General features: G+C 37.8%; 1 protein-coding gene across 1 annotated transcript; it reads right to left on the bottom strand.

The window, feature by feature from the left end:
- Window positions 1-56,141: 56,141 nt before the first annotated feature.
- On the bottom strand, window positions 56,142-66,059 carry LOC132346187 (lysosomal-associated transmembrane protein 4B-like). Its single transcript, XM_059890031.1, has 2 exons — window positions 66,049-66,059; window positions 56,142-56,747 (listed from the first exon to the last, which is right to left on the bottom strand). Exons 1-2 carry the CDS (start codon window positions 66,057-66,059, stop codon window positions 56,159-56,161), a joined length of 600 nt encoding a protein of 199 aa, XP_059746014.1. The 3' UTR covers window positions 56,142-56,158.
- Window positions 66,060-72,089: the final 6,030 nt, after the last annotated feature.

Raw genomic sequence — 72,089 nt, 5'->3', positions numbered from 1 at the left:
CAGGTAGACAATAAAGTTTTATGTTCTAATCACCCAAATTCATTAACTGATAACTCTTTCCCTTTATGTAAAATGATTAATCATGCTCAATTATTCATTAAATCTAAATATTAAATTATAATACATTATAATAATAAAGTTAATGTTATCCAAAATCACTTTAAAATACTAATTACTTATATATAACTGAATTTTATGTTTTCCTAGGCTATTCTTTTGGAATAGTTGCTTAACCAATATTCCCCCAAAGATTTTTTCCAATTTTTCAGCATTTGATGCTTTATAAATTGTTTATTAAACCAACTGGGCCCCTACACTTGATATTTTTGGAGAAAGAACTTATATTCTCTTCCTATGAGTCAAGAACACAAACTATGAATGAGGCAGCCATGGAAAGGGGCAAACTCTTAAGTCCAGGGCCTCAGTGAGAAGAGTCTCAGATATGCATGTAACTTGAAAACTGCCCTTTCTTACACCTTCTCCTATTTTACTCAAAGAAGTTCTTGCAAATCCCTTTATGTATAACTCTAAATTAGATCTTCATTTGCTAAGTTTCTGTTAGAGAACTTAAAATTGTATTACTATTTAATGGAACTAGGACAGCACCCTTCCACCACTCCAACAATCATGGTACCTGAAAATTTCAGCCAGGGAGGGGAGAATAAGCAAAAGAGTATTGTTTTAAGAGAACAATAGATCTTCTTATAGGTTCACTGGAGACACAAGCAACAAAGCAACTACTGGAAAGTCTGGTAAGTCTTGGCCTGCATCTGGAATTGATAGGAGGAAATGACTTAGGACAATTATTTGTCTTCTGTGAACTCAAAAAGTCAGCCTGTTGAGCACTGTATTTTTTTTTCCCTAAGAATATTTGTTCTTCAACATAGTATAGTCTTTCTTGCACACAGATGTACACAATGGATGAATAGAGCAAGGCCCATGGTTTCAATGTTCTCACCCTCCAAAACTGAATTATACCAAGATGCTGCTAATTACACAATAGTTCTAAATGAAAGCTCACAGCAACAAAACTCACAGTGGGGGGTTTTAATGGATAGTATTGAATAATTGAATCTTTAGCCCCTGAAGAGGTCCTCAGCTTTTAAAGTTAAAGGCAACCAGGCCTGGCATGGGAGGGAGCCATATAATTAATACAGAGAAAAAAATAGTACTAGGAACCAAAATAATTTCCTCTTTACCACATTTCCTCCCCTACACATATTTTGTACATTTATTACCAAAGAGCATTACTTGTTTACCATCTCATCAAGACAAGTATTATTTTCCCCTTTTATAATGTCTGTTTTATAAAAGACATTAAATAGAATATCAATTGAACACAAACAATTTAGTTCCTTTTTTCTTAACTCTGAATAATTACACTATTACTAGCATTAATAATCATTTATTATTATTATTTAGCTACCATTTTTCACACACCAAGATATTGCGGTAAGACTTATGCATTAAACTAATTTTTCAACAACCTATGTGATACAGTAACACTCCTTCTACAGGTACGAAACTCTAGGTTCAGTAGTAAGCACATTGGCTAAGGTTATACAGACAATAAGTGCTGAAGAGGAATTCAAAGATAGGGCTTTCTAAATCTTTTATGATATGGGGGATTTCCACTAAATGGTTGTTGTTGGTGGTGGTATTCAGTCACCAAGTTGTGTCTGACTCTTCACAACCCCACAGACTGCAGCATGCCAGGCTTCCCTCCCTCATCATCTCTAGGAGTTTGCCCAAGTTCATATCCATTGAATTAATGATGCCATCCAACCATTTCACCCTTTGTTACCCTCTTCTTCTGCCTTCAGTTTCTCCCAGCATCAGGATCTTTTCCAAAGTCGACTCTGCCAGGTGGCCAAAGTATTCAGTTTCAGCAGTGGTCCTTCCAAGGTTGACTTCCTTTAGGATTAATTGGTTTGATCCCTTTACTATCCAAGGGACTCTCAAGAGTCTTCTCCAGCACCACAGTTTGAAAGCATCAATTCTTCAGTGCTCTGCCTTTTTTATGGTCCAGCTCTCTCAGCCATACATGACTACTGGAAAGACCATTGCCTTAACTTTATGGACCTTTGTCAGCAAAGTGATGTCTTTGCTTTTTAAGACACTGTCTAGGTTTGTCATAGCTTTCCAGCCAAGAAGTAATCATCTTCTAATTTCATGGCTGAAAGAAAGTGAAAGTGAAACTGCTCAGTCATGTCCAGCTCTTTGCAACCCCATGGACTGTAGCCTACTAGGCTCCTCCATCCATGGGATTTTTCCAAGCAAGAGTACTGGAGTGGGTTGCCATTTCCTTCTCCAGGGGATCTTCCCAAACCAGGGATCGAACCCAGGTCTCCCGTATTGTAGGCAGACGCCTTACTGTCTGAGCCACTAGGGAAGTCCAATCTCATGGCTAAGTACCACTAAATTGTACTTACCTCTCAAATGCATTCTCTCTCCCCTCGTTGGACTGGAATTGTAAGAAATGCTCAAAGCCCTTAACAGATTCTGGGTCTAGATTTCCTGTTAAGATCTTAAGTTCCTCAATAAGATTAATTGTCCCCTTTTATAATGAGGGCCTGATGTCTCAGGCAAATAATAAAGAGTCATATTTTCTTTCACATACAATCTCTTTGGGCAAAAAGGCAAAGTGCCTTTACACTGCTTCCTGGCTATTGAGGCAAACACTGGGGCAGTTCTAAATCTAACCTGCTTTTCAGGTTTGGCTTTGGGGGGTGAAACAAATCTTTGTGATGCTAATTATCTCAAATATTACCAGACATTTGCATCTCTGGCTGCCACACACCAAATATCAATGGTGCCACAAGGCCCCCCACACAAATACAAACCCCACTAGGGGTGATACTGCCCCTAGTTAAGAACCACTGAGTGCATGGCTTGCAATGTTCTGCAGTCAGCAAGCAGCTGCTATATAGATGCAAAAATGAGTCCTGGACTTTCCCTGCAGGGTTACATCATTTTGATCCTAGTCCAAGAATGTTAGGAGCAGATCACATGCTGCCATAGGCAGATTTGTACTAAGCCACTGCTCTAGGACAAAACTGTATTAGATCAAGTGTGCGGGGAATGCTAGGGAGGCAGATCAGAACGCATGGAAGAGAAAAGTTGGTCAGTCGCCATCCTGAGTCATCATCATGAGTAGGAAGGAAAGGAAAGAGAAAACACATTAGGAGATGCATGTCTCCAGTTCACTGGAAGTAAAGAGCAGTAGTAAAGCCTGGTTTAGTCTCCATCTGACTGGGTGCCAGCTTCCCACACACTACTGGCTCATGACATGAAAATTCTCTGTCTGGAACCCCTTCTGCCTTTACAATCACTCCTCAATCACCTAGTAACTACTTTTAGGCCCCATGGAAGACAGGCCAACTGTCTACTCTCATGTCTGCTGTAACTTATTCTGGAAATATGTCACTCTGAAGACTAAAAAGCTTGTTGCCCCGTTCAGCACTTTTTGAATTGTATTTTTGTAAGAGGATGTTTGGGCAATGACACACAAATTACATGCACAAAGCCAAATTAATTATTTGCAGATACGTAGCATAATTATATGGGTTTATGCTATCCATCTGTGAACCTTAGTCTCCCCTGCTGCAAGTACTGCTTACAATAAAAAGGGTTTAATAGCTTTAAGAAGAATTTATTGTGCTTACATTTGCACGAGAGTTAAGTCTTCATTACTGGATGGCATTCTTGGGATCCTGTGGGTGGAGAGGACCTTGATGAGCCAAGTGGTCCATTTTCCAGCATTCAAGAAAAATCATTGTTAAACAAATTTGGAAAGACAGTATTGAGGAATTGTCACAGCCACTTGGATGAAACATTTCATTATTTAGTATCTTTTATCCTCAAGAAATGTTTTTATTATTGTATCTACATTTCCTATGGAAATTTACACTATCCCCACTCATCTGGTGCTCACTGGCTCCACAAAATGCCCAGTTGTGTCCTCTATGTTAAATCACATTGCAACTGAGAATTGTTATGGAGTGATTTCTACTTACTCTTTGCTGCTGCTGCTAAGTTGCTTCAGTCGTGTCCGACTCTGTGCAACCCCATAGATGGCCTCCTACCAGGCTCCTCTGTCCCTGGGATTCTCCAGGCAAGAACACTGAAGTGGCTTGCCATTTCCTTCTCCAATGCATGAAAGTGAAAAGTGAAAAGTGAAAGTGAAGCCGCTCAGTCCTATCTGACTCTTAGCGACCCCATGGACTGCAGCCTACCAGGCTCCTCTGTCCATGGGATTTTCCACGCAAGAGTACTGGAGTGGGGTGCCACTGCCTTCTATACTTCCTCTTTAGATTGACTAATAGTACAATTAGCCTTTCCTCATAGGTCTTGTTTTATAAAGCATCATAATTTTCAGTCCATCCCATACAAATTTGCCATACTCGTTTTTAACAGTGAAGACAATCAGACACAAGGTTGGTCAGTGCATGATTGCACAGTAATGAGAAGATCATTTCAGAGGTCCTTTTATGCATTTTTCTTTATTTGTATTGGTATCATGTCAGCTTTTAAGAACATTATGTGACTGACTGTGTATCCTCCAAGCCCAGGTGCCTCATTCTTATGGCTCAGTGACATAACAGCTGCTTTGGCAATTGGACAAGATATTGAAAGAGGTTTTAAAAGGAGAATAGAGTGTTTACCTTAGCCTTGGGTGTCAGGGGGTGCTTTGCAGAAGTGCCCTGCAGTTTCATCTTCTGGAACGAGAAGCAACTCTCCAGCAGGAAAGAGAAAGTTACACTTAGAGAGAATATTATATGACAAAAATGGATGGGACCAAAAAACAGATTGGAGGTATTTCATGCATACCAGCATGCTGACACATAAGGTGAAGGGAATGCAGTGAGTGAAGGAGGAAAGGAAATGTGTTGAGTATTGTTTAGGTGCTGAATGCATCACATACATGGTTCCATTTAATCTTCACCATGGTTATATACATGGCTTCCCTGGTGGCTCAGCCAGTAAAAGTGTCTGCCTACAATGCGGGAGACCCGGGTTCAATCCCTGGGTGGGGAAGATCCCTGGAGAAAGAAATGGCAACCCACTCCAGTATTCTTGCCTAGAAAATCCCATGGATGGAGGAGCCTGATAGGGTACAGTCCGTGGGGTCACAAAGAGTCGGACATGACTGAGCGACTTCACTTCACTTCACTTCATGGTTATATACACTGACCAATATTCTACCCATGAAACACCCAAAGTCCAGAAGGCTCATTACTTTGCCCACAGTCAGACAGACAGTGAGTGGCAGAGCCAGGATGAGAACTTGGGACTGGCTTGATGGTAAAGGACATGCTGTATGTTTATCATATTACTCTTATTCCAAAACTAGTAGATCAACAGCAGTCCGATCAGGAGAGCTTTGACTGTACTGCTGTTAATACAAAATTTGTCATTTCTTTACAGACTCAGAGTTGGAAGAGTTTTTCTTATTTTATTATATAGAAAAAAAACGATAGAGATGATTCTTGTGATAGCGTGGATCTGAAATTTAAAGTAATAGAAATGTTAGTCAGAAGCTGTCAGAGGCTAAGGTAACACCCAGTTCAGACCCAGTGAAGACCTAATCTATGGCAGTAGCAGTGAGGATGACATGGAGCAGATAGATTCATGAGCTCCTCCAAAGGTTTTATCTCCAGGGTTTGGTGACTGCTTTGATGTGGAAATGAAGGTCCATGAGGAGTCTGGGATCATTCCCAGGTTACTGACTCGGCAGAGGGTGGGGTGTGGTGAATAATGGTACAATAAATCAAGATAGTAAATGCCAGAAGGAGTAGCCAGTTTGGAAGCAAAAGATGAAGAGTTCAGCTTTGGGACATGTTGAATTTGAAATAAAGATGTCCTGTAGGTAAGGAGTTCTCTGGGATTTGAGTTCATAATTGCTGAGAGTTGGCAGAGAAAAGAAAACTTATCCTGGGGAAAGATATAGAGTCAAGAAAGCATGGACTGAGGAGTAAACCCCAAAAGTCATTAATTTTTTTTATTTTTTATTTTTAGAAGCTGGGTATAGAAGAAGGAATGGGTATCAAAGATTCCAAGGACTGATTTAGGAAGTGGAAAGAAAACCAAGAAGTTTGGTGTCATAGAATCTGAGGCAGGAAAGTATTAAAAATAAATAGTGGTGAGTACAAACACTGCAGAGAAAAAAGTGATATGGAGACTTATGAGAGTCTTATAAGTTTGCACAGTTGTCACATTAGTGGTAAAGACTAATGATGGTGTGTGAGGAACTAATGGGAAGTGAAGAAGTAGAAATGGTGGAATAAAGTGCATTTTAAGAGCTCAGAGTATAATTAGTGACTTGAAAGTGCAGAAATCATAAGATACATTCATGAAATTAATTTCATTATCTCTTTAAACATCTTCATTGAGGATAATCCTTCCATGCTGGTGCTGGTGCTCAGTCGCTAAGTCTTTGCGACCCCACGCACTGTAGCCCACCAGGCTTCTTCTCTCCATAGGATTCTCCAGGCAAGAATACTGGAGTTGGTGGCCACTTCCTACACCAAGGGATCTTCCTGGCCCAGGGATCAAATCCACGTCTCCTGCATCACAAGTGGATTCTTTACTACTGAACCACCAGGAAAGCCCAATCCTTCTCTGCCCCTGGATAAAAATTAGGCAGAATCCATGACTCTGCTTTCAGTTAGTAAAAATTCTCATAGGTATTTCAAGTCACAATTTCAGCCTCATTTCATTAATTAAAACTGTCCAGGCAACATAATAAATGCATTTTCAAGGCTTGTTCAAAAATAAATATTTGTTCTCTTTTCTCCGGGAAGAGAGGCATTTCAGAAAAACACCTCACCTACTCTTTCCCCAACTGCATTCCAAGCGCAGCCTTTGAGACCTTTACTCTTGCCTCATCTCCTGATACCGTGTAAGCTTTCTCAGCTTCTTCATATAAGCCATGGGGTAGTTCCACCATTTGGCACTTAATCTCACCTAACTGGACCTGTTGAGATGCTGACTGTCCTCCCATGCCCAGGTTCATGGAGAAGCCATGCACTGCAAAGCACAAGGTCTGGCTTTCCTAGCAGCTTTCTAGAGGGGCCTAAAAACACAGACTGGGTCAAGGGTCAAAAGTAAGGAAGTTAATGCCTCAGAAGTTGAACTTGAAATGACAAGGGACAAGAGATAAGAAAACAAAACCAGCAGATCAATGTCTCCCCATTACTTCCACTGAGAGAATATTCTAAGGAATGGTGGCTCCACAAAACCTGTGTGGAAGAAGTGACCTGCTCGTGCATGCTCAGTCACTTCAGTGTCGTGTCTGACTCTTTGTGACCCTATGGACTGTAACTCGCTAGGCTCCTCTGTCCATGGGATTTTCCAGGCAAGAATACTGGAGTGGTTGCCATGTCCTCTTCCAGGGGATTTTCTTGACCCAGGGATCAAATCAGCATCTCCTGTGTCTCCTGCACTGCAGGCAGATTCTTTACTGCTGAGCCACTGGGAAGCCCAAGAGGTGCCCTAGGAACAAGCAATTAGCTCTGAGTCCTGGTGAAGCTATAGCATGCTCAGTGATGTGCCACCTGCTAAAGGCACTTGCTTTTTCCCTGCCTGACTCATTTCCTTTTCCCCTTGACCTTGCCATATTGACATGACATTTTGCTATACAGTCTCAGAATGTAAGCTTTCAACAGGACTTTCTTCAGGGAACCAGGCCAAGATAGAAGTGGTTGTCTTCTCTTTTTTCCACTTAACAGCAGTTTTTTTTTTTTTTTTTTCCCCTAAAGTCTTAGGAGCAGGTCTTGACTGGTACTGCTACACCCTGTATGGCTCTATATTCAGTTAACATTGACTCTTTCCCTGGGCATCTTGGAAAGACTCCTGGGTGGACCTTCTGACAACTCCCTTGATCCAGGCAGTGCTTCCTTTTTGGCTGCTTATTGCAAATTCCCCACTACCTGTCTCCAATAACACAACTCACAGCCTCTTTCTGCTGGACAACACCACTATCAGGTCACACTTTCTCAGGTGTGAATCCATCACAAGCTCACAATTTCCCCCAACTTTAGAAAAGTGTTAATATACACTTACAAATACACTTTTATATTATATATGCATGCATATTATGAATCATTCATATATATATACACATATGTACTCAGTTGATCAGTCATTTCCAGGTCTTCAAGAACCCATGGACTGTAGCCTGCCAGGCTCCTCTGTCCATGGAATTTTCCAGGCAAGAACACTGGAGTGGGATGCCAATGTCTACATCAGGAGACCTTCCCAACCCAGGGATGGAACCCTGGGCTCTTGCCTCTCCTGCTTTTGTAGGCAGATTATTTACCACTGTGCCACCTGAGGAGCCCACATATATGTACACAAACCTGTATATATGCATATCTATATGCATATATACCAGATTCCTTCAGTGGTCCCCTTAAGCCCCTTTTAAAAGATGTAAAGTTAAGAAGTTGCTTTGAAGAGATGTGGATGAACCTAGAAACTGTCATACTGAGTGAAGTCAGTCAGAAAGAGAAAAACAAAGGTTATATATTAGCATATATAAGTGGAGTCTAGAAAAGTGGTATAGATGAACATTTTTGCAAAACAGAAATAGAGACACCAACATAGAGAACAAACGTATGGACACCAAGGCGGGGAGAGGGGGTGGAATGAATTAAGAGATACACAGTTCTTCTGCGTATTCTTGCCACCTCTTCTTAATATCTTCTGCCTCTGTTAGGTCCCTACCATTTCTGTCCTTTATTGAACCCATCTTTGCATGAAATGTTCCCTTGGTATCTCTAATATTTTTGAAGAGATCTCTAGTCTTTCCCATTCTATTGTTTTCCTCTACTTCTTTGCATTGATCACTGAGGAAGGCTTTCTTATCTCTCCTTGCTACTCTTTGGAACTCTGCATTCAAATGGGTATATATTTCCTTTTCCCCTTTGCTTTTCACTTCCCTTCTTTTCACAGCTATTTGTAAGGACTGGAATGGGTGAATTTAACTCAGGGCAAAGGCTAATAGAGTTCTTCCAAGAGAACGCACTGGTCATAGCAAACATCCTCTTCCAGCAACACAAGAGAAGACTGTACACATGGACATCACCAGATGGTCAACACCGAAATCAGATTGATTATATTCTTTACAGCCAAAGATGGAGAAGCTCTATACAGTCAGCAAAAACAAGACAGGGAGCTGACTGTGGCTCAGATCATGAACTCCTTATTGCCAAATTCAGACTGAAATTGAAGAAAGTGGAGAAAACCACTAGACCATTCAGTTATGACCTAAATCATACACAAGATTATAAGGCAACTATACTCCCCCCAAAATTAATGAATTAATTACAATGAAGTTGGACCCTCATTCCTCTGGGCAGAGGGAAAGGATGAGATAGGCTCACAACACACAAAAAGTTCTCTTCAAATATCTGTCTCAAAAAACATTCTCCTTTATTTCTAACCCTGGATAATTTTATATTCTTAATATATGAGCTGTTCAAAAAACAAGTAACACATCTTTGATTATCTACTTTGAAATTTTGAAATTTCACATAAAATCTAGTATCTCCTCTGATTTTTTGTCTAGACAAAATCCACTCTTACTGTACAAAAAAGATCTTCATGACCCAGATAATCACGAAGATGTGATCACTCACCTAGAGCCAGACATCCTGGAATGTGAAGTCAAGTGGGCCTTAGAAAGCATCACTACAAACAAAGCCAGTGGAGGTGATGGAATTCCAGTTGAGCTATTTCAAATCCTGAAAGATGATGCTGTGAAAGTGCTGCACTCAATATGCCAGCAAGTTTGGAAAACTCAGCAGTGGCCACAAGACTGGAAAAGGTCAGTTTTCATTCCAATCGCAATGCCAAAGAATGCTCAAACTACCACATAATTGCATTCATTTCACATGCTAGTAAAGTAATCCTCAAAATTCTCCAAGCCAGGCTTCAGCAATACATGAACCGTGAACTTCCAGATGTGCAAGCTGGTTTTAGAAAAGGCAGAGCCACCAGAGATCAAATTGCCAACATCTGCTGGATCATTGAAAAAGCAAGAGAGTTCCAGAAAAACATCTATTTCTGCTTTATTGACTATGCCAAAGCCTTTGGCTGTGTGGATCACAATAAACTGTGGAAAATTCTGAAAGAGATGGAAATACCAGACCACCTGATCTGCCTCTTGAGAAACCTATATGCAGGTCAGGAAGCAACAGTTAGAACTGGACATGGAACAACAGACTGGTTCCAAATAGGAAAAGGAGTACGTCAAGGCTGTATATTGTCACCCTGCTTATTTAACTTATATGCAGACTCCATCATGAGAAACGCTGGGCTGGAGGAAGCACAAGCTGGAATCAAGATTGCCGGGAGAAATATCAATAACCTCAGATAGGCAGATGACACAACCCTTATGGCAGAAAGTAAAGAGGAACTAAAAAGCCTCTTGATGAAAGTGAAAGAGGAGAGTGGAAAAGCTGGCTTAAAGCTCAACATTCAGAAAATGAAGATCATGGCATCTGGTCCCATCACTTCATGGGAAATAGAGGGGGAAACAGTGGAAACAGTGCCAGACTTTATTTTTGGGGGCTCCAAAATCACTGCAGATGGTGATTGCAGCCATGACATTAAAAGATGCTTACTCGTTGGAAGGAAAGTTATGACCAACCTCAGTTCAGTTCAGTTCAGTTGTTCAGTCGTGTCCGACTCTTTGCGACCCCATGAATCGCAGCATGCCAGGCCTCCCTGTCCATCACCAACTCCTGGAGTTCACCCAGACCCACGTCCATTGAGTCAGTGATGCCATCCAGCCGTCTCATCCTCTGTCGTCCCCTTCTCCTCCTGCCCCCAATCCCTCCCAGCATCAGAGTCTTTTCCAATGAGTCAACTCTTCACGTGAGGTGGCCAAAGTACTGGAGTTTCAGCTTCAGCATCATTCCCTCCAAAGAAATCCCAGGGCTGATCTCCTTCAGAATGGACTGGTTGGATCTCCTTGCAGTCCAAGGGGCTCTCAAGAGTCTTCTCCAACACCACATTTCAAAAGCATCAATTCTTTGGCGCTCCTAGACAGCATATTAAAAAGCAGAGCCATTACTTTGCCAACAAAGGTCCATCTAGTCAAGGCTATGGTTTTTCCTGTGGTCATGTATGGATGTGAGAGTTGGACTGTGAAGAAGGCTGAGCACTGAAGAATTGATGCTTTTGAACTGTGGTGTTGGAGAAGACTCTTGAGAGTCCCTTGGACTGCTAGGAGATCCAACCAGTCCATCCTAAAGGAGGTCAGTCCTGGGTGTTCATTGGAAGGACTGATGTTGAAGCTGAGACTCCAATATTTTGGACACCTGATGCAAAGAGCTGACTCATGGGAAAAGATCCTGATGCTGGGGGGGATTGGGGGCAGGAGGAGAAGGGGACGACAGAGGATGAGACGGCTGGATGGCATCACTGACTCAATGGACGTGGGTCTGGGTGAACTCCAGGAGTTGGTGATGGACAGGGAGGCCTGGCATGCTGCGATTCATGGGGTCACAAAGAGTCGGACATGACTGAGTGACTGAACTGAACTGAACTGAACTGTCTTTATAATGAAAATGGTGAGAAATAATATATAGCTAAAGAGAGCCAAAGAGTTTAAGTAGTACTTTTAAATTTTATTTTATTTTGATGGAAATCTAGAAAGCTTTACTATACAGATTCAAAATGGACTTATCAAAGCAGAAAAGACTTAAAATCTACAGTAACAAAAGTGTATTATTTTCACTTGGTTAGTTTTCTTATCCACAGAGTGGAGCTAATAATACCTACTAATATAGAGAGATTGTGAATATTAAATGCAATAAAAATGTTAAAGATGTTAGGTATACCTGGCCTAGAGTAAAAGCATAAAGAATCTGGAATCCATTAAGCTGAAAAATTTTTTTTTAGATTTTTCTAGAATCATGATGTAGATCTCTGTTTTTAACTCTGCTGTGAATCTATAAGTTTTTAGTGTTTCAGTAACCTGGATTAGAGTAATGTGAGAGGATTTATTCTTTATAAATATGAAATCTCTTTCTTTTCAAGGGGTCTGTGAAATTGACTTTAGTATAAATCTTTGCCTTTTAGTCTCTATAATTTTCAATATCATTCATATATATGTGTGAATTTATATTATATTATATTACATTATATACATGTGAGTGCTAAGTCACTTCATTCATATCTGACTCTTTGCAACCCTATGGACTATAGCCTGCCAGGTTCCTCTGTCCATGAAATTCCCCAGAAAAGAATACTAGAGGAAGCTGCCATTTCCTCCTCCAAGGGATCTTCCCAACCCAGGGGTGGAACCCACCTCTCTTTCATCTCCTGCGTGGGCAGGTGGATTCTTTACCACTAGTACCACCTGGGAAGCATTATTGTATTAGCCTAAATTTTCTCCCTTTTTAGGAACATTCTGATCTTTTATGTGGTTTTATAATAACTGGTGTCTTTGGACTGATTTGACCTAATTGTTTTATTAAACTACAAGAAAGTCATCCAGGACTGCTGATTTCACTTGTCTACTGAGGCAACTTTAATTTTTAACAAATTGATAATAATAGAAAAATTAACAGACACCGAGTGCCTCATATAAGGTACTGTGCTAAGGAGGTTACTTGCATTAATACACCCAAAGATCTTATGAGACAGATAGTTTTACTATCCCCATTCATGGATTTTTTTTTAGTGAGGCTTAGAGAAGTTAAGTTTTCAAAATGATTCTAAGATTTGCCAATATCTTAAAAGCAGCACATTTCCCATAAGGATGAGAGTCTTATTAAGGAGATTGAGAGAAGTGACCTTGTACACTGTGGGCTCTAGCTTTTTGCCCAAATATGGTGGCTTCCCATGGAGCCGCCTCTGCCCTCACTTCGACTCTGCCCACCTCAGAAACACACCTCAATCATAATGAATTACCACAAATAGAGTTTTTGTTGAAGAATTCATGATACAGAAGAATATCTTCCTTGAAAAATTGCATGACATTGGAAGAACAAGATGGCAGAGGAGTAGGTGGATGGAGAGTACATCTCTCTCCACAGATACATCAGGAATACACCTTCAGACACAGAAGTGCCTGCAGAACACCAGCTGAGAGCAGACAGGAGTACCTGGCCAGTGGAAAAGAATAATAGAACAATGCAAAACTCAGTAGGATGAAGGAACTAGGGGGAAAAACAGGAGTGTTAGTAGGACTGGACCTGCCCTCAGCAGGTGGGGGAACTGAAGCAGGGGTCCAATCCCCAGAGCGAGGCAATTTTCTGAGTCAGAGGAGAAACATTTAAGGCTGAGAGTGAAAAAGCTGATCTGTCACAGCCTACATGGAATGAGAATCAGACAGTCCTTGCCGCAGCCGTACATACCCAGGACAGGAACACTGGTCTCCTAGAAGGTGCAGTGGCTGGGAGCTGGAGTTTAGGGATTGTGGAGCAATCCCAGGGTGAGGGCTGCTGCTGACTGCAGAGAGATGGATTGAGGGGATGTGAGGGATGAGATTGTGGTGGGAAATGCCAGTGGAGGAAAGCCAGGCAGCCGTGGAAGCAAGGCAATACTGCTGAGTCACGAGTTGGGGGTGGAGCCATCACCGTGGCCTCTCTCTCCCCACACACCAGCACTGGCAGCTGAACAATAGAGAGGCTGGCCCATCAAATGCCTGAAGAGCTGAACTACAGAGTAGGACCCTACCCAGTGTGCCCCTTTAAGTGCCTGATGTGCCAATCTACAGAGTAGGACCCCAGCCAGGGGGTCCCCCTCTATGTGCCTGCCACTCGGAAAAACAGAGAAAGACCCCAAGCAAGGGCACCTGTAAGTTCCTGAAAGGGCAGAGTTATGGAGAAAGACTGGCCAAAGAGGCCTTCTGATCACCAGCTACAAGAGGCTTGAAAAAAGACTCTGATAGCCGTAATCCCTGCAGCGAAAGCAGTCCATGTCCCTGTGCACTTGGTGCCGCCAGGGTCCCCACAAGCCAAACAGCTGTGCCACCTTCAAGCTCAACTCTCACTGGGGAACTTCCACAAGCAAAAAAAGTCTTGCATCTATGCATGCAGGGTCACTTCAGTCGTGTCTGCTTCTTTGCGACTCTGTAGACTGTGGTCTGCCAGGCTTCTCTGTCAGGGAGGGGGGTTCTCCAGGCAAGAATACTGGAGCGTGTTGGCCAATACTGGTTGCCATACCCTTCCAGAACACTATATCTCCTTCTGCCCTAGCCACCAATGCCCCTGAGGACCTGGTGCTGCCAGAACCCCTGCAACCCAAGCGGCTGCACCACCTCCACACCTGGTCTTCACTGGGGAAAAGCCAAGCCTCAAGGGCAGCCTCAGGAGCTAAACCCCAGTGGGCGACCAACATGTAGAGGTAGAAATAAAACCACAATTGAAACCCAGGGGCAGTGTGGCTAAGGAAGAAGACCCAAAACCTTCCCACCAGATGTACAAGCTGCAGATGAAATCCACACGCTCAACTACGCAGACTCTGTGCCTCTGTTCCTTTGTTTGCTTTTCCTACTGTTCTTTTCCCCTTGCAGTTAATCTTTAATGTGCATAAATCTTCTTTATCTACCTCTATTTAACTTTGCATATCTATTCTTTCTTTCTTTCCTTTCCTCTCAACATATTTGTTAATTTTATTTTCATTGCTTTATTCCCCAATTGACACCTTGCTTTAGTTTTGTTTTCCAGTTTGTGCTTTAATTAGTTTTGTATATAAGGCCATTGAGAGTTCCCACAAAAGAAAACACACTAGTTCTGATAACTGTGGACATTGGAGGCAAGAATACAGAGGAGTAGGACCAGATTAGAATCTGAGCTGCCCCCAAAGGAGGTCCAGAGATCAGCACAGTGTTAGAGGGCATCCTAGGGAGGGAAGGTGGACTGTGACTCCCAGTGAGGGAAAGGGCTGTGACAGCAGTGACTTGAGAAAAACGTTTATTATTCTTATTTTTTGACTTGTTCTGTAGATTCTTTTGGATTTTTTTTCTTTTCTTTTTTTTTCCTTTTCTTCCCCCTCTGTTGTAGATGTCAATTTTATTGGCACTAAGAAATCCAGTTAAGCTTTGAGCTTTTTCTTTTCCTCAGTCACATTTTCTATTGTTGTCATAAACCTCTGTCTCTACACTGGGTTTTTGCAGTTCTGTGAAAAACTCCTAAAGGAGTTTTCCTTTTTTTCCCTTTTTTTCATTCTTTTCTTCTTCCTTTTCTTTTCTCTTTTTTATAATTTTAATTTATAATTTTTTAAACCTATTACATTTTTCTACATTTATTCTTTTGTTTGTCTTTCCAGTAGGAAAGTTAATCTTTAATGTATATAAATCTTCTTCATCTACCTCTATTTAACTTTGCATATCTATTCTTTCTTGTCTTTCCTTCCTTTTCTCTCAACATACTTGTTAGTTTTGTTTTCCTTGCTTTATTCCCCACTTGGCACCTTGCTTTAGTTTTGTTTTCCAGTTTATGCTTAAATTAGTTTTGTTCTCAACTGGTAAATATAATTTTTGATTTCTTTTGTTCACCAGGTCAATCTACTGTACTTTACTTGTGCTGGACTGTTTTCACTTTGCTCATGGGTATATATTCAATTATTTTAATTACTGTTTGCCTAATTTTGTAACTGCCATTTGTCTGGGGTTCTTCTTTGATTTCTTATTTTTGGATATTTGGTTTAATCTCACTTACGGCCATAACAAACCACTTGTGGAAATTTCATTCCTGACCAGAAATCAAACCCTGAGCCTTTGGAGTGGGAGCACAGACTCCAAGATGGTAGACTACCAGAGAACAAATCCTAGGGAGTATCAAATAGTGAGAACTCACACAAAGGAAACCACTTGAATGCAAGACCTGGCATCAGCCAACCACCAGTAGCATCCTGTGCAGGATGCTTCATCTAAACAGCAAACAAAACAAAAACATAAACCCAATCATCAGCAGACAGGATTACCACCTCACTCAGCCTTGCCCATCAGAGGAAAAACAAACAAACAAACAAAAACTCAGCACAATTCTTACCCTATACAAGCTCACACAAACCACTGGACCAACCTTATGAGGGCAGAAATCACAAGGAAGAAAGAATTCAACCTTCTTCAAGGAAAGAATTGAACTTCCCTTGAAGCCTGAGAAAAGGAGCCCTCAAACACAATAACTTAAAAAAAAAATAATTTAAAAGGCAGAGAAATACTGCACAAATGAAGGAACAAACTAGAAACACAGAAGTCCAAATAAAAGAAGAGGAAATAGGCAAACTACCTGAAAAAGAATTCAGAATAATGATAGCAAAGATGATCAAAAACCTTGAAAAACAAAATGGAGAAAATGCAAGAATCAATTAACAAAGACCTATAAGATTAAATAATAAACACACAGAGACAAACAACACAATTACTGAAATTAAAAATACTCCAGAAGGAATCAATAGCAGAATATCGGAAGCAGAAGAACAAATAAGTGAGCTAGAAGGTAAAATGTTGGAAATAACTTCTGAAGAGCAGAATAAAATAAAAAGAATGAAAAGAGCTGAGGACAATCTCAGGGACCTCTGGGGCCATATCAAAAGCACCAACATTCAAATTATAGGGGTCCTGGAAGAAGAAGAGAAAAAGAAAGGGTATGAGAAAATTTTTGAAGAGATTATAGTTGAAAATTTTCCCCAACATGGAAAAGTAAATTGTCAATCAAGTCCAAGAGGCACGAAGAGTCCCATGCAGGATAAACCCAAGGAAAAACACACCAATACCCATGCTAATCAAATTAACATAGACTAAATACAAAGAAAGAATATTAAAACCAGCAAGGGAGAAGCAAAAAGTAATATACAAGGGAAACACCATATGCTTAACAGCTGATCTTTCAGCAGAAACTCTATAGGCCAGAAGGGAATGGCAGGATATATTTAAAGTACTGAAAGGGAAAAATCTACAAGCAAGATTAGTGTAGCTGGCAAGGATCTCATTCAAAACTGATAGAGAAATAAAACACTTTTCAGATAACCAGAAGTTAAGAGAATTCAGTACCACCAAACCAGGTTTACCACAAATGTTAAAGGGACTTATATAGTCAAGAAATACAACAGAAGAAAAAAGATCTACAAAATCAACTCCAAACAATTAAGAAAAGGGCAATAGGAACATATATATCAATAATTACTTTAAATGGATTAAATGCTCCAACCAAAAGACACAGACTGGCTGAATGGATACAAAAACAAGACCCAAATATATGTTGTCTATTAGAAACCCACTTCAGACCTCAAGACACATATAGACTGAAAGTGAGAGGATGGAAAAATATATTCCATGCAAATGAGAAGCAAAAGAAAGTAGGAGTAACAATCCCCATATCAGAAAAAATAGACCTTAAAATAAAGAAGATTACAAGAGATAAGGAAGGATACTACGTAATGATCAAGGGATCAATCCAAGAGAAAGACAGCAATTGTAAATATCTATGCACCCAACATAGGAGCACCTTAATACATAAGACAAACACTAAGACATAAAAGGAAACATTGATGATAACACAATAATAGTAGAAGACTTTAACACCCCACTCACACCACGGGACAGATCATCAAAACAGAAAATTAATAAGGAAACACAAGTATTAAATGTTACATTAGATGAGATGGATCTCATTGATATCTTCAGGACATTCCATCCAAATGCAGAAAAATACACCATATTCTCAACTGCATGGAACATTCTCCAGGATAGGCCACATCTTGGGTCACAAATCAAACCTCAGTAAATTTAAGAAAATTGAAATCATATCAAGAGTCTTCTCCGACCACAATACTATGAGACTAGATATCAATTACAAAAGAAAAAGTGTAAGAAACACAAACACATGGAGATTAAACAACACATTTCTAAATAACCAACAGGTTACTGAAGAAATCAAAGGGGAAATAAAAAAATTTCTAGAAACAAATGACAATGAAAACACAACTCAAAATCTATGGGATTTGAGCAAAAAGCAAAAGCAGTCCTAAGAGGAAAGTTTATAGCAACACAATCCTACCTCAAGAAACAAGAAAAACATCGAATACACAACCTAACTTTACACCTAAAACAACTGGGAAAAGAAGAAGAAAAAAACCCCAACATTAGTAGAAGGAAAGAAATCATAAAGATCCAAGCAGAAATAAATGAAAAAGAAATGAGAGAAACAATAGTAAAGATTAATAAAACTAAAAGCCAGTTATTTGAGAAGATAAATAAAATTAACCAACCTTTAGTCAGACTCATCAAGAAAAAAAGAATCAAATCAACAAAATCAGAAATGAAAAAGAAGAGGTTTCAACAGACAATGCAGAAATACAAAAGATTATAAGAGACTATTATGAACAACTATATGGCAATAAAATAGATAACCTGGAAGAAATGGACAGATTCTTGGAAAAGTTCAATCTTCCAAGACTGAACCAGGAAGAAATAGAAATTATGAACAACCCAATTACAAGCACTGAAATTGAAGCTGTGATTAAAAAAAAAAAAAAAAAAAACTCCGAAAACACAAAATCCCAGGACCAGATGGCTTCACAGGAGAATTCTATCAAATATTTAGAGAAAAGCTAATGACTATCCTTCTAAAACTCTTTTTAAAAATTGCAGAGGAAAGAACACTTCCAAACTCATCCTACGAGGCCACCATCACCCTGATACCAAAACCAGACAAAGAAAACATGAAAAAAGAAAACTACAGGCCAATATCACTGATGAACATAGATGCAAAACTCCTCAACAAAATTTTAGCAAAAACAATTCAGCAACACATCAAAAAGCTCATACACCATGATCAAGTTGGGTTTATTTCAGGGATGCAAGGAATCTTCAATATACAGAAATCAATGTGGTACACCATATTAACAAATTGAAAGATAAAAACCAAATGATCATCTCAATAGATGCAGAAAAAGCCTTTGACAAAATTCAGTAACCATTCATGATTAAAATTCTTCAAAAAATGGAGATAGAAGGAATCTACCTCAACATAGTAAAGGCTTACCATATATGATAAGCCTACAGCAAACATTATTCTCAATGGTGAAAACTGAAAGCATTCCCCATAAGATGCAGAACAAGACAAGGGTGTCTACTATGGTCACTATTATTCAACATAGTTCTGGAAGTCATAGCTACAGCAATCAGAGAAGAAAAAGAATAAAAGGAATCCAGATCAGAAAAGAAGAAGTAAAGCTCTCTCTGTTTGCAGATGATGTGATACTGTACAATTAAAACCCTAAAGATAGTATCAGAAAATTACTAGAGCTAGTCAGTGAATTTAGCAAAGTTGCAGGATACAAAATCACAGAAATTAGAAAATCAGAAATGACTTGCATTTCTATATACTAACAATGAAAAATCAGAAATAGAAATTAAGGAAACAAACCCATTCACCATTGCAACAAAAAGAATTAAATATCTAGGAATAAACTTACCTAAGGAGACAAAAGAACTGTACACAGAAAATTACAAGACACTAAAGAAAGAAATCAAAGATGACATAAACATATGGTGAGATATTCCATGTTCCTGAGTAGGAAGAATCAATTTTGTGAAAATGACTATACTACCAAACACAATCTACAGATTCAATGTGATCGCTATCAAATTACCAATGGCATTTTCCACAAAACTAGAACAAAAAAATTTCACAATTCATATGGAAACACAAAAGACCCCGAATAGCCAAAACAGTGTTGAGAAAAAAGAATGGAGCTGGAGGAATCAACCTTCTTGTCTTCAGATTATACTACAAAGAAAGCTACAGTCATCAAGACAGTATGATACTGGCACAAAAACAGAAATATAGACCAATGGAACAAGATAGAAAGCCCAGAAATAAACCCATGCACCTATGGGTACCTTATTTTTGACAAAGGAGGCAAGAATATACAATTGGACAAAGACAGCCTCTTCGATAAATGATGCTGGGAAAACTGGACAGCTACATGTAAAAGAACGAAATTAAATCACTTCCTAACACCATACACAAAGATAAACTCAAAATGGATTAAAGACCTAAATGTAAGACCAGAAACTATAAAACTCTTAGAGGAAGACATAGAGCACTCGATGACATAAATCAAAGCAAGATCCTCTATGACCCACCTCCTAGACTAATGGAAATAAAAACAAAAGTAAACAAGTGGGACCTGATTAAATGTGAAAGCTTTTGTACAGCAAAGGAAACTATACGCAAGGTGAAAAGACAACCACTCAGAATGGGAGATAATAATAGCAAATGAAACAACTGACAAAGGATTAATTTCCAAAATATACAAGCAGCTCATACAACTCAATACCACAAAAAGAAACAACCCAATCAAAAAGTGGGAAAAAGATCTAAACAGACATTTCTCCAAAGAAGGCATACAGATGGCTAAGAAACACATGAAAAAATGCTCAGCATCGCTTATTATTAGAGAAAAGCAAATCAAAACTACAATGAGATAGCACCTCACACCGGTCAGAATGGCCATCATCAAGAAGTTTACAAACAATAAATGCTGGTCAGGGTGTAGAGAAAAGGGAATGCTCTTGCACTGTTGATGGGAATGTAAATTAATACAGCCACTTTGGAAGACGGTATGGAGATTCCTTTAAAAACTAGGAATAAAAGCACCATATGACCCAGCAATCCCACTCCTAGGCATATGCCCTGAGGAAACCAAAATTGAAAGAGACACATGAAGTGTGTCACACATTTGTGCACACACTGAAGCACTATTTACAATAGCTAGAACATGGAAGGAACCTAGATGTCCATCGACAGATGAATGGATAAAGAAGTTGTGGTACATATGCACAATGGAGTATTACTCAGCCATGAAAAAGGAAGACATTTGAGTCAGTTCTAATGAAGTGGATAAACCTAGAACCTAATATATAGAGTGAAGTGAGTCAGAAAGAGAAAGACAAATACCATAATTTAATGCATACATACAGAATTAGAAAAATAGTAATGAAAACTTTATTTACTGGGCAACAATGGAGTAACAGACATAGAGAATAGACTTATGGACATGGGGAGAGGGGAGGAGAGGGTGAGATGTATGGAAAGAGTAACATGGAAACTTACATTACCATTTGTAAAATAGATAGCCAACAGGAATTTGCTGTTTGTCTCAGGAAATTCAAACAGGGGCTCTGTATCAACCTAGAGGGGTGGGATGGGGAGGCAGATGGGTGGGAGATTCAAAAGGGAGGAGACATATGTATACCTATAGTTGATTCATGTTAAGGTTTGACAGAAAACAACAAAATTCTGTAAAGCAGTTATTCTTCAATAGAAAATAAATACTTTTTTTAAAAAGACAGACACACACACACAAAGTTCACATTGTTTCAACTCTACTTCAGTTAAAAACACACTACATTGTATACTTTAAATATATAAAATTTTCACCAATCATACTTCAGTAAAGCTGGAAAAAATAATATTTTATGGAAAACAAGCAAATCTTAGTGATCTTAAAAGGCAAATCCAACAAACTAATTTGATCAAACAACCAAAAATTAGAGAAAAAAGTACATAAGTTGTAAATGTAACAAAGTACCTTCTCTAGTGATTAAGCAATACTTCCTTTTTTCTTAATAACACAGGCCAGAAAAAAAAAATTATCTAGAATCACTTGTCCTAAACCAGGCATTTCATATCCCTTCTCTTTCTTCCCTTTATCTCTTAAGGAAGGGCATCACTGAACAAGCAAAGGCTACACAGATAGTTCAGGGAGAATCAACTGCTACTTAAGCCTGCTCCTTCAGTTGGGTGGGGAGAGCTATCTCACTCACCTATCCCCAAGAGCCCATGCAATTTATTCACTATTTCAGTCAGTTCAGTTGCTCAGTCGTGTCCGACTCTTTGAGACCCTATGGACTGCAGCATACCAGTCTTCCCTTCCATCATCAATTCCCAGAGCTTGCTCAAACTCATGTCCATTGAGTCTGTGATGACATCGAACAATCTCATCCTCTGTCATCCCCTTCTCCTCTTGCCTTCAATCTTGCCCAGCATCAGGGTCTTTTCCAGTGAGTCAGCTCTTTGCATCAGGTGGCCAAAGACTGGAGTTTCAGCTTCAGCATCAGTTCTTTCCATGAATATTCAGGACTGATCTCCTTTAGGATGGACTGGTTGGATCTCCTTGCAGTCCAAGGGACTTTCAAGAGTCTTCTCCAACACCACAGTTCAAAAGCATCAATTCTTCAGAACTCAGCTTTCTTTGTAGTCCAACTCTCACATTCATACATGACTACTGGAAAAACCATAGCTTTGACTAGATGGACCTTTGTCAGCAAAGTAATGTCTCTGCTTTTTAATATGCTATCTAGGTTGGCCATAGGTTTTCTTCCAAGGAGCAACTGTCTTTTAATTTCATGGCTGCAGTCAACATCTCCAGTGATTTTGGAGCCCCCCAAAAATAGTCTCTCACTGTTTCCATTTTTTCCCCATCTATTTGCCATGAAGTGATGGGACAAGATGCTATGATCTTAGTTTTCTGAACGTTGAGTTTTAAGCCAACTTTTTTCACTCTCCACTTTCACTTTCATCAAGAGGCTCTTTAGTTCTTCACTTTCTGCCATAGGGTGATGTCATCTGCATATCTGAGGTTACTGACATTTCTCCTGGCAATCTTGATTTCAGGGTGTGCGTCATCCAGCCCAGCATTTCTCATGATGTACTCTGCATATAAATTAAATAAGCAGAGTGACAGTATACAGCCTTGACATACTCCTTTCCCGATTTGGAACCAGCCTGTTGTTCCATGTCCAGTTCTTACTGTTGCTTCTTGACCTGCATACAGGTTTCTCAGGAGGCAGGTCAAGTGGTCTGGTATTCCCATCTCTTTAAGAATTTTCCAGTTTGTTTAGATATTCACCATGTAGGTAAAGCTTATTAAGAGTGGGAAGTGGCAAGGCAGGTTTTGATACAAAGAAGAAAATTGTCCCATCAGTCTTTGCAGGACTGGGACCAGAATCAATTCCCTGACAACAGTGGATCAAAACAGAAGAGAGAATAGGATGGACACACCCTCTTTGATGATCAGAACAGATGAGCCTAAACCTCTCTGTGAGTTCTATGTATTATTCAATGTTTTAACTGATCTTTGTGAACCAAATGTAGAATTCTGAAATTTGATAAGTCCTTTAATATCAACCATCAGTGACATACTTAGTAGTTACTATAGAAACAGGTTAAAAGCAGAGGCAAAGAGAAAAATTATGCTGACCATTTCTGCTATGTTGTCCTGAAGGAGAAACTCAACAGCTTCTTACTCAGAATAAAAGGAAGAAAATAAAGGGCATAAGAAAGAACAGGCAATGATTAAATTATTTCAGAAACAAAAAATTTTCTTTGCCAAACTGTGTTTTCTAGGACACAGACATGTTCAAGTTTTGTTGGTCTTTGACTTAGATGGGGATTTTCCTTACAACAGATATTTTAGAGAGGGTGTGAAAGTAATCTCACTTGGTAAGTTTTACTTGGGTATTAAATTTTGAAAACATAAATGACGTTTTCTCATGTCTAAATATATATCACTATTAATGATGGCATAATCACCAACTTCTCTTCAATTTCCATACAAAGATTCTTTCCCTGTGTGAGAATTTATTGACTTGCAGTTTAAAGCATAAAATCCTTTAAAAAAAAAAAAGTAGTCAGCATTTCTAAGTATGAAAAATATTTTGACCAGAGAAAGCCAACTCCAAAACAAGGAAATGTTTTTTGGTTTGTAAATTTAATCTTTATCTTCCTTTTATAGTAAGGGATATTTTTGTAATTTGTACTTATTTCCTTGCAAGTTCAGTTTCATGTGGAATAGTTAAGGTGGAATAATATTCCATGAATAATTATTCACGTGGAATAATAAGCCAATCTATTATATTTCCCATTTTTGAATTACAAAGACTATATACTATTGCAAACACCCAGAATAAAAAGATCAACCAGTAATGTCCACAAAAAAAAAAAATAGATGCTACAGTATTGAATCAATTTTCACTGAGATGTTATAGGACAATGTATTCCAAATCAAAAATTATATATTCTGTTTTTTATGACTTTGAGGAAAGGCTATAATTAGTTTATTAAATTGACATCCCTTGTTATTTTTGATTCTCTGTTTAAATTTCTCTCATTGTTATCTCCTTATTCAGTATTAGACTCTTTTATTTATATCAGTTATAAAAATGCTGTTGTTTTGGCATCACAAAATTTAAATTCTTCAAAAATCCATACAACTTATATATCTAAATTGAAGCTAATTCTGATATATTTCACTATAAGTAAAAAAATTCCATTAAAAATCAGTACTCTTCAGTAAGTCAACATTCACTGGTGAAAATAGATATGATAATTATCTCCTTTCCCTTTTTTCTTTATCTGCTGCTGCTAAGTCACTTCAGTCGTGTCCGACTCTGTACGACCCCATAGACGGCAGCCCACCAGGCTCCCCCGTCCCTGGGATTCTCCAGGCAAGAACACTGGAGTGGGCTGCCATTTCCTTCTCCAATGCATGAAAGTGAAAAGTGAAAGTGAAGTCGCTCAGTCTTGTCCGACCCTCAGCGACCCCATGGACTGCAGCCTACCAGGCTCCTCTGTCCATGGGATTTTCCAGGCAGGAGTACTGGAGTGGGTTTCTTTATCTAAAAACTAGCATATCCTTCAGATTCCAGATTTATTTCAGGGTTCTAGATCAAAGAAGAATCAGTCACAATAATTCAGATGCCAGCAACTAGAATTCACAGTAATCCATTCCACACTCTGCCATAGTTAATACCTATAGCACCCTGTGAATACTCAGAAGACAGCCAGGGTATTCCTCAGTCCTGCCTGGGAACTAGCAGTTGCCAAAAGTAAGGCATTTTTCTATCCATTTGACCACACAGTATATTCAATTTTTTACACAAAGATAAATTGCCCCTCTTCTCAAATTGTCTGTTTCACTAATTTTGAGAGCTTGAGAGCCCTATTAAAAATTCTTTAATCAGGTTCATTCTGAACCATTTAATAGGAGTTCAGAGCTTAAACTCTGGCAGACCCTCTGTTTCATGCAAGAAGCTGAGAGGTTCTAGGAAAAAAGGGAATGGTGAAACAAGGTTCACCACGCCCTCCAAGTTTATTTTACCATGTTTCTTCCAGATTTTAATTCTCTTATTTTCCATCCAGTCTTATTTACTGATTGTTGTTCTGTGCTGATTAACGGGAAATCTTGGGCCAGAACTCACACTAGGAAGAGATACTTCTGATGTAGAGACCTAAGGGAGAGGTAAGTCCAAGGGATTCAAGATCATGCAGGTATAAAGCACACTGAAGAAAAAAATCTCCAATATGAAACATTTCCTTACTCGTTTTCTTGGAAAACACAAAACTTCATCAGGCTTCAACCCAGAGAATGTAATTAAGAACTAAGACAAAAAGAGTTTCCACAAATGTCTTCCTAGTTATTATTCCTATCTTAAAAATAGTAATAATAACAGAAATAATTTACAATTTCCTTAATAAAAAGAAATTCCCCATGCTATTTAACATTATTAATAAGGAATATTCTTTGGTAAATTAGCAAAAAAATTACTGGAGTATCTACAATAAAATTGATAATATTGCAAGTTTGAAGTTCTAAAGCTCATTGTTTTTTTTATTTTTTTATTGAATGATAATTGCTGTACAGAATTTTGCTGTTTTCTGTCAAACCTCAACATGAATCAGCCATAGCCACAGGTATACATATATCTTGGAGAAGGCAATGGCACCCCACTCCAGTACTCTTGCCTGGAAAATCCCATGGATGGAGAAGCCTGGTAGGCTGCAGTCCATGGGGTCACTGAGGGTCAGACGCGACTGAACGATTTCACTTTCACTTTTCACTTTCATGCATTGGAGAAGGAAATGGCAGCCCACTCCAGTGTTCTTGCCTGGAGAATCCCAGGAACCCGGGAGCCTGGAGGGCTGCAGTCTATGGGGTCACACAGAGTCAGACACGACTGAAGCGACTTAGTAGTAGTATACATATATCTTCTCCCTTTTGAACCTCCCACTCATCTCCTTCCCCATCCCACCTCTCTAGGTTGATACAGAGCCCCTGTTTGAGTTTCCTGAGACCTACAGCAAATTCCCATTGGCTATCTATTTTACATATGGCAATGTAAGTTTCCAAGTTACTCTTTCCATACATCTCACCCTCTCCTCCTCTCTCCCCATGTCCATAAGTCTATTCTGTATAGAATATGTAAAATAGATAGCATATATGTGTTAAAATACAATATTTATCTTTCTCTTTCAAACTCACTTCCCTCTATATGATAGGTTCTAGGTTCATCCACCTCATCAGAAATGACTCAAATGTCTTCCTTTTTCATGGCTGAGTAATATTCCATTTTGCATATGTACCACAACTTCTTTATCCATTCATCTGTCAATGGACATCTAGGTTCCTTCCATGTTCTATCTATTGTAAATAGTGCTTCAATGAAAAATGGGATACATGTGTCTCTTTCAATTTTGGTTTCCTTGTGGGATTGCTGGGTCATATGGTGCTATTATCCCTAGTTTTTTAAGAACTCTCCATACCATCTTCCAAAGTGGCTGTATTAATTTACATACCCACCAACAGTGCAAGAGCATTCCCTTTTCTCTACACCCTGACCAGCATTTATTGTTTGTAGACTTCTTGATGATGGCCATTCTGACCGGTGTGAGGTGCTATCTCATTGTAGTTTTGATTTGCTTTTTTCTAATAATGAGCGATGTTGAGCATCTTCTCATCTGTTTGTTAGCCATCTGTATGCCTTCTTTGGAGAAATGTCTGTTTAGGTCTTTTTCCCACTTTTTGATTGGGTTGTTTCTTTTTGTGGTATTGAGTTGTATGAGCTGCTTGTATATTTTGGAAATTAATCCTTTGTCAGTTGTTTCATTTGCTATTATCTCCCATTCTGAGTGGTTGTCTTTTCACCTTGCGTATAGTTTCCTTTGCTGTACAAAAGCTTTCACATTTAATCAGGTCCCACTTGTTTACTTTTGTTTTTATTTCCATTAGTCTAGGAGGTGGGTCATAGAGGATCTTGCTTTGATTTATGTCATCGAGTGCTCTATGTCTTCCTCTAAGAGTTTTATAGTTTCTGGTCTTACATTTAGGTCTTTAATCCATTTTGAGTTTATCTTTGTGTATGGTGTTAGGAAGTGATTTAATTTCATTCTTTTACATGTAGCTGTCCAGTTTTCCCAGCATCATTTATTGAAGAGGCTGTCTTTGCCCCATTGTATATTCTTGCCTCCTTTGTCAAAAATAAGGTACCCATAGGTGCATGGGTTTATTTCTGGGCTTTCTATCTTGTTCCATTGGTCTATATTTCTGTTTTTTGCCAATACCACACTGTCTTGATGACTGTAGCTTTCTTTGTAGTATAATCTGAAGACAAGAAGGTTGATTCCTCCAGCTCCATTCTTCTTTCTCAACACTGTTTTGGCTATTCGGGGTCTTTTGTGTTTCCATATGAATTGTGAAATTTTTTGTTCTAGTTTTGTGAAAAATGCCATTGGTAATTTGATAGCGATCACATTGAACATGTAGATTGCATTGGGTAAAATAGTCATTTTCACAATATTGATTCTTCCTACTCAGGAACATGGAATATAATCTCCATCTGTTTATGTTGTCTTTGATTTCTTTCACTAGTGTCTTATACATGTGTTTAAAGCTATACATGTGCATAAAGCTTATACATGCATATAAAGTTCTAAAGCTCATTGTTTTGATCCAATGACAGAGAGAGAAAGGTGAATCATAGCATATATCTATATATAAGTATACATGTATGTATGTACATATACTCATACTTTATATATGTGTGTGTCTGTGTCTATGTTCCCTGGTGATTCAGATGGTAAAGAATGTGCCTGCAATGAGGGAAACCTGGGTTCAATCCCTGGGTCAGGAAGATCCCTGGAGAAGGAAATGGCAACCCACTCCAATATTCTTGCCTGGGAAATTACATAGACAGACGAGCCTGATGAGCTACAATTCACGGGGCCACAAAGAATCAGACACGACTGAGAAACTAACACTTTCACTTTCACTTCCATGAGTGTATTTGTGTGTGTTTATACACCATTTTAATTGTTTTCAGTTTATTAAGGAGGTAGAACATGTGCCATATTACATTGTGCACATACTACGTAGCATAGCTACAGGAATGGCATGGGAGCTGAAAAATATTAATTAGCTCAGTTCAGTCTATTCAGTTCAGTCGCTCAGTCGTGTCCAACTCTTTGCAACCCCGTGAATCGCAAAACGCCAGGCCTCCCTGTCCATCAACAACTCCTGGAGTTCACTTAAACTCATGTCCATCGAGCCGGTGATGCCATCCAGCCATCTCATCCTCTATTGTCCCCTTCTCCTCCTGCCCCCAATCCCTCCCAGAATCAAGGTCTTTTCCAATGAGTTAACTCTTCGCATGAGGTAGCCAAAGTATTGGAGTTTCCGCTTTAGCATCAGTCCTTCCAATGAACACCCAAAACTCACCTCTTTTAGGATGGACTGATTGGATCTCCTTGCAGTAAAAGGGACTCTCAAGAGTGTTCTCCAACACCACAGTTCAAAAGCATCAATTCTTCGGTGCTCAGCTTTCTTCACAGTCCAACTCTCACATCCATACATGACCACTGGAAAAACCATAGCCTTGACTAGACGGAACTTTGTTGGCAAAGTAATGTCTCTGATTTTAATATGATATCTAGGTTGGTCATAATTTTCCTTCCAAGGAGTATGTTTTTTTTTTTTTTAATTTCATGACCACAATCACCATTTGCAGTTATTTTGGAGCCCCCAAAAATAAAGTCTGACACTATTTCCATTGTTTCCCCATCTATTTCCCATGAAGAGATGGGACCAGATGCCATGATCTTTGTTTTCTGAATGTTGAGCTTTAAGCCAACTTTTTCACTCTCTTCTTTCACTTTCATCAAGAGGCTTTTTAGTTCCTCTTCACTTTAGTTCCTCTTCACCCTTATGGGTGGTGTCATCTGCCTATCTGAGGTTATTGATATTTCTCCTGGCAATCTTGATTCCAGCTTGTGCTTCCTCCAGCCCAGCGTTTCTCATGATGGAGTCTGCATATAACTTAAATAAGCAGAGTGACAATATACAGCTTTGACGTACTCTTTTTCTTATTTGGAACCAGTCAGTTGTTCCATGTCCAGTTCTAACTGTTGCTTCCTGACCTGCATATAGGTTTCTCAAGAGGCAGGTCAGGTGGTCTGGTATTTCCATCTCTTTCAGAATTTTCCACAGTTTATTGTGATCCACACAGTCAAAGGCTTTGGCATAGTCAATAAAGCAGAAAATGGATGTTTTTCTGGAACTCTCTTGCCTTTTCCATGATCGAGCAGATGTTGGCAATTTGATCTCTGGTGGCTCTGCCTTTTCTAAAACCAGCCTGAACATCTGGAAGTTCACGGTTCACATATTTCTGAAGCCTGGCTTGGAGAATTTTGAGGATTACTTTACTAGCATGTGAGATGAGTGTAATTGTGTGGTAGTCTGAGCATTCTTTGGCATTGCCTTTCTTTGGGATTGGAATGAAAACTGACCTTTTCCAGTCTTGTGGCCACTGCTGAGTTTTCCAAATTTGCTGGCATATTGAGTGCAGCACTTTCACAGCATCACCTTTCAGGATTTGAAATAGCTCCACTGGAATTCCATCACCTCCACTAGCTTTGTTTGTAGTGATGCTTTCTAAGGCCCACTTGACTTCACATTCCAGGATGTCTGGCTCTAGGTGAGTGATCACACCATCATGATTATCTTGGTCATGAAGATCTTTTTGTACAGTTCTTCTGTGTATTCTTGCCATCTCTTCTTAATATCTTCTGCTTCTGTTAGGTCCATACCATTTCTGTCCTTTATTGAGCCTTTATTTATTTAAAGAGATCTCTAGTCTTTCCCATTCTGTTGTTTTCCTCTATTTCTTTGCATTGATCACTGAGGAAGTCTTTCTTATCTCTTCTTGCTATTCTTTGGAACTCTGCATTCAAATGGGAATATCTTTCCTTTTCTCCTTTGCTTTTCGCTTCTCTTCTTTTCACAGCTATTTGTAAGGCCTCCTCAGACAGCCATTTTGCTTTTTTGCATTTCTTTTCCATGGGAATGGTCTTGATCCCTGTCTCCTGTACAATGTCACGAACTTCCATCCATAGTTAATCAGGCACTTTGTCTATCAGATCTAGTCCCTTAAATCTATTTCTCACTTCCACTGTATAATCATAAGGGATTTGATTTAGGTCATACCTGAATGGTCTAGTGGTTTTCCCTACTTTCTTCAATTTCAGTCTGAATTTGGCAATAAGGAGTTTGTGATCTGAGCCACAGTCAGCTCCCAGTCTTGTTTTAGCTGACTGTATAGAGCTTCTCCATCTTTGGCTGCAAAGAATATAATCAATCTGATTTCAGTGTTGACCATCTGGTGATGCCCATGTGTAGAGTCTTCTCTTGTGTTGTTGGAAGAGAGTGTTTGCTATGACCAATGCATTCTCTTGGCAAAACTTAAAGATAAAATTAGCCTTTGCCCTGCTTCATTCCATACTCCAAGGCAAAATTTTCCTGTTACTCCAGGTGTTTCTTGACTTACTTCCTACTTTTGCATTCTAGTCCCCCCATAATGAAAAGGATATCTTTTTTGGGTGGAGAAGGCAATGGCAACCTACTCCAGTACTCTTGCCTGGAAAATCCCATGGATGGAGGAGCCTGGTCAGCTGCAGTCCATGGCGTCGCTAAGAGTCAGACACAACTGAGCGACTTCACTTTCACTTTTCACTTTCATGCTTTGGAGAAAGAACTGGCAACCCACTCCAGTGTTCTTGCCTGGAGAATCCCAGGGACAGGGGAGCCTGGTGGGCTGCCGTCTATGGGGTCGCACAGAGTCGGACACGACTGAAGCGACTTAGCAGCAGGAGCAACCTCTGCTGCATTCCTAGTCTGTGCCTGAAACTATCCTGTACACACTGGCAACTAACATTATGAGATATTGCCCATTGTCTTTGAAAGGCTTACAGCTAAATAGGAAAGACAAGACCTCCTACACAAAGCTATTCAGAGTCCCATTAGAGAATAAATATCTTGAGATAACAATGCAAGATGAAAAATACGTGGTTAGGTGTGAACAACTGCACTTAATATCAGAATCAGACAATGGTGTTACATTTCACAAACTGTAGCATCGGAACAGTTCCCTTCCTCTTGTATCCAAAACAGAGGTGTCCATATTACACAGCTATTAGCGGAGTTAGGGCAATTCTAACCTTGAAGTAGAGATGACCAAGCCTCCCCTCCAGCCCCAACATGCTTCTTTGCTAATGATACCTAAAGTCTTGATTGAGGCTAACAGGTGTCACAGTACTTATTTAGTGACTGTCTGCTTCATCTATGAGGCTAAAATGCCTTTTGATATCTTTAATACTGACATAATAGCTAATAATATAAGCAAACTGAAAGACTATCCCATTGTCCTTGCATGGTATTGAACAGAATTTAGTGAGCCATACAGCTGGCCATAAAAAGCCTTCTTTCCAAGAGAGGGGGGAATGTTCTAGAAAGCAGATAATACAAAAAGAAATTATACAACTTTCATGAGAAGTTTTATGAAAAAAAAATAAAAAACACATTTATTTGAAATTTGGTAAAACCACAACTAATTAAAGATAAAATAAGCACAGACTAGAGCATGGAGAATATAATTTTTATATTCAAATGAAATTGCTTTTTGTCCAAAGCAGTTCTGTTAAAAGCAGACTGCATTGAAGAATCCCCTTTGTTTAATTTAAACCAGTAGTTTTCCATAGAAGTCTATGGAGAAGCTTCAAGAGTCACACAAATGTTTGATAGAATATAATTTCTAAATATTTTTGACTAATTTGAAGAGTAGAAAATGCATAAAACAATATATATCATATTTTAATACATGAGAATCTGTGGCACTCACCTTGACTTCTAGGTTAAATTGCTTTTATGCAGATTTTGGAAATATAGCCTGCTTTGCCATCTCTATATATATTTAACTTTCTTACAAAGGTGAAATTCATGAGGAAGTTTTAACTTAGTACTGGTCTTTTAAGTGCCAGGCTTCTGCATGCCCACTTCTGTAATATTGCACAAGTGAAGGGAGTACCATGGAGAATCTCGATATTGTGCAAAATCAAAATGGTATTCAAATAAATAGGCTGTCAACTTGAAACAAAACAGTGGCCATTAATTTGGACCACAAGTTCAAATTTCAAATTTTTTTATCTTGAAGGTAGCCTTATTCTTCTTGTGTATTTTCTGTGTAAGTTCTATAAATTTCTAAAATAAATTTATAGACATATTTGTATCCCTTATTTACAAATGTTATCATTTATGAAATATGTTTATACTAATAAACACACATTAGGCTTTTATTTATTTCCCTTTCTAAAGGGCTTTCTTATAGTTGTTAATAATCTTGAGTAGCATAATACTATTAAACATTTTCCAAAACCAAATTTCATTCCTTATCCATTTCAGTTTCATTATTCACTCTAGTAAAACTGCTGTATACAAGATCAGTAATGGCCTTAATAAAATGAGTTGTCTTCATCGAGCCCATGTTCTCTGGCTGTTCCTCATTGTCCCGTCAATATCTTGCTTTTCAGTAGCAGCGTTTGCTAATTTAATTCTGCTCTCTCCAATCATGCTGTTTCCTTCACTAACACCTGGAGTATTTTTCCATTGACGATTAATACTGGTATTGCTCAACCTCAGTCCTTGCCTTTTGTCTTCTCTAAACTTCACCCTCAGGAACCTCATTTGTTCACCTGATTTGGTTCTACATCTCCAAACTTTTAGAGTACCATGCCAAGTGGTATCTGTGACAGGACTCCACCACTGCATTATCTACCTATGCCAAAACTACATAATGGCATCCAACAACCACTTTGTTTAACTTGTGATTTGGGGATAAGGTGCCTGAGAAGGACTCAACTTGATGTTCCATTTTGATAGTCACGATATCAGTTTGATAGCTAGGGTAGCTAGAGAATGTACAGTCCTCAAAGGTTTCTTCACTGACATTTTGCACCAGTGTGCTCCTTGTGTGTGTGTTGTTTCTCTCTCCTTCTCTCAGAGTCTCTCCACGTGGATTTGACTTCTTAGAGCATGGTGGTTTCTGGGTAGATGCAGTTCTGACAAGGTAGTTGGCTTTTCAGAGGCTTGCAGGCTATGCAAAGGTCTGGCACAGTATCACTTCCTCCATAAACCATTGTATTACCACCTCAGTGGGAGATCATGTGCTCATTTTTATTCCCCTGACTTAGAATACCTTCCTTCTTCTCCTCCTCCAATTCATGTCTCTTGCTTCCTTTAGAAAACATTTTCTCATGATTTCTTTCCAGATTGACTCCATATCTCTTGAGTTCCTGTCCCTGAGAACTTAGACACCATCTTACTATATTATGTATAATGGACATTTCTTGCTTTTTGGCTGTTCATTATTGAGCACTTCCCTTCTTATTGGTAATTCAAATTTATTTGAGTAATTACTTTTTGTAGAAATCTATGGAGGTTTTATCCACCTCCTTCAAAATAAGCTGTACTAGTTCTACTCCAGAGAAGTAGAACCAACAGGATGTGTGTGAGAGAGAGAGAGAGGGAAATTATTTTAAGGAATTGGCTCTCATTATCATGTGGTTTGATGCATCCAAAATCTAATGGAGTAAGCTGGTAGCCTGGAGACACAGGAAAAAGTTCAGTTCAAGTCCAAAGGCTGTCTGCTGGTAGAATTCATTTTTACTGGGAGGAGATCAGTCTTTGTTCTAGAAAGGTCTTCAGTTAATTGCATAAGACTATGGAGGATAATCTGTGATTACTCAAAAGTTCACTGATGCAAATGTTCATCTTACCCAAAAAGAAAAAAAAAAGCCTTCATAAAAACATACAGAATAATATTTGTCCAAATATCTGGGCACTGTGGCCTGGCCAAGTTGACACATAAAATTAACCATCACCTAAGCCAAACAGACTTGTTCCTCCCTTGCTTCTCCACACCGTGGGCACCTAATGTAAGTTCAGTGCATCAGATGCTCTTTTCAAGGTTGTTGAATCTTAAGCAATTAACACAATGGTATCGGAATAGCAGGTGGTCATATTCGTTACAGCAGCAGTAACAGCAATAGCATGTCATCAGATTGTAGCAGCATGACTACCACTGTTTCTGCAGTCCAGTCTTCTAGTCAATAATCCTAAGTCTAGAGCCTCTAGACACTCCCAATAAATACCCTGTTTTCTGCAGATAAACAGGATTGATTTCTGCTGCTTAGCACCAAGTTGCACTTAATACTATATTATATTACTTACATTCATAAGTTATACTGAGAATAAATGCATTGTTAAAAGTATACTGAACAAACTCCTAGCATAGGAGGATGATAAATAAATTATATTAGTATGTTTTTCTTCATGTTTATTTTATTCTTCCTATCCTTCCTAATTATTAGTAGTATTATAATAACTATTATTGACCTTTCTATATATGTTTTAAACAAGAAACAAGACTCCTGGCATAACACTCTGGACAATGCAGCACCCAGCTCAATTCTTTAGACTGATAGGCTCATACACCACAAGACTAAAATTTTGAGTCTTAAGGAACTTTAGTAGTTCATACAATAGGCTGTACAGTTCAGTGCTGAACTCTCTAAACTCTGCTATATTTTACTACATACTTAAAATATTTTGGTTATCTACAGAAAAGAATCTTAATAGCATGGAAATTGGAGATGAAAAAATATCAAAGTTGATTTTTCAGAAGTACAAATGAAACTTTATTCAAATTGGAAGTTAGAAAGAAGGTACCAGTTCTCTGAAATTTCTATCAATAAATCCCACAAAAGGCTGCTAAGGGGTACAGAATTTCTTTTTGAGGTGATGAAATGTTCTGGGATTAGATAGAAATGATGGTTGCATGTTTTATGAATATATTAAAAACTACTTAAGTTATATACTTTACAAGTATAAATTTTTGTGGTAAGTGAATTATACCTCAATAAAAAAATTTTAAAGCAGCTAACCATGCTTTAAATATCTGATTAGTGATTTAAATTATAGAATTTCATTATTTACTGCACAGCCAGGATTCCTGTATTACTGGAGGAAATTTCTAAATCACTGCTATTTATTTCTTGGGCAGTTTTTAAACCTGTCAACTTACGTATTCACTTTAAATAAAAACTTCATCATTCAGATTTCAGGTGGAATCTAGTTGTGGAATTCAGTCATTCCTAATGGACACATATTTTATTATATCTGGAGATTTATCTGGCAGCTACTTAGTAAAGTAAGGAGATGGATTGATTCCAACAATATTTGAAGTTGTGTGGTGGGTCAGCGCATCCAAAGCATATGAATAAATCAATGACACCTTTCCATTTTTTCGTCATGGCTCAAACATTCAACTATGCTTTGGAGTGCTTACATCTAAACACGTTTAAGATGGAACATTCATTGTTCTTTTGTGTTACTTCCAGGCACATAACTGGGGACAAATAAAGGTTACATGATAACACTACTAATGGCTACAAACGGCACAGGAATACACTGCCTATACATTATTTGCCTAAACTGCTCTGAGAAAGAGAGGGAAATATTTCAAAGTACTCAAACACAACTTTAAGAAGAAACATTTTATATTAATTCACCTGCTTCCATTCCAGGAGTTTGATGTCGCTCCCTGGACAATTCTTTAAGGGAGCATATATCTTCAGTCTCACTGCAGCATGACAAGAAGGCAGATGAGAGGAGGTGGAGAAGAAGGAAGAGGAAAAGGAAGAAGAAGAAATAGTTGCTAAAACTGGCAATGCGCCAAGATTCACATTCAGTACTCCACTGCATAAAATGGAATCGGGCCATTTTATCTCGTGAGTCTTTCTTTCTCTGCCTCTCTGTGTCTGTCTCTCCCTCTCTCAAGCAATCCACTTATCACTGTGCCCAGGCTTGATTAGATTTATAGTTTGTTTATCTGAGAGCTCAATGCTTTATTGCATCCAGAAGCCAAAATATGTGCACCTCCACAACCCAGCTGAATAAAACAAACTCATTTTGATCTTTGTGTACAAAGCCATCAGCACTGGTTCAAAGTGTAGCGCAGCCGGTTCTGGACAGCAGATGCGGAGTTCAGCTCTTCTCCTGGGCCCTTGGTTTCAATTAGGCCGTCGGCCAAGTGGCCCATGCGCCTCTGTGTGCTGAAATATTTCTTTGAGGCAGATTTTTTAAATTAGGAAATAAAGACTTCCCATGTGATTTGCTATATATACAATTTATGACAATTGATTTTTATAGTTAAAATACTTACATTTTTAACATATTTCTCTTTCTGCAAAATAGCAGCTTTCTGACAAGAGAAGAAAATTAGCAAAATGTAAATACTGCATTTCATTTACTCTTCCAGCTCTAAAATATACTCAAACATACATAAAAATGATATTAAAGGCCATTAGGTTGCAAAAATAAATAACGTCTTTGTCTTAAAAGATTTTTTGAAAAAGGGGACAGTGGGATCAAAGCATTTTCTGACTTCTAGGAACTGTAAATATGGAAAAAATAAATATGAACAAAAAAGAAGCTATAATTTCTTGAGATTGGTCAGTTAGTTCCTCAACCTGAGTAGATATTTTCTTTACTTTCACTACCATTTGGGCCTTTTAACTCCTGAACTGACCAACACAACCTTGTGACCTGGCAGCAGATATAACAAATTCCAAAAGCCAACTGCCAATGTCTAGCTGATTCGTAGTAGATCCATAAGGTACACGCACAGCAGATGTCTGTGCTCCACAGCCCTGGACGCACACATATGTGTGTCAACATAACTCTCACCAAAGACAGCCTCGTGTGGCAAAAAAATCCAGAAACTCTTGAAAGCAGTTATCTCATTGTCCCCAAGCTATTAACAATACCCTCCTGTTGCTACTTAGAGAAAGGGGCAGCCAAGTCCTAAGACATCTCCATGGACAGCAACTATCCCATAAGGAAGGTCCAGGCCAGGAAATCATGATGCTTTCAAACTTCTTGAAAGCTTTCAGGTCAACTTTGAAGAAGCGCCCACACAGACCTGGATTATGCCTTACAGTGAATTCAGGGGCGTTTAAACCCTAAAAACCTGGGCCTACAAATTGAGCCATCACTTAGCAGATGTTAGCCACTGCCAGTGCCAAGCCAAACTGAAAATAACCGGGCACCCACACTAGCAACTGAATGGTAACCAGCTGTTAGTGGTGAGTTTAAGCAGGCCCCATACCATGCTAGGCCACTCACACAGCAGGGACCCATAAGTGTGGCATACAGGTTTTTTGTTTTTGTTTTTAGTAACCAGATGGTTTTATTGAGTCATTTGCCTGTTTTCCATAAAGCTGAATTACTACATTCCTGAAAATCTCTATTTCTAAATTAGTACATTGTCCATTGCCATGGTGCTTAATGTTGAAGATACTGAAAATGACAGTGCTATGCTTTCTTGATGCAGGAAATTTCAATAACAGAGAAAGGGCAACTGAAAAACATAAACTTATTGAAGAAATATTTAGAAAAAAATTTCTTAATCAAAGAATAATAGGATTCATGTCAGAGATAAAAATGTTTTAATTTTTTCCCTTTCTCAAGGCAACGTGACAATTAGAAGTTTATAAATTATCTATATATATCTTGTTACACTCAACGTAGTACAGAGTAGATGAGATAATCTTTCTAGCACTTATCATAAAACATATACAGACGATGCAGCTGAATTAACACTTAACAGATATCTACAGTATTTGCCTCTTTTTCTTCTACCTTTTGACCCCCTTCACTTATTTCTTACATTCAACCCTTCATCTCTGGCAATCGTCAATTTGTTGTCTGTATATCTGAACTTGTTTTTTTGCCTTTTTTTTTTTTTTTAAGATTTCACATATAAGATAGATTGCACAGTATTTATCATTCTCTGACTTACTTCACTTAGTATAATGCCCCCAAGCTCCATACATGTTGTCACAAATGGCAAGATTTCATTTTTTTATGGCTGAATGACGTATATAGTAATATGCATGTGTGTGTATCACAATGTCTTTATTCATTTGTCAATCACACTTGAACTATTTCTATATCTTGGCTATTATAGATAATGCTGCAATGAATATGGGTGTGCATATATCTTTTTGAAGTGGTGTATTCATTTGTTTAGATAAATATCCAGAGTGGAATTGCTAAATAGTATGGTAGTTCTAGTTCTAGTTTTTTGAAGAGCTTCCATACTATTTTCCATAATGGTTGAACCAATTTATATTCCCATTAATAGTGCACAGAGTTTTCCTTTTCACTACATCCTAGCTAACAGCTGTTATCTCTTTCCTTCTTCATAGCCATTCTAAAAGATATGAGGTGAAGCTTTATTGTGATTTTGATTTGCATTTCTCTAATGATTAATGATACTGAATATCTTTTCATGTAACCATTGGCTATCTGTATGTCTTCTATGAAAAAAATGTCTCTTCAGATCCTCAGCCCATCCTTTAATCGGCTTGTTTTCCATTGGGTTGCAGGAGTTCTTTATATATTTTGTTTATTAGCTCCTTATCAGATGACTTACAAACATTTTCTCTCATACAAAAGTTACCTTTTCGTTTTGTTAATACTTTCCTTTGTTATGCAGAAGCTTTTTGGTATAATGCTGCTAAATTTATTTATTTTTGCTTTTGTTTCTTTTACTTTTGGTGTCAGCTTCAAAAAAATCACCACCAAGATCTATGTCAAGAAGCTTACCAATTATGTTTTCTTCTAGGAGTTCTATGGTTTCAAGTCTTACATCCATTTTGAGTTATTTTTGTATGTGGTGTAAAATAGCAGTAGATTTTCTTTTTTTTTTTTTTGCATCTAGCTATTGTTTCCCCAATACATTTATTGAAAACACTGTCCTTTCCCCATTGCATATGCTTGACTGCTTTGGTATAAATTAATTGAATATATATGCATGTGTTTATTTCTGGGCTCTCTATTCTGTTCCGTTGATCTGTGTCTGCTTTTGTGCCAATAGCATACTCTTTTGATTACTATAGCTTTGTAATGTAGTTTGAAGTCAGGGAACATGATAACCTCCAGTTTTGGTCCTCTTTCTCAAGATTATATTGGCTGTTCAGGATCTTTTGTAGCTCCACACAAACTTGGGGGTTATTTGTCCTATTTTGGGGAAAAATGCCATTGGAATTTTGATAGGGATTGCACTGAATCTATAGATTGCTTTGAGTAGTATGGACATCTTAACAATATTGATTCTTCCAATCCATGAGCATGTGCTATCTTTCCAATTATTTGTGTCGTCTTCAGTTTTGTTCATTAATGTCATGGTTTCCATGTATAGGACTTTTATTTCCTCAGTTAAATTTTTTCCTAGATATTTTCTTCCTTGATGCAATTGTAAACACAATCGCTTCCTTTCTCTTTCTGGTAGTTCATTATTAGTATACAGAAATGCAACAGATTTTTGTATATTGATTCTGCATCCTTCAACTTTACTGAATTTGTTTATTATTTCTAAGTTTCTTAATGAAATCCTTAAGATTTTTCTATATGAGTATCATGTTATCTGCAAATAGAGACAGTTCTATTCCTTCCTTTCCAACTTGCTGCTGCTGCTAAGTCGCTTCAGTCGTGTCTGACTCTGTGCGACCCCAGAGACGGCAGCCCACCAGGCTTCCCCGTCCCTGGGATTCTCCAGGCAAGAACACTGGAGTGGGTTGCCATTTCCTTCTCCAATGCATGAAAGTGAAAAGTGAAAGGGAAGTCGCTCAGTCATGTCTGACTCTTCATGACCCCATGGACTGCAGCCCACCAGGTTCCTCCATCCATGGGATTTTCTAGGCAAAAGTACTGGAGTGGGGTGCCATTGCCTTCTCCGTCCTTTCCAACTTGGATGCTGTTAATTTCTTTCTCCTGCCGAATTGCTCTGGCTAGGACTTCCAAAACTATGTTGAATAAAAGTGACAAGAGAGCACATGCTTTTAGGTCTTTGTATATTTCCTTTATACACTGAGGTACTCCTGTGTTGGATGCATAAAGATTTACAAACATTATATCCTCTTATTATTGACCTCTTCATTGTTATGTAATGCCTATCTGTGTCTCTTATTACAGCCTTTGTTTGAAAGTCTATTTTGTCTGATCTATGTATAGTTACTTCAGTTTTCTTTTGGTTTCCATTTTCATGGAATATCTTTTCCTATCCCTTTACTTTCAGTCTGTGTCTGTCTTTACATGGAAAGTTCTTTGTGGGTAACATATTGACTGGTCCATCCTACCACTGTAATGTCTTTGAATCAGTGAATTTAGTTAATTTGTATTTAAAGCAATGATAGGTTAATACTTACTCCTATTTTGTTCATTTTTTATGGTTGTTTTTTGTAGTTCTTTTCTGTTCCTTTCTTCTCTTGCTCTTCTCCTTTGTGATTTAAAGACTTTCTTTAGTGATATGCTTATACTCCTTTCTCTATTTTTTGTGTATTTACTATAAGATTTTGCTTTGTGGTTATGATAAGAGTTACATATAACAACTTGTATCTATAATAGTTTAAGTTGATAACAATGTAAGTTTAATCCCATTTTAATTTAAAGTTCAACATTTTTACTGTCCTCCCCTAATATTTTACATTTTTGATGGCACATTTTACATCTTTTTATCTTTTGTATTCCTTAAATAATTAATGTAATCATAGTTTTTATTACTACTTTTGTCTTTTAAATTTTTACTAGCTTTATGAGTGATTAACCACTAAATTTACCTTTACATTTACCTTCTCAGTGAGATTTACTCTTTCTTTGTTTTCTTGTTACTAATTAGTGCCCTTTCTTTTCAACCTAAGGAAGTCCCTTTATCATTTCTCATAAGGCTGCTTTAGTGGTAATGATCTCCTTTAGTTTTTGCTTGCCTGGAAACCTCTTTATCTCTCCTTCGATTCTGAATGTTAACTTTACTGGGTAGTGCATTCTTGGTTGGAAGTTTTTCTTTTTCCTTCGTGCTACTCTCTTTTGGCCTGCAATGTTTCTGCTGAAAAAATTTGTTAATAGTGTTATGGGGGTTCCTTTGTACATAACAAGTTGCTTTTCTCTTGCTGCTTTTAATATTCTGTTCTTGTCTTTAACTTTGATATTTTAAGTATAATGTGTCTTGATGGTCTCTTTGGAGTCATCTTATTCGGAATTGTCTGGGTTTAACAGATCCGGATGTCTATTTCCTTATCCAGGTTGATAAAGGTTTAAGCCATTATTTCTTCAAACAAGATTTCTGCCCCTTTCTCTCTTATTCTTTTGGGCCCCAATAATGTGAACATTATTTAGCTTGATGTCCATAAGCCCTTTAAGCTATTTTCACTTTTTTTCATTCTTTTCTCTTTTGGCTGCTCTGATTGAATGAATTACACTGCCTTTTCTTCAAGTTGACTAGTTCCTTTCCTATGCTTTATTTTTTTCTACTGTGAACCCCTCTAGTGCATTTTTCTCTTAGCTATTATATTCTTCAGCTCTGTGACTCCTATTTGCTTCCAGTTCAAGATAGTGACATGGAAATATCCTGAAATGACCTTCTCCCGTGGATACACTGAGTCTACAGCTACATATGGAACAATTTCTTCTTAAAGGAAACCTAAAGGCTGGCTGAGTGATGACTTCACATTGGGAAAACAAGAACAAAACCACACTGAAGTGTGTAGAAAAGGCTGGAACACAGTCTCACCATAAACCCCATGCCTACACCCAGGAGAAAACTCAAAAGCCAGAGCTTCTCCCTAAGGAGCAAATAGCTTAAACTCCACATCAGGCACTTCAACTTTTAGAATTTGTACCAAAGAGAAAAGACCCCAAAACATCCAACTATAAAAATTAACAAGGCTGTGTCCTGAGATCCATAAAATTGCAGCAAACTGAGAGACAGCTCTTAAAGGACCCAAGCTCAGACTTACCCACTTCTGAATCCAGCTCAGACACAGCAAATTTCTCCCATACTTAGAGTACAGAAGGATAATTTGCTTATAATAAGCATTTCCCTGATGGGCAGGCATCTAGTTTAACATATTCGAGAAGCTTCCTGGAACATTCTCCAGGGACAAAGACTGCAAGATACTATCTTTTCTCTTCCCTTTGTCATGCTTTAGAGTACCAGTATCTTTGAGAAGGGGAATTTTTTTATGTGTCTGGTGCCTTGATCTCTGCAGCTGCTACCCAGGGGACATTTCCTGGCTGCCTGACTCTAGGGGCCAGGGAAGCTTGTGTTTTTGGTCCCATGGGACCATAATAATTGGGGTCCCACAAAGGACTTCATATTTCTATCTGGCACCCTGATTTTTGTGGCTCTGGTGACCAGCAGGACCTACACTTGTGGTTCTCACGAGACTGTAAACCATGAAGAAAGAATTCTTAAACAAATACCACCCCCAGGGCACAAGAGGCAACAGGCCCAGGATCTCAGTCTTTCTGTGAAAGAGACCTATTAGGTAATCATCAGGGCTGAAGTCTGAAGGTCAGGTTTCTAATTAAGCAGTCCTTAATTAGGAGCTAACAGCAGTCCTTTCCAGGGATCACAGAGCATAGGTGCTATCTTCATATTCTCCCTCTGCCATGCCCAGCCCACCAGTGTCTACTAAAAAGGAGCTTTATATGCAGCTGGTGCCCTGGTTTTCACATCTGGTTTTCACCCCAATTTTTGCAGCTATAATCCAACCCCCTTCATTGCCTAGCTCTTGCAGCCAGGTAAACTTGCACTGTTAAAGCCCACAAGACTATGATAATCAGAAAGATGGTTCTTGGCAGGATGCCACAACTAGGGCCCTGTGCAGATAGCGACTGAGTCACTACCCGTAGTCTTTCTGCAAAAGAGCCCTCTTTGCTTGTCCTGGAGCTTCAGTTTGGCTTCAGGTTTGGCACACTGCTAGTGTCAAAACATATAAATATAAGAACACCAGTTAAAGGAGTGACTCATTATCAGCTGCTCCCTTTGGCTCAAATATCCACATGGAATCTAACTTAGCTTGTGAGTTAGGCTGAACTACATAGAGCTACATGTCAATTGCTGATCAGTTGCTAAGTCATAAGGGATTTGATTTAGGTCATACTGAACTGAACTGAACTGAACTGAATGGTCTAGTGGTTTTCCCTATTTTCTTCAATTTAAGTCTGAATTTGGCAATAAGGAGTTCATGATCTGAGCCACAGTCAGCTCCCAGTCTTGTTTTTGCTGACCATATAGAGTCAGTCATCTATCTTCTCCATCTTTGGCTGCAAAGAATATAATCAGTCTGATTTCGGTGTTGACCATCTGGCTATGTCCATGTGTAGAGTCTTCTCTTGTGTTGTTGGAAGAGGGTGTTTGTTATAACCAGTGTGTTCTCTTGGAAGAACTCTATTAGCCTTTGCCCTACTTCATTCTGTATTCCAAGGCTAAATTTGCCTGTCACTCCAGGTGTTTCTTGACTTCCTACTTTTGCATTCCAGTCCCCTATAATGAAAAGGACATCTTTTTTGGGTGTTAGTTCTAAAAGGCCTTGTAGGACTTCATAGAACCGTTCAACTTCAGCTTCTTCAGCATTACTGGTTGGGGCATAGACTTGGATTACTGTGATATTGAATGGTTTGCCTTGGAAATGAACAGAGATCAGTTTGTCGTTTTTAAGATTGCATCTGAGTACTGCATTCCAGACTCTTTTGTTGACCATGATGGCTACTCCATTTATTCTAAGGGATTCCTGCCCACAGTAGTAGATATAATAGTCATCTGAGTTAAATTCACCCATTCCAGTCCATTTTAGTTCGCTGATTCCTAGAATGTCAATGTTCATTCTTGCCATCTCCTATTTGACCACTTCCAATTTGCCTTGACTCATGGACCTAACATTCCAGGTTCTTATGCAATATTGCTCTTTATAGCATTGAACCTTGCTTCTATCACCTATCACATGTGCTTCTATCACAACTGGGTATTTTTTTTTTTAATTTTATTTATTTTTAATATAAATTTATTTATTTTAATTGGAGGCTAATTACTTTACAATATTGTATTGGTTTTGCCATACATAAACATACATCATGTTGATGTATGGTATTGTTTTTGTTTTGGCTCCATCCCTTCATTCTTTCTGGAGTTATTTCTCCACTGATCTCCAGTAGCATATTGGGCACTTACTGAGCTGGGGAGTTCCTCTTTCAATATCCTATCATTTTGCCTTTTCATACTGTTCATGGGGTTCTCAAGGCAAGAATACTAAAGTGGTTTTTCATTTTTGGGCTCCAAAATCACTACAGATGGTGATTGCATCCATGAAATTAAAAGATGCTTACTCCTTGGAAGGAAAGTTATGACCAACCTGGATAGCATATTGAAAAGCAGAGACATTACTTTGCCAACAAAGGTCCATCTAGTCCAGGCTATGGTTTTTCCAGTGGTCATGTATGGATGTAAGAGTTGGACTGTGAAGAAAGCTGAGTGCTGAAGAATTGATGCTTTTGAGCTGTGGTATTGGAAAAGACTCTTGAGAGTCCCTTGGACTGCAAGGAGATCCAACCAATCCATCCTAAAGGAGATAAGTCCTGGGGTTCATTGGAAAGACTGATGCTGAAGCTGAAACTCCAATACTTTGGCCACCTCATGCAAAGAGTTGACTCATTGGAAAAGACCCTGATGCTGGGAGGGATTGGGGGCAGGAGGAGAAGGGGACGACAAAGGATGAGATGGCTGGATGGCATCACCGACTCGATGGACATGAGTTTGAGTAAACTCCAGGAGTTGGCAATGGACAGGGAGGCCTGGCATGCTGTGATTCATGGGGTTGCAAAGAGTCGGACATGACTGAGCAACTGAACTGAACTGAACTGCTAAGTCATGTCTGACTCTTTGTGACCCCATGGACTGCAGCACACCAGGCTCCTCTGTCCTCCACTATCTCAGTTTGCTCACATTCATATCCATTGAGTTAGTGATGCCATCTAATCATCTCATCCTCTGTTGCCCCCTTCTCCTCCCACCTTCAATCTTTCCCAGCATCAGGGTCTTTTCCAATGAGTCAACTCTTCGTATGAGGTAGCCAAAGTACTGGAGTTTCAGCTTTAGCATCATTCCTTCCAAAGAAATCCCAGGGCTGATCTCCTTCAGAATGGACTGGTTGGATCTCCTTGCAGTCCAAGGGACTCTCAAGAGTCTTCTCCAACACCACAGTTCAAAAGCATCAACTCTTTGGTGCTCAGCCTTCTTCACAGTCCAACTCTCACATCCATACATGACCACAGGAAAAACCATAGCCTTGACTAGACGAACCTTTGTTGGCAAAGTAATGCTCTGCTAAACTATAGCTTTGACTATCTGGACTCTGTTGGCAAAATGTCTCTGCCTTTTAATACGCTGTCTAGATTTGTCATAGTTTTCCTTCCAAGGAGCAAGTGTCTTAATTTTCTCAAGTGTCATGGTTACAGTCACCATCCGTAGTGCTTTTAGAGCCTGAGAAAATAAAATCTGTCACTGCTTTCACTTTTTCTTATTTTATTTACCATGAAGTAATGGGACAAGCTGCCATGATCTTAGTGTTCTTTGAGTTTCAAGCCAGCTTTTTCATTGTCCTCATTCACCTTCATCAAGAGGCTCTTTAGTTCCTCTTTGCTTTCTGCCATTAGAGTGATATCACCTGCATATCTGAGGTTACTGATATTTCTCCTGGAAATCTTGATTCAAGTTTGTGAGTCATCAAGCCTGGCATTTAGCATGATATACCCTGCATAGAAGTTAAATAAGCAAGGCGATAATATATAGCCTTGTTGTACTCAAGTTGTTCCATGTCCAGTTCTAAATATTTCTCCTTGACCTGCATACAGGTTTCTCAGGATGAGAGTAAAGTGGTCTTGTATTCCCATCTGTTTAAGAATTTTCCACAGTTTGTTGTGATCCACACAGTCAAAGGCTTTAACGTAGTCAACAAAGAAGTAGATGCTTTTCTCTAATCCCCTCACTTTTTCTATGATCCAGTGAATGTTGGCAGTCAGATCTCTGGTTCTTCTGACTTTTCTAAATCCAGTTTGTACATCTGGAATTTCTCAGTTCATGAACTGCTGAAGCCTAGTTTGAAAGATTTTGAGCATAACTTTGCTAGCATGTGAAATGAGTGCAATTGTACAGTAGTTTGAACACTCTTTGGCATTACCCTTCTTTGGGACTGGAATGAAAACTGACCTTTTCCAGTCCTGTGACCATTACATAGGCCTAAAACCAGGACTCCAGCTTTCTCTGTGCCTTTCTACTATTGCCAAGGTCATATCTCTATCTGTTAACATGGGAAATTTAACTCAAGGTAAGACAAGCAAAGGAAGGGCTATTCTACTCAACCTAACTCAAGCTTCCTAAGAGTGGTGCTGTTCCCTTCCAAGAACAACCATAAGCCTTTTCTTCACAGCCACACTGGAAGGAGACAGCGATCCTAATAGAAAATAACCAAATAAAGGGCTTCCCCACGCCATGAAATAAGTGTCCTTGTTCTGGATTCATCCATGTCTGTTGCCAACACCATTACTTGAGGTAGACTGAAAGTATGAAGGACTAGCAAAGTCCAAAATCATGGTACACTTGTGGAGATAATTGAATTTAGTTATGGAGGTTTTGTTGTGTATAAAGTTAAGACCATTGTTAATCTGAAATTTCCTAACAACTGCCAATGGTAGCAGCTGAGTTTCCAGTCTCCATGAACTACAGTATCCATAAATGAATTTTACACCTGACCCATAAGCATTTCTGGATCCCAGAAAGTTCCTTCTAAGAGGCTCAAAAGGAAAAGATCGGGGACCTGAAGAAACTACATGAAAATCACAGCAAAATGAGTCACAAAGTAGAGTGTGGACACTTAGAAGGGAAGTTGAGTTTTTACTTTTAAAAACCTTTCTGTGGAAAGAAAATGTCAAAGCCCAATAGGATTTAGTTACTTGTCATTATTTATGTGAAGAGAAAATTGAATAATATTAGTGAATACAAACTAAATGTATAACTGCAAAAACCAAACACACATGACATAACCAAGGATAAATGTAGAGAACAATATGGTGGCAATTTGTAAAACAAAAGACAAATAACTAGAGAGTAATGTCTGGACTAATCCAGGTGTTTTAGTAAATTAACTATTAGTTGAACTTTCCAGGTAGCTAAGTGTATTTCTTTCAAAATCCAAAAATACTTCACTTTAATCATTATTTTCTCTAAACCATTTATGGAATTTCTTGACTTTTTAAGTGATATTAATTCACATGAGGCAATCTTTTATTTTAATTCACTTTACCTAATTCAAAATTACCTAACTCACTTTACCTAATTCAAAATTTACCTAACACAAAATTCCCCTTTAATCTCATCTAGCCCACCAGGCTCCTTTGCCCATGGGATTTCCCAGGCAAGAATACTGGAGAGAGTCACCATTTCCTTCTCCAAAGGATCTTTCTGACCCAGGGATCAAACTCACTTCTTCTGCACCACCTGGGAAGCCCCTCTAATTTCATCAATATAATATAATTATTTTTAAAAGTTTTATCAACACATATAGTAATATTATGTTCCAGGCATTATTCTTAGTGTTTTTCACATATACTCTATAAGTTCAATCCTTATAACAGCATACAGAGAAGATAATATATCCTTGTTTATCAGATGAATAAACTAAGACACTTGGGTTTAGTTTCATAATTTGCTCAAAGTAGGGAAACTAAAAGCAACAAATCTGGAACCCAAACTCAGGAAACCTGTTTCCAAGGTTGTGAACATGGCTTCATGGCCTCTATGTTCTGTGTTTGCATTTATTTTATTTCATTCCAATCTTTATTGACAAATAAGCTTCTTTTAAATAGCAGTGATCAATCAGATGTCTGTGTAATTCTATGATCACTTCTTTACTTAACACTGTTGACATTCCATATTTTGATATAGTTCTCATTATTATAGTTTAAATGACTCAATAATATTCTATTGGGTTGATAGACCATCTTTCAGTAAACCTTTTCTTATTGTGGGACACAGATTTCTTCAGTTGTTATGGAATCACTTGTATTTGTTTGAAAGTTTTTTGTGTCAAATTTCATGAATTTTTTGACCTCAAAGAAGATAACATTTGCCTGAAAAAGTTTTTTTTTTTTTTTTGTACTCCAAAATGTTATTAAAGAAACAGAAATTAAAATTATTTAACTTATTCTAGAAGACTCAAAGCAATTATTGCAAATTCCAATTATTTAACTATGATGTACCAGTGTTACCTTGGGAACCACTGAAAGGTGCAGGTTATTTTACATATACAAATTAAACAAAACACACACTGCTGTTCAAGTTTTGTCTGTTTTATGTAGATTCATTTTAGTCTCTTCTTTTGCTAAAAAGCTGACAGGATTCAATTTTGTTTTTAGAGCACGTATACTTCCAATATATGTTGCACATATAATTTTGTAATATTGTATAAACAACGACTAAGTGAGATCTGACTGAAGGTAGTGCTCTTTTAGGATTGAAATTTTGGATGTTGTCAAAAATATTTCAGCCACTTATAGTCTTTCAACAAATTTCTCTCCTTTGTTTCACAAAAGCTAGAGTATTAGCCTCAGATCTACCCAAAGTGAGCTGCTACCAAATTTCAATAGTGGGAGAATAGACAAAAAGGCATGAAGATAGGAGAAGATAAGAGAGTAAATTCACTGAGAGCCATATTGATGTATAAAACAGGCAAATAAATAAAGATCCATTACCTAAAGGGTTTTCTCTTTAGGAACTTATAATTTAACTTTTGTTTGAGACTTGTGGTTAACTCCATAAGCTAATGCATAAGAATACCATCAGTTCAGTCAGTCAGTTTAGTCGCTTAGTCATGTCCGACTCTTTACAACCCCATGAATAGCAGCACGCCAGGCCTCCCTGTCCATCACCAACTCCCGGAGTTCACTCAGACTCACGTCCATCGAGTCAGTGATGCCATCCAGCCATCTCATCCTCTGTCATCCCCTTCTCCTCCTGCCCCCAATCCCTCCCAGCATCAAAGTCTTTTCCAGTGATTCAACTCTTCGCATGAGGTAGCCAAAGTACTGGAGTTTCAGCTTTAGCATCATTCCTTCCAAAGAAATCCCAGGGCTGATCTCCTTCAGAATGGACTGGTTGGATCTCCTTGCAGTCCAAGGGACTCTCAAGAGTCTTCTCCAACACCACAGTTCAAAAGCATCAATTCTTTGGCGCTCAGCCTTCTTCACAGTCCAACTCTCACATCCACATATGACCACTGGAAAAACCATAGCCTTGACTAGATGGACCTTTGTTGGCAAAGTAATGTCTCTGCTTTTGAATATGCTATCTAGGTTGGACATAAGTTTCCTTCCAGGGAGTAAGCATCTTTTAATTTCATGGCTGCAGTCACCATGTGAGTGATTTTGGAGCCCAAAAAAATACAGTCTGACACTGTTTCCACTGTTTCCCCATCTATTTCCCATACTAACTCATAATAGCAACTATATTTAAGATGTACTTAAACATTTTTATTATTAGAATCCATTGTTTGCTGAACTATACAAGGTGGGGATATGAGCATATAGCTGATGTATGTAACATGAAATCTGCTTTTGAAAATCCAAGTCTTTTTAGGTATAGCATGTGAAGCAATGTAAGAGAGCCTACAGATATTAATAACTGTAATGATATGATTTCCAATGAGAAGACAATGTTAGTGACTTAATATTAGTGATATACTTATTATTATTATAGTTACATATTTATATTGAAATGTGACTCTCTGTAAGTTACTTTTGCATGTATAGTAGATCCTCTCTGAGGTTAAAAAAAAGAAAAAAGACAGTATGAAGTTTCTTAAATATATAGGACATAGAAAATCTCAGAGAAGGAAAGAATGCTCATAATTCTCTGGGAACCCAGCAGATTTTTAAAGTCTGGGTCATGATGGATTACATTAGAATGTGGGGAGAGAAATACCATGCATTGTTCTGTAGCATTTTTCTTTTAACTATTCCTTTCCCATTTCTTTAATGTTCACCTTATATTAATAGTGACTGACATGTTATAGTCAACAGACTTGTGTTGTACATCCAAAGAGAAATTTGCAATGAATTTAAAGATTTGACCTCATCTGTGATTCCAGCAGATAAATAGAAAAAAGCTAGAGAATTGGGATAAAAATTAAAGGAATATTGAAGTCAAATTTTATGCATTATGTCTTCACATTTTTGTGAAATATGAAAATGTATGCAAAAATACACAAAACTTTGCTGTCAGCAAGAATGGATTAGCAAAAGAGAAACAACAAATTATTATAATCATCATCAAGATTCATGTGTTAATTCATATATTTTTATTGCATTGGTTTAGATGTGTTAAAAGCAAATTAAATAGGCATGGTCCTTATCCTACAGAATCTTGGGATTTAAGACAGGCTCCATTACCAAGACAAATGTAAGAGAAAAATAGACAAGTATATACCTCTTAGAGAAAGACATACATTAAGTGAATGAAAGAATAAATAAACTGAATCCTTCCTTTGGCTTATAAGTTTGAGAAAAAGGAAAATGACCCCTCCTCAGATTTGGAGTTTAACCACCAGTTGTCACAGGAATAACTTTGAGGGTATACTTTTGCAGTAATGGCAGAAAATAATCTGAAAATACTGGTCTATATCAGTCTATTATTCCTGGTCTATTCTGGTTTATTCCAGTCTATTTCAGTCTATTCTGATCTACTCTACTCTAAACTGGTCTACTGGTCTAAACCAGCATGGTCTATTCCAATCTAAACCAGTCTATTCTGATAAAAACCGATCTGATACAGTTAAACCGACCTGAGCCAGTTGGGACCAGTCTGAAACAGATTGAACCAACTCCTCAAAAACGGTTTAAACTGGCCTGAATCTGTTTGAACTAGGCCAAACCAGTTTGAACTGGTCCGAGCTAGTCCAAGCCAGTTTGAACCAGTCTAAATTGGCCTGAACCAGTTTAAACTGGTCTGAACCTGTTTGAACTGGTCTGAGCTAGTTTGAGCCAGTCTGAGCCAGTTTGAACCAGTCTAAACCAATCTGAACCAGTCTGAACTGATTTGAATAGGTCTGAGCTGTTTTGTGGATGTTCATTGGAAGGACTGATGTTGAAGCTGAAACTCCAATACTTTGGCCACCTGATGCGAAGAGCTGACTCATTTGAAAAGACCCTAATGCTGAGAAAGATTGAAGGCAGGAGGAGAAGGGGACAACAGAGGATGAGATGGTTGGATGGCATCACTGACTCAATGGACATGAATTTGGGTGAACTCCAGGAATTGGTGATGGACAGGGAAGCCTGGTGTGCTGCGGTTCATAGGGTCGCAAAGAGTCGGACATGAATGAGCGACTGAACTGAGCTGGTTTGAACTGGTTTTGCCCAGTCCAAACTAGTTTAAACCAGTGTTCATTCAAAATCCATACTATTCTGATCCAACCAAGTTAAATTTTCAGAACAGACTATTTTAATAATTAAATTAAAATTTCAGTCATCCTCAAAGTTCCTTTTTTTATTTAAAATGCCTTCAGTAATAAAAAAGACTGAATCTGGAAAATACAAGCTTTCATAATTTAATATCCTTAAGTCAATTATTTAAAAAGTAGAATGAAATAGCATGAACAGTATGGCTCATTAATATATTAGCAATGCAAAAAGTAGTTATAGTAGTTGCACAATGTTATAATTTTTTAAAACACCCTTGGTGTTATTCACTGCTTCTTAGTGAAACACATTTGTATTGTTTATTTTTTAATTTGCTTTTCATTCCCTGCTTTACAATTGAACATGTGTTTGCAATTGTATTTAGCAAAATTCATGATCTTAACATTGTACACCAAAGTCAATGTGCCTTCCTGGCACAAAATACTCCGTATTCAAACACTTTTCTAATGTTTGGGGTTCCTGTCTCAATTGACAATACTGAAAAATATGTATTAGCCAAGCAAACCCACTATCTCAAAGCCATGCTGAAAATTACTCCAACCTGTCAAAGCCAATTGCAATTCCCTCCTAGCCCAATTCTTAGCTTCACTTTGTATGTGAAATAGGAAAAGTTGGATTTGATTATAACCACATGCAGAAGAAATCAAGGAATCATATATAACTTATATATTTAATATTATAGATAATTTTCCTTTTAAAGAATATGTCTTTCTTTTCCCATCATTTATCCCATCTCACCTCTTCCAAATAAGTCACTCATCAATACATGAGTAGTTTAGAGTTGTATAACACATTTTAAAATCCTTGCTGCACCACATCATTCTCACCTTGGAGATAGAATAACCCTAATGGAAGAAATCTAAATCTCTTGCAGATTCAGTAATTTGAGGTTTTGCTCAAATGTCAGCCTATTTTCTATGATTTATTATGTTTATATACCGACTACAGTGGTCTGCTAACTATGGTACCCAGTGGCTATTAATACAGTTCTAACAAAAGGGCATGATTCCATCCTTGAAGTTCACTTACATAAAAGTAAATTTCCTTCTTTAAGGAAAAAAATCAATTTTATTTCATACCAGAACTCAGAAGGGCTAAAACAAGGTTATACACTAGATGAGAAACATGACTAAAATATTACCCTGCCCCACTACTGATGGCGAGCACTACAAACTGCTTAAAAGTTAGAGCCCATAAAAATCCCTGGCAAAACTTAAGAGAACAACAAAAAACAAAATAATGGCATTGGGGAAAATAAAGGCAGGTTGCTTGGAATAAACAACATGATTTCCATCTATAAAATCACCCGAGTCCATTGCATTTAACATTTATGAGCATTATCTAAAGGAGAAAGCAGACTGCGTTCAAAGAAGTCTAAGAGACAAATATAAGCTTTACATCTCGGTTCACTGTTATTTATTGATGAAATATTCTAGGATTTTCATCAAGGCTTTGATGTAACTATTTCTTCCTCATTTTAGCTAGTGTGATTGAGACTCTGGTAGAATAAATGATGCAATCAGACAAGTCAGCACATTATTGTCATGGAAGGAAATGCATTGGGAACTAATTTTCAGGCACTAGAATGACTTGGAGAAGGCAATGGCACCCCACTCCAGTACTCTTGCCTGGAAAATCCCATGGACCGAGGAGCCTGGTGGGCTGCAATCCATGGGGTCGCTAAGAGTTGGGCACGACTGAGCGACTTCACTTTCACTTTTTACTTTCCTGCATTGGCGAAGGAAATGGCAACCCACTCCAGTGTTCTTGCCTGGAGAATCCCAGGGATGGGGGAGCCTGGTGGGCTGCCGTCTCTGGGGTCGCACAGAGTCGGACACGACTGAAGTGACTCAGCAGCAGCAGCAGCAGAATGACTTGAGATACTCAGCCATTCGGGTAAGTAAAGTTTTGAATTCTAGTTTGAGGTACTTAGGCTTTTCATCATTTATACTTGCTTATGGGTGAAATATAAATTCAAGGGAGAAAAGTACCTGTAAGACTGAGCAGATGCCCTCTTCCACTACCACAACAATTGTGGAAAGAATTGTTAAGGAAGTGCCCCATGATCAAGTTAGTCTGTGCTCCCAACCGGGGGCGGGGATGGTTCTATGCTCCCACATGGAAGACAGCTGCCCTGGAAAGCTGCCTGTACCCTCAGCAGACCTTAAGAGAGAGCAAATAAATAAACTGTTGTATATTAAACCACTGGGATTTCAGTTTTTCTTGTTTCCAAACTATAATGCAACCTATCTTGACTGATATTATCAACCACAGCTACAAAACTGTTAATACACTTCCATTAGTTTTCCACTATTATTTTAGATTATATATATATATGTGTGTGTGTGTGTGTGTGTGTGTGTGTATATATATATCATGTTTTCCATGTTATTTTGTAAACTATTCTCTACATATATAATAAATTAACATCTATATAATATATAATGAATATTTTCCAGGTTATTAAATATATTTTCCAAAACACTATTTTCAAGTTACAGAGCACTGAACTAATACCATACCATATTTTATCTAACCTTTCACTAATATTGAACAGTTTTGCTAAATAGTGCTTTACTAGCTAACCTATCCTAGCTCTTTGTGTATATTTCTATCTTCCTGGGATAATGTTTCCAAAATGGTAACACTGAATCAAAGCTTATTCATTTTAAAGGCTTTTGATACACATTGCCAAATTACCCTTCAAAGTTTTTGTATGAATTTGTAATTTTTATGAGTATGAAATATATCATTGTCATTCTGCCCTTGATGACTCTGAAAATTACAGTTTCAAAAACTGAAAACTTGGTATATAAAAACTATCTCATTTCTTATTTTAATTTGAAGGTAAAGTTATTTTGAGTAGCTGATGTCAAAGAGAAGACCAGGAATTCAGATCTTTTGAGAATGGAACCATTTAATGCTATATATTTGACTCTCTATATCTTTCATCTCATTCTGAAAATGCTACTATGTGACCTTTCATCATCATTATTTTATAAGGGTCCTATAGATTCAATTTCATACTTGATCCCAAAATTTCATAGGACAATTTCTAATTCCAATCTTTGAGGCTCTTTTTATTTGCTTTGTTGTTGTTCAGTCCCTAAGTCATGTTCAACTCTTTGCAATCCCATGAACAGCAGCGTGCCAGGCTTTCCTGTCCTTCACTATCTCCCAGAATTTGCTCACATTCATATCCATGGAGTTAGTAATGCCATCTAACCATCTTATCCTCTGCTGCCCCCTTCTCCTCCTGCCTTCATTCTTTCTCAGCATCAGGGTCTTGTCCAATGAGCCCGCTTTTTGCATCAGGTGGCCAAAAGATTGGAGCTTCAGCTTCAACATCAGTCCTTCCAATGAACATTCAGGGTTGCTTTCCTTTAGAGTTGACTGGTTTGATCTCCTTGCAGTCCAAGGGACTCTCGAGAGTCTTCTCCAACACTACAATTTAAAGGCATCAATTCTTTGGCTTACATCCATTTTATAGATTACCATTTTTATTAATTCATGGTCTGAGACTGATTTGCATAATTCCATTTATTAGCATTAAAATAAATATATTTTGACTCAAATACACACTCATTATTTTTAAAGTTTTGTTTTAGTCTCACAGACATGGTAGACATGATCAATCTGGCACAAAGGAGCCATTCTCTCTGTTTTCTGAAGAGTTTTTTAGAACTACGAAGTCTGGAAAGCTAAAATCCATATTTCCAAGGTTAACTGGCAATTTCAAATGTAGATGTGAAATAGATCACACTGAAAATGTAAGATCCTTGATCCAAACTTCAAGATTGGGAAGGTGCAGGTGAAGCAGGGGACTTCTTATTTTGTCTCTTGCACTGGCAAGTAAGGACAAAGATGGTATTGCCTCGGTGCCAGGTCACTAAGCTTACAAGCACTTGCAATGGAGGCACGAGCAGCAGTCTCCTGATGCTGGATCACAGCTCCAGGGTTGTGCTCTTGAACTTGACAGTCCAGGTGGAGTTTGCATAATTACCCACTTCTCTGATCACAGCAAAGGTAGCAGCAACCCTGCAGGCCCATTGAGCAGTGTGATTCTGGGAATCATAGCCCAGTTCCCTTCTCTTTCCAGCCATTTTGTGTGAACTAAATTATCTGAGTCAAATGTCTTTTGCTTTAAATAGCTAGACTTGGGAATTCCCTGGCTGTCCAGTGCTTAGGACACTGGGCTTCCATTGCAGGAGGCACGGGTTTGATCCATGGTCCAAGAACTAAGATCCTGCATGCTACACCATCAAAAAAAAAAATGAATAGATAAATAAAATTAAATAATAATTTTTAAAGTAAATAATTCTATATATGCTGCTGCTAAGTCGCTTCAGTCGTGTCCGACTCTGTGCGACCCCAGAGACGGCAGCCCACCAGGCTCCCCCGTCCCTGGGATTCTCCAGGCAAGAACACTGGAGTGGGTTGCCATTTCCTTCTCCAATGCATGAAAGTGAAAAGTGAAAGTGAAGTCGCTCAGTCATATCCAACTCTTAGCGACTCCATGGACTGCACCCTACCAGGCTCCTCTGTCCGTGGGATTTTCCAGGCAAGAGTAGTGGAGTGGGATGCCATTGCCTTCTCCGATATGCAGAGTACATCATATGAAATGCCCAGGGGGATGAAGCATAAGCTGGAATCAAGACGTAGTGTCGTTGCTGGTAACATAAACTAGGACATCAGAGGAGTTCCTGCCAGTGGTATATCGATAGCAGTTCCAAACACAGCTGATCAAGTAACCCTTAAAAGCCAAGATAATGCTGATAAATAGAAGAATAACGAGGACCAAACAGGTAGGATTCACTGACATGATATCATCTTTGTACGGAATATCAGGAGGCAGCTGTCGTGTGTATTCCTGGATGGAATTTGGATAAACAAGTATGGTGACCACAACCAAGGTGTTCAGGGCAAAATCAAAGATTCGGTAGCAGAAGAATGGGATGATCCAGGCTGCGTGTTGCTTGTATGCTCCATATGTAGCCATGGCACAGATAAGGATCATGAGAAAAGAAATCACGATGGCAATGCACATGTTGGCATCATCCATGAACTCAAAGTCACCCCTGAGTTCAGATCTTGAAAAGTGGTAATGATATGGATCAGCCAGGGTGTTCAATAGAATCAGCAGTACCACGGCATTGACGATCAGGTACCAGACACCGAGCAGGATGGTGCATAATAGTCTGTATATTTCAATCCCAGTGTCCCAATTTATCCTTCCTCCTCTGTTTGTTTTCTACATCCATAATTGTATTTCTGTTTTGTAGATAAATTTATCTGTTCTCTTTTTTTAGTTTCACATGTAAGTGATATCATATGATATTTGTCTTCCTTTGTCTGACTAACTTAACCTATCTGTTTTTAAATAATTAGAGAGTATTGTATTGTATTGAATTGTATTGTACTGTATAGAAGTCTTCTTCAACAGTTGTGGGGTTTTTTTTTTTCTCCTTGATTTATAATGTATTTTCTTTCATGGATTTTTATATTCTACTTGCTTTGTAAAGTTTCATTTTGTTAGAATTTCATTGTATTTTGTATCTTTCACCTACTAAAAAATAACCACTTTGTTCACTTTAATGCTTTTCTTTTTCTTTAAACTCTTTCTCATCTGATACCTCTGGAGAAGGCAATGGCACCCCACTCCAGTACTCTTGCCTGGAAAATCCCATGGACAGAGGAGCCTGGTAGGCTGCAATCCATGGGGTTGCTAAGAGTCAGATTCGACTGAGCAACTTCACTTTCACTTTTCAATTTCATGCATTGGAGAAGGAAATGGCAACCCACTCCAGTGTTCTTGCCTGGAGAATCCCAGGAACAGGGAAGCCTGGTGGGCTGCCTTCTATGGGGTCTCACAGAGTTGGACACAACTGAAGCTACTTAGCAGCAGCAGCAGCAGCATCTGATACCAATATTTAGATTTGGAGCATCATTTTTATTGCATTTGTTTGATATAAATTTGTTCATTTTTAATTTTTAACCTCTATACATGACTTTGATTTTATACATATAGCAGTCTATTTACAATGAAGAATTAGTTGACTGAGGTGAGATGATAATGTGTGAATAAAGTAAAAAGCAGGAACTTCAAATGGGTCCAACTTACAACCAGTTCAACTATTATTCAACCTTGATAATATCAATCTAATCTAAGACAGCTTGGTTTAAGTAAATTGTCAAAGTAATAATATCAACATATAACTTCTGCCTTTTGCCATGACATAAAATCTAACTCTGCCTTAAGACACAAAGTGCTGGTCACATTTAGTAAGGAAAAATAATCATGGCCCACAACAGGTAAACTTCCACATAAACGACTTTTATATCAATGCAATTTCATAAAACTAACTTTCTGAAAATATTTAAGCAACAATTAAAGACATATTGTGCTCATTTCACATGCTAGTAAGGTTATGCTCAAAATCGTTCAAGATAGGTTTCAGCAGTATGTGAACCAAGAACTTCCAGATGTAAATCTTGGATTTAGAAAAGGCAGAGGAATCAGAAATCAAATTGCCAACATTTGCTAGATCATAGAGAAAGCAAGGGAATTCCAGAAAAACATCTACTTCTGCTTCATTGACTAAGCCAAAGCCTTTGACTGTGTGGATCACAACAAACTGTGGAAAATTCTTAAAGAGATGGGAATACCCGACCACTTTATCTATCTCCTGAGAAACCTGTATGTGGGTCAAGAAGCAACAGTTAGAACTGGACATGGAACAACAGACCAGTTCCAAATTGGGAAAAGAGTACATCAAGGCTGTATATTGTCACTCTGCTTATCTAACTTGTATGCAGAATTCATCATGAGAAATATGCCAAGTTGGATGAATCACAAGCTGAAACTAAGATTGCCAGGAGAAATATCAACAACCTCAAATATGCAGATGATACCACTCTCAATAGCATAAAGTGAAGAGGAACTAAAGAGCCTCTTGATGTGGGTGAAAGAGGAGAGTGAAAAAGCTGGCTTGAAATTCAACATTCAGAAAACTAAGATGATGGCATCTGGTTCCATCACTTTATGGCAAATAGAAGGGGTAAAAGTGGAAGCGGTGACAGATTTTATTTTCTTGGGCTCCAAAATCACTGCAGATGGTGACTGCAGCCATGAAATTAAAAGACGCTTGCTTCTCGGAAAGAAAGCTATTACAAACCTAGACAGAGTATTAAAAACTAGAGACATCACTTTGCTAACAAGGGTTCATACAGTCAAAGCTATGGTTTTTCAGTAGCCACGTATGGATGTGAGAGTTGGACCATAAAGAAGGCTGAGAGCTGAAGAACTAATGCTTTTGAATTGTGATGCTGGAGAAGATTCTTGAGAGTCCCTCAGACTGCAAGAAGACCAAATCAGTCAATCCTAGAGGAAATCAACCCTGAATATTTATTGGAAAGGCTGATGCTGAAGCTCCAATCCTTTAGCCATTTGATGCGGAGAACTGACTCATTGGACAAGACCTTGATGCTGGGAAAGGTTGAAGGCAAAAGCAGAAGGGGTTGGCAGAGGATTAAATGGTTAGATAGCATCACCAACTCAACAGATATGAGTTTTCACAAACTCCGGGAGTGACAAGGAAGCCTGGCATGCTGCAGTCCATGGGGTAGCACAGTTGGACACAACTTAGCAACAGAACAACAAGGAATTTTAAAAACATTATATCTGAATTTAGAAAACACATACATATAAATGTAGAAGTGGCTCTGATAAGCAGCACTTGATTAGTCAAGTTTCCATTACAATTATTGTCTTAATTGCCCATTTTGAGATTAATCATGTAGGGCACTCTTGCTACTAGTTAATCTATGGCTGAAAAGGAATGAAAAGAATACAGAAAAGGAACTCAGATTGTGTTAGTTTTCTATTGCTGCAAACAAATTACCACAATCTTAGAGATTTAAGACAACATCTACTTACTGTCTCACAGTATCTGTAGGTCAGAAGTCCAGGCACAATGCAGCTGGGGTCTCTGCTGGGGTCTAACACGGATGTAACCAAGATTTTGGCCTAGGCTGTGTTCCCATCTGGGGCTCAGAGTCTTCATCCAAGCTCATTCAGGTTGTTGGCAGAACTATGTCTCTTGCAGCTGTAGGACCGGGGTCCCCAGGGACTGATCTCAGATTTTAGAGACAAACCTCAGATCCTAGCCACGTGGCCCTGTCACAATACTGCAACTTCTTTAAAGCCAGCAGGAAAATGTCCCTCCACACAGCACAACCTAATCAAGGGAATAATAACCCATCATATTCATAGGTCTTCTCCATTCTCCAGGTCGTGCAGCTCGTGTGCACCAACAGGAGGAAATTGGGGGGCCGCCTTAGATTCTGCCTACCCCAAGATGGTTACAGGGAGATTTTTAATACAGTGTCAAAAGCATGGCCTATTGTGTATCAAATGAATGTGTAGAAGACAAGTCTCTGACCTGAAGAACAGGAATTGAGTCCTTAACAAAAATAGATATGAAACAACTCAGGAAAAATAAACAAAGGAACCAAGCATTTAAAAATAGAATTTAGCTACAATATAATAGATTTTTTTTTAATTTGGAGTTAGCATTTAAACAATTGTTTTATTATTTTTGAAGTGAAATTGTAATGTTATTGATTATAAATACACTGCTCAGTGATACAATTAACGGTCAATGTGGAATGCTCTGTGACACACCAGATGGGTAATACAATTCAGACCATCTCCCCATCTTCAGGTTCCAGTCCTCCACAGAGACTTAAAACTGGTTGAAATGACCTGAAAGACCATAGTTTTAAACTATGCTGCTAAGTGCAATATTAACAGTAATCCACTAACAACTCAACTCAACTCTTGAGAGAAACAACTCACTATAATCAGTTAAATAATTTTAAATGATTGTTTTGTAAGTCTAATTTGTTTCCTTTGTTCCACTTGCTTTTTTTATTTTAAAGTGAATCGAGAGACTGGGATTGACATATATTAATATATACTACTGTATATAAAATGAACTTTCCTAGTGGCTCAGTGGTAGAGAATCCACTTGCCAAAGCAAGACACATGGGTCTGATCCCTGGGGTCGAGAAGATACCCTGGAGAAGGAAATGGCACCCCACTTCAGTATTCTTGCCTAGGAAATCCTATGGACAGAGGAGCTTGGCAGGCTACAGTCCATGGGGTTGCAATAGAGTCAGACATGACTTAGAGACTAAAAACCAATAATAATAAAGAAAATAAGTAACTAATAAGAACTTACTGTATAGCACTGGGAACTGTATTCAATATTCTGTGGTGACATAAATGGGAATGAAATCTAAAAAGACTGGACATATATATAGGTATAACTGATTCACTTTGCTATTTAGTGGAAACTAACACAACATATTAAAACACCTATACTCCAATAAAATTTAATTTGCAAAAGTGAAATATCATAGGTTTTTACCCTGATTCCTATATTACCATAAAGTATTTTCAATAAAACCCTGAAGGTTAAAGATCATTTTGTCTCTTAAACAACATCACAATCTCTTTTTGGATGACATAATCTTTTTAATAATTCAAATATTTTCTAAGTAATTATTAGTTTCCAATATTTAGACTTTGCTTTCTAATTTCTAGATACGGGAAAGTGTGTTCTAAAGCATAATTTGCTTTAATTGCCTTTTCCCATATACTCTATTTGATAAAACCATAAAGTCAAAATAGTTTTAAGGGTTGAAAGAAATTCCCTACATTTGACAGTGTATTAGCATATCAAATGACTTCTGCTTTTATTAAAAGAAAATTAAGACATTGAATACAGAGTAATATAAAACTGAACATATGCACAAAATTTCCACCAGAAAGGATATAAAACAAAATGTTAAATCTCTATGTATAATATGGTATGTTATGCTTCAGTTTCCATAGCAACTTTGACAGATGTTAACAGGGATATTGCCGTGAAATATAAAATAGCATAAAACAAAGTTATGCACATTTTCAATCAGTGATTAGCTTACTACACACAAGAGCAGAAGCTAAACCACATGATATTACTGTTCTAAACAAAGATGGTGACAGGTCTGAGAGGTTTACACTGCAGCATTAACAAGCTCTATATTGGAGATAAATCATTCAAACATCCAACTGCATAGCTCTTATAATGGCATTAATAATCAGGACAAGGAATTTTGATGAAAAAGCAATTGTTTCTGTGAGTAGAGTATTGTCTACACTGTAGTCCTGTAAGGATATTTTTTCTATGAGCACAGCCTCACTGTCACTGTTAAATGGGTAATTAGCTTAATATCTTGCTTTGTTTGGTACAGATGAGCCTATTTCCAGGGCAGGAATAGAGACCCAGAAGTAGAAAACAGACATAAGGACATGGGTGTGGGGGAAGGGAGGGGGGATGAATTAGGAGATTAGGATTGAATATATACAGTACCATGTGTAAAATAGACAGCTAGTGGGAACATGCTCTAAAGCACAGGAAGCTCAACTCGGTGCTCTGTGATGACCTAGATGGGTGGGATGAGGGGGAAGTGGGAGGGAGGCCCAAGAAGAAGGGGATATTTGCATATGTACAGCTGATTCACTTTGCTGTACAGTAGAAACTAACACAACAGAGTAAAGCGATTATACTCCAATAAAAAATTGATTGAGCCCCTTTTGCTATAACAAGATAGAAACCCAATTCAAAATGGCTTCAATACAAAGGAATATTTTCTTAACTAGAAAATTTTAAAAATAGGACTAAGTTTCTCTTTTATTTTCTCTTGGACGTTCATTGCTCAACATATCTCAGACGATCTTCACATTGCAAGCCAATAACAAATTTTTGGCTTTATATTATGTCACATATCAGCACCATTTGTCCTAATCATTCATTACAGCTTGAATCCCTTTCTTTGCTTATCTGCCTAGATACTGGTACAGCAAATTAGTTTTTTTTGTTTTGTTTTCCAAAACACTCAGATTATTTAACACATTGGACCAAATCTTCTAAACAATTTCCATGTCACTCAGAACAAAAGAATGAGCCTGACCCTCTGTATGCATGCGGGTCATTATGACAGAAACAATTTCAGTGTGGATGAAGGCAAAGCAAAGTTCATCGAAGACTTACTGGGATGAAAGGGGAGTAAACTAGATAATGCTTTCAAATAGTTATCATAAAGAAAGAAATAATTTAGGATTTTAAAAATATTTTATATAATGTTTTTATATACATATAAGATGATGTATAAACATAGCCTGAATAAGTACCCTACATTAAATTTAGCTTTTTCCTTAAATACATAATATTTTGTACAATACAAAACCATAAACCTTTTTAAAAAACATTCAGTTATACAGAATTTTATTATGCATAATACTTGGTTTATGACACATTCTTGCTACTGATCTATTTAATAAATTAGTCTTTTTCCCCTAAATTCTTGAATTTATGAGTGTATTCCCTCATTATGATTTTAATGGCTTCAGGATCTATAGTAAATAACACCCATGTCATTCTTGATATTATTTTCATTTTCTCTCTTTCAATCCTTGTTAGTCTCTCTAGAGGTTTATCAATTATGCTGCTTTTCTTCAGAGTCAGCTTTCTGTTTTATTGACTTTTCTCTGTCATTTTCCTATTTTCAATAGATTTCTACTCTTTTCTTTATTATTCAGTAATAAAGAATCAGTATTTCACCATTAAGCATAACATTAGCTGTAAGTTTTTCATAGATAATCTTTATCAAACTGAAACTGTTCAATTCCAAATTTTCAAGTGTATTATCAGGAATGGATGTTGAACTTTTCAAATACTTTTTATGTCTCTCCTGACATGATCATATTTCTTTTCCTCTTTTGTTTGTTAATGTTGTGCCTTACATTAGCACAAATAAATCAAAACCTCAGGCCTGTCTTCAAACTAGTGTATTCTTTTTAGAGTCTTCAAAATTCAGTGGTATAAATTTAGATTAGGATCTCCTTTCTGTGTATCATTTCCTCAGAGCATTTAGAGACATTCTCATAACTTTTTAAAAAAATTCCATTAAGTATTTCCATGTATTTGACACTTGGCAAGGTCACACTGGTAGGTAGGAAGGCTATGAAAGGGACCAGTGAAGATAAAGGATGGTTCTATTTTAAGTGTCATTTTTCTTAAGCTTTAAAGCACTGTTATTTAATTAGAACAAAAGCAGTACTGATGAAATTCAAATTAAGTTTGTGAAATAGGCAAAATAACTAAAGCAGTATCAAATATGATATGTAAAATACCATCAACATGGTATAGATTCATGTGTATTGAACTTTGGTTTCTCTGAAATGGGTAAATGTTTTTGATGCTGAATATAAGAGTTTTTCAAAAGGAATGATCAGAGGACATAAGCTGCTTCAGGAGTAATTTAGTTGTTCTGATGTGGTCTTAATAGTCAAATAATTATATGTTGAAAATGTTAAACAAACATTTAATGAAAAATCCCACACAGCAGTTATCTTTGATAGACAAATAAGTAAAAGATAAAATTAATTCAACAATATACTTAAATTCCACATATACACACCCACTCAATATAGCAAATATGATAAACAACTGAAGTGTATATTGTGTGATTTAGGTAGTTTTAAATCTATAACTAGTAGCCAAATAATGTAAATGTTTTCATTAATCTATATTTCTAAGTTTACTTTGGAATTTGTTTGCCTTTGTTGGTATGTATTTGGGGAACAAATGAAGTCTTAGTAGAATGTTGATACCTTATCTGTTCTCTTCAGTAGCAACAGACAATTTTTTTTTCATGAACAGATGAGAGACTGGAATTGCTTCTCTTTAGGTTATTATTGTTCTACTCAGATTTTCTTTTTCAACAAGTCCATATTACCTGCAGAAGAAAGACCAAAATGATGAATTCTACATCTAAGGCCCCTCAGAATCTGCTACTAAACAAAATTTCCTGTCCCAATTTCCAAGTTTTTTCAGTTAGTAACTCAACATTCTAGCCAAATTGGAAGACACCGCATCTTTTGAGAACTTTTAAGTTTTCACAGTTTGGCGACTTTGATTCTGTGTTCTCTCTTCCTGGAAATCATTTACACTCATCATTTTATGCCAAAACTCTTTTCTATCTAGATTGCAGATAATAGTTCAAACCACACATCCTCCAAAAACCTTCAAATTGCAGAACCAAGTGAAGTCTAATATTTAAAGAAATTCTGAATAACTCTCTGAATGATAGGTTAATTTTCATATTTAAGTAGGCAATTGAGAAATCTGTATGCAGGTAAGGAAGCAACAGTTAGAAGTGGATATGGGCCACCAGCTTGTTCCAAATAGGAAAAGTAGTACACCAAGGCTGTATATTGTTACCCTGTTTATTGAACTTATATGCAGAGTACATCATGAGAAACACTGGGCTGGATGAAGCACAAACTGGAATCAAGATTGCTGGGAGAAATATCAATAACCTCAGATATGCAGATGACACTACCCTTTTGGCAGAAAGTGAAGAAGAACTAAAGAGCCTCTTGATAAAGGTGAAAGAGGAGAGTGAAAAAGTTGGCTTAAAGCTCAACATTCAGAAAACTAAGATCATGGCATCTGGTCCCATCACTTCATGGCAAATAGATGGGGAAACAAGGGAAACAGTGGCAGACTTTATTTTGGGGGGCTCCAAAATCAGTGCAGATGGTGACTGCAGCCATGAAATTAAAAGACACTTGCTCCTTGAAAGAAAGTTATAACCAACCTAGACAGCATATTAAAAAGCAGAAGCATTACTTTGCCAACACAGGTCCATCTAGTCAAAGCTATGGTTTTTCCAGTAGTCATGTATGGACATAGTCATGTTGGACTATAAAGAAAGCTGGGTGCTGAAGAATTGATGCTTTTGAACTGGGTGTTGGAGAATACTCTTGAGAGTCCCTTGGATAGCAAGGAGATCCAACCAGTCCATCCTAAAGGAAATCAGTCCTGAATATTCATTGGAAGGACTGATGCTGAAGCTGAAATGCCAATACTTTGGCCACCTGATGCGAAGAACTGATTCATTTGAAAAGACCCTGATGCTGGGAAAAATTGGAGGCAGGAGGAGAAGAGGATGACAGGATGAGATGCTTGGAGGGCATCACCGACTCAATGGACATGAGTTTGAGTAAACTCCAGGAGTTGGTGATGGACAGGGAGGCCTGGCGTGCTGCAGTCCGTGGGGTCTCAAAGAGTCGGACACAATTGAGTGACTGGACTGAACTGAACTGACTGATGATTCTGTGTGGTCATGATTATAGTATTAATTGATGAGGCCCTGATTTTGCTATAGTGTGCTTTCTAGTAAAAGATACACACTCAAGCTTTGTCAGGAAGTTTGCAGACACACACATTGATACAGGTAGAGTGCGAATTTAAATTTCCTCATTTTCAGTATAGATAGTTTAAATGAATAATTAAGAATATTTATATTTTCCTTGCTCTAAATGATTTTATGTGATATTAGATGATCTACTTTAGAAAATAGGTTTTAGTGTCATTCTTTTGGAGGGTCTAGCAAGAAAGCCTATGTCTACATCTGCAGTATAAATACCTTACTGCCATTTTCGCAGCTAATTTTTCCAGATACCATGGACATCATAATTTAGGCAACCAAGCTTTAGAAAAGGCTAAGTTTAAAAAAAAAAAAAAAAAGAAAAGGCTAAGTTTAGAAAAGGCTAATTACTCCTGTGGGCCTGTGATAGGCATGGGTTCGTTCTGGTGATACTGTACCTTGAAACAACTCAGAGGCTTTGACTTTGGCCAACATGGGTGTTAATATCAACCTTGGTGTTTTCTTGAGACACAAATGTTACAACAATCTTAACACTAACTGGTATTCTAATAGTAAAAATTATATCTGATCTCAGCTTCCCAAATGTAGATTATCTAAAGCACAAAAGTGATAAGCACAAAAAAAATCAAGCTTATTCAAACTTGAAATTCTAAATTTTTTCCATATTAATATATGTCTTTGATATATATCACAAAAAAAGATGAATTCATTTCATATTCATACAATTTTCTGCATTCTGTTTATTATTAAGGGCTTTCCAAATGGCTCAGTGGTAAAAGAATCCATCTGCCAAGGCAGGACATGCAGGAGGCTCAGGTTTGATTCCTGGTTGGGAAGAACCTCTGGAGAAGAAAATGGCAACCCTCCCCAGTATTCTTGCCTGGAAAATCCCACGGACAGAGGAGCCTGGCAATCTATAGTCCATAGGATCTCCAATGGTCGGAAACAACTGAGCACATCACACACACATTTATTATTAAATGGGTCTAGTAATGCTAGTAAGGCCTTCCATGTGGCACCAGTGATAAAGATCCCACCTGCCAATGCAGGAGATGCAAGAGACGCATCTTCAATCCCTGGGTCAGGAAGATCCCCTGGAGGAGGACGTGGCAACCCACTCCAGCATTCTTGGGAAGATCCTCTGGTGGAGGGCATGACAACCCGCTCTAGTATTCTTGTCTGGAGAATCCCATGAAAAGAGGAACCTGGTGGACATGGCCCATGGGGTAGCAAAGAGTCAGACACAACTGAAGTGACTTAGCATGCATGCTAGCTATGTTATCTGACCAGAATTTCTAAAAGTTTGATTTATATACAGTGAGGAACTATTTAAGTAAAGTTTGGTAGACAAGATCTTCAGACACATATAGTTCAATAGTCAGGGAGTAGTCAGACACAACTGATTAAAATTTAAGTCACTGTCATCCAAAATAAAAAAACCATAATTATTACTTTGATAATACAAGTATCTTTGACATAGCACTAATTTGTTCTGTACATGATACTGCATCCTATAGCCTACTTGGCGAAGTCTTTGCATCTTGGTATTTTCATACCTAAACTTTTTGTAAGCTTTCCTTGAGTGTGCACATATGCACACAGACACACACAAATGCACATACTTCATTTGGGGGTATGTCTCTTCAATTTCATATCTGGTATATAACTCTATCCATCCAATTACTCCATTGATAGATAACCCTAATTAGATATTTACATCCCACATGCTCCTTTATGCTGCTTATCATTGTGTTCCCAGTATCTTCTACCTCAGTGTCTGATATACAATAAGTTAAACTCTTAGCAAATGAGAGAATCTGTCCCTTTCACATTATTTTTTTCTTTTTTTAAAATAATTCACCATCTCACCACTAGTAACTTACCACCTCAGTGCAACTCTAACCACTGAAACCTCAAGTCTTTTGTCCTTTTTCACCTTATTCATATTAGCAAATACTCATTTTAAGTTGACAGTACTAACCACCACCTAGTGGCTAGGATGGGGAACTATATGGTTTGATATAAGCTACCTGGCACCTTTTAAGAGATTTCGGAGGTCCACAGACTTGGAAATAGAGGTTATCAATGACAGCAGAAACAGCAAGTAAACCCCAGCAGAATCCAGCCTAGGCTCTGGATAGCCTTGCTCTTTGATCCTCTTGTCCTGGATTTAGATCATTTAATCCTCCTTTAAGATGTCTGCATACGACAGTGAGGGACCCAATACGAGACTTCCCAGGTTCAAGTCTTATATCTCCCATTTACCCTCTGAATGATCTTAGACAAGCTATTTAATCTCCCTATGTAATAGTTGTCTTATCTATAAAATCGGGATACTAATATTACTATATGGGTCTTCATGATGGTTCTATCCACACTGAGGTTCTTTGACAAATAACTACAATAACTCATTTGAAGAAATGAACACAGTGCCTGGCACTTAATTACAGCTCAATATTGAGTATGGCTTTTTTATTGAGCTAGTTCATCTTCCTGGCTGGAATTGAAACCACCCTTGATTATACACATTATACTCAGTGCAGTTTTTCTCCAGTTCAGGTCCTGGTTTCCATTTTCTTCTTTGTCTGCACAAAGAAGACAGAAGGTATCTGCTTCTGTCTTGCCCTGGCCCCATCCCTTTGTAAGTCCAACGCTTGACTCTTCATGGGGATGGTGAAAAACAGGCCCATGCTCAGTCATGTCTGACTCTTTGAGACCCCATGGACTATAGCCTGCTAGGTTCCTCTGTCCATGGAATTTTCCAGGCAGGAATACTAGAGTGGGTTGCCATTTCCTTCTCTAGGGAATCTTCCTGACCCAGGAATAGAAACTGTGTCTCCTGCACTGCAGGCAGATTCTTCTCCACTGAGCCAAAGACAAACATCTCCTTCCCAAAATCCACTTCTTTGCTGAAAAGATGTGTGTCTGAAGTGAAGTTCCTGTATTTTCATTTCTATGACAATAGAGATAATTGCATCTTGGATAACTTTCCTTGTTTGTTAATTTCATTTTGATCACTTTTCCATTTTTATGTATCTCTCATTGCACACTCTGTTTCTTCAGAGGAAAAAAAAAATCATCATCTCTTTCTCCTACTCTTTTCTTCTGTGGTATTGTCATGAGGAGTAACACAGATGTGGGTCTGTGGAACATTATGGGAACCAAAGAAAGAGAAAAGTTAAAAATTTTAAAGCAGACTTCCCTAATGGTCCAGTAATTAAGACTCTGTTCTTCTACTGCAAGGGGTACAGGTTTGATCCCTGGTTGGGGAACTAAGATCCCACAAACCATGAGGTACAGCCAAAAAATAACAAAATAAACTTCCTTAGAAAAAAAAGTTTTAACATAAAATTAGGCTTAAATCATATGAATGCTATTAATCTCTAAAGACCTTGAAAATGTCCATAAATCCACTTAAAAACCTGCACAAACTTGCCATTTTCTAGCTTCTCATCTGACTGAAATACACTTTTCTTCAAGCTTCAATCTATGAAGAAATATTTTTAAACATTTCCTAAATAATTTTATTGTGACAAACTGAAAACATTTTCTGTAAATGTTTATACTTCAAGCATATGTTTTATTTTATAAAGTGGGCATTTGTACCAATCCTGGAAACCTAACCACTACCATGAATATTGGTATCATAGGATAATGTAGGCCAAATGAATTTATGGTACTCGATTCATTTCTAAGTTAGGAACTGGATATAAGAAGAAAGAATATGATACCCAAGTTGAATTATTCTGCTTGGCATGTCTTCCTGTTATCTAAGTTATTGAGTAATTTGATCTTAGTTGTTTTTTTTCTTTTCCTCGGTGAAACAACTATGCTTTGAAATTTAAAATAATCAGAACAGCATAATCAGATACATTTTACTCAGATTCCATCGAATATATCCTAAATATATTACCTGGTGATGACAGTCTTTTGTTCAGTGGGCTGTTCACAGTATGTTGAACAGTGGAAACATCACTCGTGGTGATATTATATTTCTCAGTAACAGGTCAGATGGTGGGAATTTCCTGGTTTGTTACCCTCACTCAGGTAAGATAACTTGTTCCCAAATATTTGGATGAAGGTGCAATCTCTTTTGATAACAGCAGCTGTACAGATATAAGGTCTCATTCAGTTGGTTCCATTCTCAAACTGGACATTCTTCTTCTACAAATCAGGTTAAAAGATGAAAGGATAGAAGCCAGTCCCATTTCCTTCTGATTTTGGTCTGTCATGGTTCCCACATTTTCCTCTGGTTTACTCAGAATGCACTGGCATTCAGAATCTACTGGCAGAGTAGACACAGAGAAATCAGTCAGAGGTCTGCTCAGATCGCAGTAGATAAGACTTGCCTGCTTACAGTGCAGTCTTCTTGGCTTATGACTCTTACTTTTTAATATAATATAGAGTCTGAAATTTTTTATTTTGTGATTTATATTTATTTATTATTTGATCCTAGATGAATCGCTGAAATTATGAAAGGAAAGAAATCCTCAATGCTAGAACTAACAGAATCCTTGTGTTATACATGATGGCTATCAGAAATAGGTTTTAGTCATAAGATTTCTGTGATGTTAGATATTTTTAAGTGTCAGAATTTTGCATCCAAGATCCATACTGTAGAAATGTAAGAAGGAAACTGACACTTAAATGACTGTTCTGTTAATATCTAGTGTGTGTGTGTGTGTGTGTGTGTGTTGGGGGCAGGTGTTTCTGAGGTGCTGGTTCTGGGTTCTCCAGATTCTATCAGGTCTTATTAATTCACTGCCTAAAATTTGAAGATTTATTAAAAATGTTTTTCTTTCCTAAAATTACAAAACGAAATGAGTTGATTTACCTGGAGATCTCTCATTACTCTTGGGAAAAAATTTTCCATTAAATTTATACCTGCTTTATAAATATTCAAGTTCATACACTCATGACACATGTGTTCATTCAAAGCAATTTTTTTCTAATGGTCAAACTGTGCAAGTGTTAAAAGTAGGCTGAGTCTCACTCACAAGGAGGGAAATAACACAAAAACATGTGATGGAACCAGACAATTATAAATCAACACAAATGTAAGAATAGGATAATATAAAGCAGTAATCTCAACACAGTATTCATTTTTAGAAAACAAACTATAGAAGGAAAGTTAAGCTGTATCCAGGTCAACATTGGACCATGTGAGAATTTAAGGAAGCTGGCAAAGGGAATATAAGAAAAGAAGTCACGAATTGTATGACAGTGAAACTAAGGAGTGAAATACAAAACCAACATGCTATATGCAAGACAAAAATTAAAGAGCAGTTAGAGATTCCATTAATTAATACAGAGTCCCTCAAAATGAAGTTCCATTTGTCTCAGAACAACTAGAGATGTTTTCATTATAATCAAGAGAGAAAATATTTCATTACCTCGAATGTTGTAGATTACTTCTTACAATATAATATAAAGAAATTTTAATCTGCTGAATGTTCTGAAAAATTTAGGTAGGTGAGTGTTCTTTACTATGCTATATAAAAGTTAATACTTAAAAAAAAAAGACACAAATAGTTAATCCTGGAGATTAAATTTTAAGACATAAAACTAAATGCAAGAGAAATATTTTAGAACATTTTGAAAGTTAAGGGAGCAATAAAGAGCAAAAATCAATCAAACAAATAGAACTACCAAGATGAAGCACACTGCCATTACTTTTGTGAGTGTGATAGTATTAACTGACTAACTTAAAATATTTCTTCTAAACAGCTGATTAAAAAGTTACTTGGGATTCAGACAGTGTTCCAGAACAGAAGCTAGTGAAAACTCAATAGGAAGGGATATAAACATCCAGCGGAGCCATTCTCATTAGAGCCCAGAGAAATGCAACATGTCATAGGAAAGTTCCCTAAGTCTTCACTTGATTTAAAGTGCCACTATTTAAAATATTGATTTCTCAACAAAAGTAGTTATTTCCATGTTTCTTTTTGTAGAAGGCTTCCTTGAGGACATTTAATCCCCATCCCCCTCACCATCCAACACCTAAAAGAGTAATTACTTCATCTTTGCTCCACCTTGAATCTATTTCTGTCATAAAAATATTACCCATTATTACATAGGAACAACCAACAAATAACACTTGTAACGAATGGGGAGCTCCTTAGGACCAATGTTCATTATATCCCTATAGCCTCATACACTGCCAGGCATCTATGAGGGATGTAAAAAACTATTACTAAATAAAAGTAGAAGTTTAAAGTTTTCTTAGAATTAACATTAGCTGTTCGGAAAAAGTATATTATATTCCTTTGTAGCATTTTGAATTTTTTCTTCTTATCCAT

The sequence above is a fragment of the Bos taurus genome, chromosome 9 (assembly GCF_002263795.3).
Source record: "Bos taurus isolate L1 Dominette 01449 registration number 42190680 breed Hereford chromosome 9, ARS-UCD2.0, whole genome shotgun sequence".
NCBI lineage: Eukaryota > Metazoa > Chordata > Mammalia > Artiodactyla > Bovidae > Bos > Bos taurus.
The sequence above is the reverse complement of the archived record's forward strand: the minus strand, read 5'-3'. Positions and strand labels throughout refer to the sequence as shown.